General features: G+C 41.2%; 2 protein-coding genes and 2 pseudogenes across 2 annotated transcripts; 1 reads left to right on the forward strand and 3 right to left on the reverse strand.

The window, feature by feature from the left end:
- Nucleotides 1-8795: 8795 nt before the first annotated feature.
- Nucleotides 8796-9737, reverse strand: LOC122697419 (olfactory receptor 52H1-like). The gene has a single exon (XM_043908274.1). The coding sequence runs from the start codon at nucleotides 9735-9737 to the stop codon at nucleotides 8796-8798; it is 942 nt and encodes a 313-aa protein (XP_043764209.1).
- Nucleotides 9738-15861: 6124 nt separating this feature from the next.
- On the reverse strand, nucleotides 15862-23118 carry LOC122702027 (annotated as a pseudogene).
- Nucleotides 23119-31237: 8119 nt separating this feature from the next.
- On the reverse strand, nucleotides 31238-32171 carry LOC122702037 (annotated as a pseudogene).
- A 9356-nt stretch (nucleotides 32172-41527) lies between these two features.
- On the forward strand, nucleotides 41528-43348 carry LOC122702047 (MLV-related proviral Env polyprotein-like). The gene has a single exon (XM_043915561.1). It carries the CDS (start codon nucleotides 41528-41530, stop codon nucleotides 43346-43348), a length of 1821 nt encoding a protein of 606 aa, XP_043771496.1.
- The last annotated feature ends 17971 nt before the right edge of the window (nucleotides 43349-61319 follow it).

A 61319-nucleotide genomic window follows, 5' to 3' on the forward strand; every position in this document is an offset into this window, starting at 1 on the left:
ATGGAATGTAGACGCTGATATGAGAATCCATCTGTCTTCTATAAAGCCAGATGTCAAAGAGATTTACAAAATACAAACATTGTCTTAAAAAAAAATTATTTAAGGTATTTTTAGAAATCACTATAGTAAAGTCCTTTGACTCAGTGGGAAAATTGACAATAATTATAAACAAAGTCATGTAAAAATAAATTCTAATCTTTAACACATATGTAGAATATTCTCAGTCTCATAAATAATTAAACTCAATATAAAACAAGGATATGGTATATTGTAGGATTAGAAAAATCATAAATACTGATTATATCATTGATGTCCAACTCTGTTAAGGGTCTGAGGAAAGAAGAACTATTATAACTATTTTACAAGAGTTTACTGTGTAACATTCTTAGAAACTAACTTGGCAATATGTATCAAAACATAAAATGCACATATTCATTGCCCCAGAGTAGTTCCAACTAAGGAATATTTCCAAAGATTCAGTTAAACAAATAAAACAAATGGCATGAAGATATTCATAGTAGCAACATATCTAAAATTTGAGTGAAATTATAATATAAAAAATATGAAAATTGAAAAGGTGACACCAGTTTAGCTTTTAATATGGAAATGACTTTAACATTTACAATCTCTTCATATAATGGAAGAATATAGAGTTGAGAAAAAGAATAAAGTAAAGCTATGTTTATGGGAATTAAAAGATGCCAAAATATATTTATGTGGAAAAAGATTGCAATATAATGTTATTATGTTAATGTTGATTTGGTATTCATGGTATTTGCATTCAAAAACTGGAGGAATATACATCAACTATTCTAAGCAATATTTCTCAAATTTAGGGTAAGGTGAGGAAAGAAATTTGAACTTTTAAGTTCATATGTATGTAATTTGTTTTATAAAATGAGCTTTTGTAAAAATAAAATATTAAGAAATGATTACTGCCAATTATTTTAACAAAATCCACTTAAGATTTATATTTAAAGGGTAATATGATTTCAGAATATATTTAAAATTAATAAAATACATGTTAGGAACATATTTTAAATGATAATAAATGAGTCCTATATTATTTATGAGTTAAAATGGCATGATTAACTTCAATATACTTATTAAATATATAAATATAAAAAATGAATTAAATAAACATAAATAAATTACATAGTATAATGATGGCTCAAGAACAAATATGCCCAAAGAGCAAAATATATAGCTGCCCAATGAATCATAACTTGAATACTATTTGCAATTGGAGGAATCAAAAATCAGTGAGAAAATACAGAATTATTCCACAGATAGTTCGACAATTATTTGTTGTCTATTGTAGAAAAAATGTAGCTAGATTCACAACTCACACTAACTATAACAAAATTCCTCCTGAATCAAAAAAATACATGTAACTCAAGTCACAATAAAACCTCTAAATTTTATTTAAAAGGTGTGTATCTAAAATCCATATAAGAATGCTTTTAAGAAATACATTTAGGTAAATAAGTAAGCAACAAACATTAAATAAAGAAGGAAGACAAAATGTAGATATAGCACTAACAATCTCACTAAATGGCAAAACTTCAAAAAGTATTAGATGCTGCTTTAATATTCAAAATTCTAGTCTTAAACTCACTTTCAAGTGAATGAGAAATACTATAATATGAATAGTATAAATATTATATTTTGCTCCATAACTTGATATTATGTCAAAAATTGGAAACTAATTATTTTAAAAAGAGAAAAATATGGTAAATGTAATCAATTGAATTAAGTCTCTAAAAGCATAAGAGAAAGACGTAAGCATGATGATTAGAATCAAGATAAAAGTAATCTCTAATGATAAAAATATATATTTTCTAACAATAGTGATACTTTAAAAATTAATTCTAACTTTTGACAAGTAAAGTAAAATTGATGATACTCAGGAAAATATAAATTAACAAATATGATTCATGGATAATAATAAAACCTAAATAAACAATTTACATGAAATAAAAAGGAAAGGTTGGCAGAGATCCATCTCCCTCCAAATAGTGCCCAGACTAAATTTAATCAACAATATCATTTGATATTACTTTTAAAGACTAGATATTTTATGTAGGATACAATTGATTTCTGAGCATATAGGAAGCCAGAAAATCTAGGTTCTTTTTGAAGACCATTGTAACTATTTTATAAACTTTGAAACAGTGAAAATTTTTTTAAGTCCTAATGTGTGCCCAGATGGAAAAAGAACATATTGTGTAAAAAGCACTAGAGTGTGATAATTGCCGCAGGGAGGTGGACAATGGAGACCTAAACGAATGTCACAGAGGAGATTAATAAACTTCTTTCGGAGACAGAAGACAGAATTGGTAAAATGTGTCAATTGATAGAGGACTGAAGGAAAGAGGAGTAGTAAAAGAAACATCAGTGTTCTTTCATCTCTTTAACCTTGAAGCAGTTTGTCTTGTTGTGTTTTCTTGTCTTCTACTTTGTCTCCTGGCATTACAGAGTGGTTGGAAAGTATTCAAAATATTCCCATTTGTTTTCTATCTAGTAAGGTAAGCAGATGGATATTAATTTGAAGACACACATTAACTGGTTGTGTGACTAGTATCCACCTCTATACATCTCTTGCTGGCATACCTCATAACTGAAGAATCTGTATACAGCTCTTGATTTTCTCCCTAATCAGGCCCCGTGGCTTTACTGACACCCCTGTCTCATGTAGTTCCTCAACGCCACTTTAAAGACCCTCAGTGATTTCTTTTGTTCAGTCTGAAACAAGTATTATATTAACTAACACCAGATTCCAAGTGGCAAAGGCCATAAAGTGTCTCCCACGTCAAACGGGAGATAACTTTCGTCTACGAAATATGTCACCCTCAATATGACTTTCAGTTTCTGGGAATATTTTTGTCTGAATTATTTTGCACCTAAGTTTGATCTTGGACATTTCTTCAGCTTAACAGACTCTCCTTCTCTAGGTAACTTCTACCCATCTACAGTACACAGCAAGCTTTCCTGAACAACACTCAAATTAGATCATATTCCCAGGTATATTCCTGGCACTCCACATTATCCATTTATCACATTTTATTTAGCTTTCTCCCTTAATAAATGGCAAACTTTTATCACATTTTATTTAGCTTTCTCCCTTAATAAATGGAAAACTTTAAGAGGACAGATATCATGTCTGCTAATTTAATTGTTCTATCCCTGTTCAGTGTCTGCTGCAGAGCATTCAATAAATATTTGTTGAATAAATGAGTGACAGAAGGGGCCTGTTGTTCTTCCCTCTCCTTGACTTGATCATGCCCACAGTTTACTCAAGTACCTACCCTACCATTCACCTTCTTCTCCCTCAATCTTCTCCCTCACAGCCTACCAAAACACAACAAGCTCCTACACTTCAACTCTGAAAATGGAAGATCTAGAAAAGCATGAAAATTTGCTTCTCATATTAAATACTTCTAAACCAGGTAAAGACTCCCACCAACAGACCTAGGAAAACCAGACACTACAAACCACTGAGATGGTCTGAAAGGTAGGACAGAGCTAGATGAGAAAAATTAGTAGAACCTTGCTCACCTACCTTCAAAGTAGATAACAATGGAAAGGTCCCTGCCTTTACATTTTCATACTTTGTTGAAACTGTCCGGTAGTCACTATGATGCAGTCTTTTTAATAATCAGTACTGTCTCTGTCTTTGATTACAGTCCTCTTCATGACAGAATCCTAAATAGAATTTTGTCTTCAGCACACATTCTAGTCCCACCTTATTTACTGATCTGTGACTGATTGCTGAGCATTTTCTTCCTCTCTCCTAAGGTTAGGTATATTGCAATGACATGTCCTGTATCTCCACATGCTGTTTCCTCCAGCTCTAAGTTAAATATGGGATAGGTCCTTCCATAACATCTTGATCATGAAATAGTATAATCTATGCCTTATGATTATTTTTCTTTTTATGCTGTGTGCCTTTGTGAAGATCTCCTTTCTGCCCCTTTAGAGAAAGAGGAAGTTCATGGTTGGTCCATGGGTCACAGAAGGACTGTTCTAAGACCCATTTCAGAAAGTAACCATTCACCTCCATTATGTATTTATTTGTGCCCCTCCACGGTGTGTAGGACAGGCGGATATCTTAGTGCTTGCTCCATCATCCCCCAAAATAGGACACATTCAAAAATGCATTCACAAATACAAACCCATGTTTACACAAAATAACCTAAGTCTCTCAGGTGGCCTTCTGTGCTGTGTTTAGTCTCTCAGTCATGTCCAACTCTTTGCGACCCCATGGACTATTGCCTGTCAGGCTCCTCTGTCCACGGGGATTCTCCACGCAAGACTACTGTAGTGGGTTGCCATGCCCTCCTCCAGGGGATCTTCCTAACCCAGGGATCGTACACAGGTCTTCTGCATTGCAGGCAGATTCTTTACCATCTGAGCCATCAAGGAAGCCCAAGAATACTGGAGAGGGTAGTCTATCCCTTCTCCAGGGGAACTTCCTGACTCAGAAATTGAACCGGGGTTTCCTGCATTGCAAGCAGATTCTTTATCAGCTGAGCTACCAGGGAAGCCCCTGAGGTGGCATATCAAATTTTAATTTCCAAATGGTGGGCCCCAGTTGGTTATAACCATTCCTAAGTCTATCATGACCATTTATTCTCTTTAAATGTTTTTTTTGTTTTTTGTTTTTTTTAATATCCTTAGCACTTAACACTTTTGCTTTTCAGAAAAATCTAGAAACATTTTGGGGAAAGCAATGGGAGAGGGACTCAGAATTAAGCTTCTAATAGATAATTCTTTTTCATGTCATACTCTTACCATAAATGTCATCTCTATTAATAGAATTTTATTCAAAGTTCTATTCTTGGCCTTTCCTCTTTCCTAGAGCCCACTCTTTCCCCACCTCCCTCTCTCCTTCCCACCACCTCCATTTCTCACCAGCTTTATTCCCTGCTCAGTAAAACTCAATAAAGTTCACCACTGGCTGATACCTTGGAAGTCCTGGTTCTGGAATTGTTTTGCAAAGTCAGGGTAAGAACTGGAGACCGCAGAAACACAGCAAGCAAAAAATGGATCAGAGGGGAAAAAAAGCAGTCCCAGGGATGGTGATAATAGGCACCACAACAAGGGAGAAAGACATAGGATCATGCTTACAGTAGAGAAGGACAAACACATAAAGTCTGGAGGAGTGGAGTGCAAATGTACTTCCCTTGTCATCTCCAGGGATTAGAGACAAGTTAGAAGAGGACCTCTAAACCAGAAGGTCCCAAGTCCCCAGGCCAATCGAGGGCATGAGCCAACCAAATTAACACTTTCCCAGTTTAGGAACTGACACCTCTGCTTTAATGAGTGGTGGCTTGGTAATTCTGGAATCTAGGATAGTAGCATACTTGTGTTTCAGTGGGGTCTTGACCTAGCTTGATAAGTAATTTGATAAAGAAACTCCACCATGCTTCCAGGTCCAGCCCAGAACTCCTAAAACTTCTGGTGGAGAGAATGTTTCATTTTATTTTGAATCCCTTGTTTCATAGTGGATAATCAAGAAATGTCTGTTGAATGGAAATGCATCTACTTCTAGCCTTAGACAATAAAACGCTGGAAACAATTCTCACTGTGGCTACCATTTTCCCAGGTGGGAAGATATTTCTAAAAAGAAATACCTTTTTAGACATTTATTTCAGTGTTCAGTCTTGCTTGGCAGTTCTCTCCATCTTTCATCAGTTGAGAATCATCACTTTGTGTTCAACTCATTATTTAGATTGCAAGCTGGTTAATTCTTTGTTAATGTGGTGCAAATTTCTAACACAAAGTGCAGGTCTGAAGATCATAGATAGCCAGTCTAGGTATAGTCTATCGGTATAGACTTCTAATTAGAAGACCTTCAATAGGACCACCCATCAGCTCAATGAGGTAGTCTGCTTTCACTGTCTAGTGGTCAAAATCTGTAATTTATCCCTTGTTCCACACATCTCTTCCTTTGTGCTCTAATACAATACTTAAACTGTTCTGGAAATGTTCAGTTTCCACAACTATGGAAAGGTAATAACTTGGAAAAGATTAAAGAAGAGCTTTGAGGAATAAGTGGAAAAACAGCTAGTACCTTACTGTGGACAAAATGTCTTTTTCTGTGACTCCATAAACCAAGGTAGACTCCCATCATGCAAAATAGGGATTTCATTCATTAAGCAAAAATCATGCTTCAACTCTTTTCTTCAGCAAATACTTATTGCATATCTGTAATAACTAGGAGCTTTGCAAGTGATAGGAATGTGATGGAAAAAATGCAGAAACTAACTTGGTCCTCAATGACATAGTTATGTATACTAGCAATCATCTTATTAAACTTGTGATAAGTCCTGAAATAAAAAGGACATTGTGCAATGAGAATGTATACAATAGATACCAATCTAATACACAGAGTTAAAGGAGGCATATCTGAGGAAGGATTTTCAACTGAAGCCTGAAAAGGAATTTCCAAGCAAAGAATAAAGAGAAAACACAGGTAGAAGAGACAAGAAGAAATCTGATACATCTGAGAAGCTGAAATTCAGCAAGCATGGTGGTATATTGTCATAATTTATTAACAGTAGTATCAATGTGCCCAGTGGGATCATTTATTCCAACTTATTCAAAATGTAGGGGTAACTTTGTTTTTCTGGAATATTTTTTGTCAACTGAGTGTGTAAGAGAGACAGTTGAGTTTAGGACAAATTGCATTTAGGATAAACAAACGATAACTAAAATGATACACTATGGAATCTAAACTGGATAGAGGAGAGATGAAAAGCAAGAGACAATGGCATGAAGGAAAGGGTTCCTGATGAATTTTGTGTATGCACGAAACCTTTATTGAGAACACATGGTGTGTCAGGTATTTTTATAAAAATACAGGGTGAAAGAAGAGGCCTAGGTCTAAGTTTCTACCTTCAAGGAATTCATAATATAGGAATAGATTGATAAATAATAAGCAAATAAGTATTCTGGTTTATGAGACTGCTATGAATAAAACAGTCCTTGCATGTGTCTCTTCTAAACTCTCTAAAGGGTGTTGCACACAAAAAGAAAAAAAGTCAACACACACATGTACAAAGGATCTTATTTTAGAATGCCAGTTTTACTCTTTACTTCTTATTTACTCCTAAGGAATTTAATTTGTTCATATTGATTAAAAGCATGGCTTCTTTTTAAGTTGAGATTTCGGAACAGTCGGTTTTATCCTGGGACAGTTTCTTAAGAGAATGGATGACTCCTACCCAACATGCATTCTACCCACAATGAGGTTTTTTTTTTTTTTTTTTTTTTTTCAAAATAACAGAATATTGAGTATGACAATCCAAGAGAAAAAAACCAACGTTTTTGAAATTACTTGCTCAAAGAGTTGGGGAAGTGCAAATGAAATGAAAATAAACATAAAGTGTGAATGAAGTGCAAGGTTCTGATTTTCATGGAAGATTACTCTTTTTATTAGTCTTCCATTCCCTGAAGTGATCCTAAGGACAATACTTATTCATGATCTAAAGGATGGAACTATTGAAGAGTTTCAATGCACATAGTGAAACAATCATATTTAACTTGTAAAATGAACACTTTGGCTTTTATAGAGAAAGTGGGTTGGATGGAATAGGGTTGGAACTCATTTAAAAGGATGGTTTTGAAAGGCTCTCAGGAGAGACAAATAATAGATAAGGGTCCAAAGTAGCTGGCCTTGATAAAGGTGAGAATGTGATGTATATACACACTGTAATGGCTTTTAAGCTCTTCAAACTCAAATATTGAGTTCATTTTGTTGGATGGTGACATAGAAAAAATGAAAGACAAACTATAGGTACCTTGCTTTGGAATTCAGGTTTGAAGTGGTGCTATTTCCAGTACAGAAAGACAGGAAAGGAAGAACACTTTTTATAGAGAAAGCTACTGAATTTCTAGGTCAGTTTTGGAAAATTAAGTTTCAGAAGACTGTGAACCAGTTCAGTGAGTAGCTATCCAGGAAGCAGTGGGATAAAGAACACAGAATCAGACAGACTTAGGTTTTGATCTTAAATCTCTCTTTGTCTTTTGGTAATCACGTTTCTGTTTCCTCATCTGTGAAATAAATTAATATTCTCTCAAATTATTTTTGAATTAAATATATTTTCAAAATAATTTTAAGTTAAATATTCAAATGTAAATTTTTAAGTTAAATATAATTATTATAAATTAAATTAAAGTTGTAAAATATGGGCCAAGGGCAGTGAAAACTTTATTGGAGCACTCAGTTGAAGAAAATAGATATAAAAGATAATCCACTTTTTGTAATCTAATATTGGTAGGGAAAATAGCAAAGTAAAGCAATAAAGGGCAGAGGAGGAGGGATTGATAATGTTAGAATCAAGACTGAAGTGTGAAGCCCTAAGTTTGTTAGTTGTATTAGAAAGAATTAATAGCTAGTTAAAAAGACAGGAGGCTTTGCCTTTGATTAAAAAACTGGGAAACACAGGGGTAGGTTGCATGTTAGGAAATATCTAGCCATCAAATCTGAAAACTTGGAATAGGAAATATATAAACCTTACTTTTACTGCTGTTCTGTACCCATCATCAGTTTCTCCATACAAGTGGTGAGAAAAGCTAAATAAAAAAAAATCTTTGATTTTCTAGAAGTCCCAAAGACTTTACTTCTCCCTTCTCCCTCCTGCTTATATGTTTATTACATGAGTAGAACTCTAAAATTTCAAGTAAATAGTAGTTATAACTTTATTTTATGTCTTCCCATGTTATGTAAAATTTTATCTTATCAATTTTGCCTAAATTTCTCCTTCAGTGGTGCTCCCCACAATGAAGACTCATTGTGTCTTCTTCAAAGTAAAGAGGAGAATAAATTTGTCCTGGATCTTCCTGGTCTTCACTCCATACACTATAGGATTTAGAGTGGGAGGGATGGCCACGTAGAGGTTGGCAAATAAAATGAGCATATTTCGAGGTACACTGTGCCCAAAGTGATGGGCGAGGATGGAGAAGGCGGCAGGTGTGTAAAACATGAGGATGACACAGATGTGGGAACCACAGGTGCCGAATGCCTTTTGGCGGGCACCTTGGGATGAGAGATGAAAGACAGCACGGAGGATGAAGATATAGGAGACAGCAATAAAGATCACATCTGAGACAACAGTCATGACAGGCACTGAAAATCCATACCAGATGTTGATGGAGATGTTGGCAGAGGAAAGCTGAGCGACACCTATATGCTCACAGTATGTGTGGGGGATGATTCGTGTTCCGCAGAAGGGTAACCGCTTCAGCAGAAAGACATCTGGCAAGATGACCGAGAAACTCCTCACAACAATGCCCACCACAAGCTTGATAATCACCTGAGGAGCCAGGACGGTGGTGTATCTCAAGGGAAAGCAGATGGCCACATAGCGATCCAGTGCCATGGCCAGCAGGATGGCTGAGTCCACCACAAAGCTGAAGTGGAGGAAGAACATTTGGGTGAGACAATCAGTGAAAGTTATTTCCTGGGAGCCAAGCCAGAGGTTACTGAGCAGTTTGGGCACCGTGGCAGTAGACAAGATGAGGTCTGTGGTGGCCAGCATAAAGAGGAAGAAAAACATGGGCTCATGGAGGCTGTCCTCAACGACAATGAGGTAGAGGAGGGTGCCATTGCCCACAACAGCCAGAGCATAGATGACGCAAAAGGGAATCCCAATCCAGATGTGAAACTTCTCCAGGCCGGGTATTCCAGCAAGGATAAAGGAACCGGGATTGTAGCAGCTCAGGTTATACATGGTCTTTTCAACCTGGGATCCACTGGTTTCCGAGCCCTGTGGACAAATCAGCTGTCAGAATACAACATGAAAGATAACAATTCCACTTTGGTGGTGAGCACGGTTGAGGAGAGCAGCTGGCACATTCAGCGTTCCTCTATGAGAAGTACCTTCTCCCCAGGACGAACTAGCATCTGTAGAATTGACTTGTTATTGCCCCCTTTGCTTTGCCATTGGCCCCACTTCATTTCTTTATGCATTTGTTAATAAACCATGTGAAATAGTTATTTTTGTAGGTCAGCAATTTCATATGATTAAACCTAAATAACTGTGTTCCTTTAACCAATGAAGAATATTTAGGATAGGCATAGGTTCAAATGAAGAAATAAATTATGTATGAGGAGAAAGAAGGAGACATGTATGAGGGAGACAGAGAGGAAGAGAGAGGAAAATAGAAAAATATTAAAATTATTAAATGGGATGAGACAAGACAAAAAAGGAGTAATTGACCTATAAGGAGCAAATATTATGTCTTAGACACTGGGTTTGATAAAATAAGCTGAGGTGTTTCAATAAAGTAGCAGAAAAATAATGACAGGGGTGGAGAAAAAGAAAGGACATATTCTAGTATTGTGTGTAATATGGGAGCTTTGTTACACAGAGATTGAAATACAGTTCAGATTAAGGTATGCTTACTGGGATGTTAAGAAAATATTAAGAATGTTAATTATTAATATTAATTAATTATTAATATAAAATATTAAGAATATTAAGAAAAGGGATGGGTACTCAGTCATGTCCGACTCTTTGCTATCCCATGAACTGTAGCCCACGAGGCTCCACTGTCCATGGGATTATCCCAGCAAGAATACTGGAGCAGGTGGCCATTTCCTACTCCAAAGGATCTTCCCAACCCGGGGATCAAACTTGAGTCTCCTATATCTCTTGCATTGGCAGTCAGATTCTTTACCACTGTGCCACCTGGGAAGCCCATAAGAGAAGGCATCTGTCAGGAAATGCACAAGACATATGAGCAACATTTCTGTGACTCAGATAGAGAGCAGTGAGCTCAGAGGATAATTTATGACTTCAGCGGCAATGCCGTAAGCTTTGGGGGATCTGCTTCCTGACATAAACTGGGGAGATACCTCTCCTCCTCGGTGGTCTGGGAATGCCTCCATTCTAGATATCAGCCAGAGTGACTTAACCTAGGTGAAGTCAAGTGGAGGAGATTTTCAACTCCAAGAGTTGAAATAAAGACTAATAAAGTTTCTACCAGTGTTTTCATTTTCTAATCTGCCAGTACTGGAACTGCAAATCCATCTTTGGGAATTCTGTTTTACCCATATAGAGCCGGCCTTTAAGATAACTTTTGTATTGGAAATATCCTTTGAGTTTTAACTCTATTCTGTGACTTATTTTATAAAGTACTTTTGAAAAGACAATCAGTAACATTGTTACCAGTAAGCACAGTATCAGAAAGGCCCAGCACAACTTGAGCCATCTTTAGGCCAGTTTTGGAGAGGTTTAGTTCTTACACTCCATCACATATTTACAAAGTCATTCAAAAAGTTTTTAAAGAAGGAAGTGGATTTTGTGGACAAGCTATAACAGCTCTATATCATTGTATTTGTCAGTTTTCTAGAGTTTTGTGCACAAGGAGGCAGAAGTGGATTGAGCCATGTAGAATTCTGAGATATCTCTTTCCTACTCCTGCTCAAAGCTTTACATAGTGAGCTTCTCACAAGGGATGGTTTTGGTTGTTGCAAAAGCCCTGGATTAGCCTAAGTGAACAAAACATCTACTTAGGAGGAATGTAACTAGTCTCCACTGTCCAAAGACAGCTTTCTGCCCCTTAAATATATGCTATTTTTTTAAAGCTGCTTTACTTTAAAAAAATAATCATAATTTTATTTATTTATTTCTCACTGTGCTGGGTGTTTGTTGCTGCATGGGCTTTTCTCTAGTTATGGAGAGCAGAGGCTACTCTCTAGTTTCAGCCTATGGGTTTCTCATTGCTATGGCTTCCTTTTTTGTGGAGCATGAGCTCTAGGGTGTGTGGGCTTCAGCAGTTGCAGCACATGGGCTCAATAGTGGCAGCTCCTGGGCTCTAGAGCACAGACTGAATAGTTGTGGCACATGGGCATGTGAAATCTTCCCGGATCTCCTGTGTTGCAGGTGGATACTTTACCACTGAGCCACCAGGGAAGCCAAAGAATATATTTTCTAAATTACTCCTCCAGATCTGATGCAGACTGAACTCTTACAGGCACTGAACTTTTTAGAATAAAGAGAACAACAGACCTTGCAAAATCCTCCCTTAAAAAGATGGTGACATCATCTCTTGTAGCATGAAGAATAAATAGACCAAGAAAGCTCAAAAATGTAACTGTAAATTTAAGCTAGATTGCAACTCAGTCCTTTGGAGGATAGACTAACTGCCTCCTGAAAAGAAGCACATTTCGTCAGGGTCACAGGGAAAAAAATAATAATAAAAGGAGAAAATAAACCCCTAATCATTAAAACTACAAAGGGGAGTCAAAAAAGAAACATCCAAACCACGGTCTGCTGCTTTAGTCAAAATCATTTGACTGACCTCAGCCTTTTACCCAGAGAGGTCTTCTTTGCTTATGAATCCCCTGCTGTTACCGGTCACAGTACTTGGGAACATCTTCCTCCTAGAGTCATGTCCTCCAGGGCACAGCCTCTACTTGGACACTAGATAAACTCAAGGCTATGTTATTTGATAAAATCACAGAGCCAATGTAGCATTTTTCTTCTTTCCAGTTGATTATAGTTTTCAACTCACCAAATTCTGTCTTGTCTCTTGCTTCACAGAAGCAGTGGGAAGTTTCCATTTAAAGCAAAATTTTAGGCTGGAAGAGATTCTGAAAGAGATGAAAGAAAACATTTATGCATTTTCTTATATCCCCAGGAGAGAGAAAATAAGTTATACCCCCTCCATTTCCCATTCCCAGACAAGGAATAAAATCAAACATATTAACTTCTCTCCCTTGAGATGGAATGAAGTTTGATGGTTTCAGTACACTGTGGATATTGGATCCCTGAGAGCTTCAATCTAGAAAATTCTGTCTGTTGAGACAGAATTCTCATAGGTCTAAGAATATTCCTGTACTTTTGGCTTTCATTAATTATTCTAGTTGTATAAACTTGCATAAATATTGTAGGTTTATACTTAAAAGCTGCCCTGATGTCTCAGTTGGTAAAGAGTCTACCTGCAATGTGGGAGACCCAGGTTCAAACCCTGGGTGGGGAAGATCCCCTGGAGAAGGAAATGGCAACCCACTCCAGTATTCTTGTCTGGGAAATTCCATGGACAGAGGAGCCTGGTGGGCTGCAGTCCATCAGGTCACAAAGAGTCAGACACAAATGAGTGACTAACACTTTCACTTTTCTTTACACTTAAAATTTTCTAGTCTTGATATTAGAATATAAGTGTTCCATCTTTTTCTTCCAAAAATGTTTAACCATTCCTGACACTTTGCATTACCATGATAGCTTTAAAAGCAATTTCTGAACTTACAAGAACACATACACACACACTCAGAGTTTTTATCTTGAATGCATGGAATCTATACATTCATATGGAACTACTTTATATGTTTATAATACTGCATATTTGTATTATAAGTAATATAAATATGATATGTGACTGAATTAATGTAGTCTTTTGATTTCCTCAATAATGGGTTAAGATGTCCATATGTTCTTAAAAAATACAAATACCCCTTTTTTTGTTGGATGCGGAATACTTTTTTCCTATAGCTGCTAAAACAAATTATCACAGACTTCATGGCTAAAAATAGCACAAATTTATTACCTTATAGTTTTGTAATTCAAAATTCTTGCATATGTGTCACTTAGTCAAGGGGTTAAGAAGACTGTGTTCCATTCTGAAAATTCTAGAAGGTAATCTGTTCACTAGCTTTTTCTAGCATCTAGTCCCTTTCCTCCATCTTCAAAGCCAGCAATGTTCCATATTCACATTTCACTCTGACTTTTCTCTTCTGCCTTCCTCTTCTTTTTGATGATAGCCTTTCTGGTGAATGTGACACAATATCTCACTGTCATTTTCATTTACATTTCTCTGATGACTAGCAATGTTAAACACCTTTTCATGTGCCTGTTGGCCATCTGTGTATCTTAGGAAAAATGTCTCTTGAAGCTTTGTGCTCAGTTTTTTTTTACATGTAATTTATTTTTAATTAGAAGGTAATTGCTTTACAATGTTGTGTTGGTTTCTGCCATACATCAACATGTATCAGCTATAGGTATATACACATCCCTCCCTCCCCCCACCTCGCTTGAATCTCCCTCCCACCTCTCACCCCATACCACCCCTCAAGGTTCACAGAGCACCTGGTTTGGGCTCCCGGCATCATACAGCAAATTCCCGGTAACTTCCTATTTTACATATGGTAATATATATGTGTCAATGCCACTCGTAATTCATCCCACTCTCGCCTTCCCCAGTGTCCACAAGTCTGTTCTCTCTGTGTCTCCTTTGCTGCCCTGAAAACGGTTTCTGCTTACTTTTTAATTGGATTGTTTTCACATTGAGTTGCATGAGCTGCTTATATTAATATTAATACATTTTGGATATTAACACCTTATCACACATATATTTTATAAAAATCTTCTCTCATTTCTAGGTTGTATTTCATTTTCTCAATAGTTCTCTTTGCTACAAAAATTTTAAGTTAGGTCCCATTCGTTTATTTTTGCTTTTTTTCCCCTTTGACTTAGGAGGGCTCAGTAGTTCAGTCACATGATCTCCACGGACTGTAGCCTGCCAGAGGTCTCTGTCCATGAAATTTTCCAAGCAAGAATACTGGAGAGGGTTGCCATTTCCTACTTCAAGGGATCTTCCCCACCCAAGGATTGAACTCACGTCTCCTGTATTGCAAGAAGGTTCTTTCCCACTGCGCCACCTGGGAAGCCCTAGAACAGATCCCCCCAAAATATTGCTACAATTTATGTCAGAGTGTTCTGCCTATGTTTTTTTCTGATATTTTTATGGTTTCAAGTCTTATTGTTAGTCTTTAATCCATTATGAGTTTATTTTTGTATATGAGAAAGTGATCTAATTTCATTGCTTTATATGTAAACTGTCCAGTTTTTCCCAGCACCACTTATTGAAGAGATTGCTTTTTTCTCCATTGTACATGCTTGCTTCTTTTGCCATAGATTAATTGACCACAAGTGCCAGGGATTATTTTGGGCAATCAGTTATGTCTTTGGCAATCAGTTATGTCTTTGGCAATCAGTTATATCCCATTGATAGGTGTTTCTCCTATTGTGCAGAAACGTTATGTTCTGACCCACAGAAATGGCAATGTTTGATTTACCTCTGGGAGGATGAAGGGTCACGTGAACTACGGTAAAATTATAGAGTTGGGTTGGGTTGGGCTGGGTTGAGTTAGGGTGGGCTTCCCTTGTGGCTCAGCTCATAAAGAATCTACCTGCAATGTGGGAGACCTGGGTTCAATCCCTGGATTGGGAAAATCCTGGAGAAGGGAAAGACTACCCACTCCAGTATTTTGGCCTAGAGAATTCCATAGACTGTATAGTCCATGGGCTCACAAGGAGTCCAACAGGACTGAGCAACTTTCACTTTCACTTTTGGGTTAGCGCCATGACGTAGTTTTATTTGAGACATTTTGAACAGGATCTATAGAATAACTTCAGTGGAAAGACAATATTTGTTGTGTTGGGAGGGAAAACATGGGTCTCAAAACATGAGACCAACTAGAAAATGAAAAATTCTGAAAGATGCTGAGAATAAGGTGGCTTGATAATACTGTGATGTCTCCCTACTCCAGTAGCATTACACATCTGTCAGCTCTGAAATGATTAAAAAAAAAAAACCACAATATTAAATATAAGCAAAGGAATCAGCACTATAATCTATTTCTTCCAGATTATGGTGAAGTAGTGAAGTGGTGAAAGAGAGGATGAATAAAGTTCCTGGTCATTCCCCATAAAAATGATCATATCATCAGCAGATAGTGTCTGGCTTCCCTCTCCCAACCCACACTTAGAAATAGAATCTTCTCCTATGTTTTTCTCCATCACACGAACCCCACAGACACCCTCTGGGGCAGCATGCTTCACCATTAAACACTCATAGTATGTCTGTCAAATCAGGAGCTCGAAATACTCTTCTCTGTTCCTTTGGGAAAGTTTCTGGCTACTTCAGAGTCAAGGTTTCACTCCTAGAGAAAACAAAAATTGATCCCCACACTGTTGGGTTTTTGTCCCTCTAAAACCACTGACTTGCAATACTTTTACTCCATTTATGCACTTGAACTGTCTTCTTGGAAACCTTGGAAAGGGAAGAGTGGATGCCTGACCTTGGAGCCAGAAGAAATGTGCTCAAAAAAAAAAAAAAGAAAAGAAAAGAAATGTGCTCATGTCCCAGTTACCTTTGGGTGATTTGAGATAACCTTTACCTGTCAGAAAGACAGTTTTCTTTTCGAAATGAAATCATTAATCTCCCCCTCTCTTCCTCCTTGAGATCATATGATATTAAATGGAATGATAAATATAACAAAACTTTGGTACCTAGGAAATTTAATTTGTGGAATCACTGCATAGATATGTGTTCCCAGGAAGATGTCAGAATGTGACGTAGCTGGATCAGGCTCCTGGGTGTTTGTCACATATCTGGTATGAGAACACAGTCTAGAGTCCCCAAATCTTCAAAGGCTGCTCCCTTAAAGGGAGGTTCTCAGAACAGCATGATATTTCATGATCTCTGGGAATAATTACAAACAACTGGAGAAGACATTATGAACACTAAATGAATAGTGGTCTGAATCTCATGTGTTTGTAAAGAGTCTGATGCTGACACATCGGTGTGCAAATTCAGACACATGGATGGCACTGTTCCATTCTGGCGCCTAAATTATGTGACCAAGTTGAATCAACTCTTTGCAGCAATATTTAGAATATTTCTTAAGATTCAAGTCTGTTTTGGGGAATCTAAACAGAAAGATAAAGGAAAACTGTATCTCTTTTATTCCCAGAGCAGAAAGTTAAATATAGAGGAGTTGTCTCTAATTCTAGGTGCTTCACAGGTAAAGACTCAACCTTCACATGATAAGCCAAGCACATACTAAATATGGGAACCTGAGTTACATAGTAACACACAGTGTGAGTTAAATTTATGAAGCCACAGGGTTTTGATACTGTAATATCTTATTCCTAATACTGGTCCTGACCCAAACTCTTCAACTTCCTATGACCAAAATTTTCTACCATAGAATGTGGTCCTTTCAAAGTTTACAGAACAATCTAGCCATGATTTGTGAACAGAAATCTAAGCTAAATATATACTCTTGTTTTTCTGCCTTGAGCATTGTTTTATCTTAATTGTCCATGAGATAACTCTATTAGCTTTAAATTATTTTACCAGTATAAAAGGACCATCTCTGTCTTCCCATAAGTAGCTTTTCATGATGCCATTCACATCCTACTGAGAAAAAAGAAAACATGAGTCAAAAAGTGATAGGTGCCCCCACTTAAAAAGCTTATTTACATCCCCATCAGCCCTTGATTGTGGAAATAAAGATGGTCTCAATGTAAGAGCCAGAAAGTAAAGACAAGAGTGAGGGCAATCATTCCAGAATGTGATGTTGTCAGATTTCTAGAAAGATAAAATCTCCAACCTCTGTGGAAGCACGAGGCTTCTAGTATATGGAAATGAGACATATTTATGGGAAAAACAAGAAGCCTATAATTCTGGTGACCCAAGAGATGATTTGAATAATTCATGATTATATCATTTATTAAACAAAATTGAAGTGATATACAAATTTTGTGCGGAGCATTAAACCAGGCTTTCGAGAATCAAAGATGAATACGTAATATAATTCTAATATTCCTCAAGCTATTCATATGGCTTTCATTGAGGGTACAGGCAAACAAATATATCCATGTAGGTGCTTTTCAGGTGTCTCTCTTCTCATTTTGTATACAATTAGTACTCTCTTCCACTCCTTTAAAGTCAGCATACACAGGTGCAGTTGATTTCCAACTCTCTTATTTCTACTCACCTTTGTCTCTTAAATAAATATTAATATATTTAGTAGTAAATAAGCCACAGGAAAGAATAACTTAGAATATCTAATATGTAACTTGTTATTCACCAACCAGTTGTTTCCTTTCTTGTAATCATTTCCATAAAGTTACCAATATACACTCACTTTCTAAAACCTGGGGCATTTACTTGCAGTTCAGTCTCTATTGAGTCTGTTTAGCCCAGATGCTTAACATTTTTTAGACATGTAATCTTCTTAATCACTACATTTAATGTTTTATTTATTTTAACTGGTATGTACCACTATATTTAGTCTCCTTTACCACAGATTTACTTTCCCCATGTCACCAAAATCGAGGACAACATTTGAATTCAAAAGAAAAAAAAAAAAAAAACCTCTCTACATTAGGGCTCTTTTGTGTATGTGACAAAAATCAAATTCGACTAGAATAAGTAGGGAAGGAATACAGGATTGGAGCAGGGGAAGCAGTCACCACTTTAATCAAAGTTTAATTTTGAAACTCAAACACTGTCCTCAGAATCTGGTCTGTGTCTTTCTCCAATTCTACTTATTTGACCTATATTGATTCTTTTTCTCAGTTTATACAAGAAACACAAACATCCTGATATAAACTCCAGATGAAGAGAGCTTCTCTTCCCAGATGTAGCAAAATGTTCAGGTTCCTGCATGCATTTGCTTACACAGAATCAGATTCATATTAAAAGCATCACTACATTGTTGTGGAAAGAAAATGAAGGGATGCTGAAGAAAGTTTCTATTTTTTTTGAAACTAAGTTAATATTAGCCTGAAGTATATCTAAATAAGACAGGAAACACATTTTAATCACTAGACCAACCAGTAGGGAAAAAATAAAATAAAAAAATACCACCTTGAACACAGGGAAACAAAAGGTTATACTAGTTTATATTCGTTTAATACAAAATAAGCTAGTTAAGGAGAAAAAGAATGAAAACTACAATAGCCACATAGGAAGTAAAAAGCAAAACAGTAAATTTAAACACAGTCACATCAACAATTGCATTAAATGTCATGTAGTAATGCCTCAATTGAAATCAGAGATTTGTTGAACTGGATAAAAAGCAAAATTCAGTTCTTGCTATTTACAAGAGACATAGTCAAGGCACAAAAAGGGGAAAGTTAAAAAAGATAGAAAAATAAATACCATGCTTGCACTTCATGCAAGCAGAAATACAAAAAATAAGTCAAAGATTTTTATTAATATTAGATAAAATACTTTAATATTATGGGAAGATGGAGGGAAATTTTATAATTATAAAATGTTCACTACATCAAAAATATACAACAGTTATAAATATAGATGCATGGAACAGCAGAGCTTCAAAATACTTGAAGCAAAAATAAAAGGAGAAATACACAATTCAATAATAATAGTTTCATATTTCAATAACTCACTGTCAGTAAGATAACAGCTTATATGAACCATCAAATATATTGAAGACATGTACAATACTATCAACCGAGTTCACCCAAATGACATATAAAGATAATTTTACTCAATGAATGAGAAACATACAGCATTTTCAAATTCATAATAAATTTTTTTTCTGGATATACAGTACTTTAGCCCATAAACAAGTGGCAATAAATTTATAAGCTTGAAATAATAAAAATATATGTTCTCTAACGGGCTTCCTCAGTGGCTCAGTGGTAAAGAATTCATCTGCAATGCAGGAGATGCAGCAGACTTAGGTTCAATCTCTGGGTCGGGAAGATCCCCTGAAGGAAATGGCCACCCACTCGTGTTCTTGCCTGGAAAATCCCATGGACAGAGGAGCCTGGTGGGCTACAGTCTTTAGGGTCTCAAAGGGTTAGACCTGAATGAGCAAGCACCCATGCACAAGTTGTTCTCTAATTATGTCAGAATTAAATTTGAAATCCACAACAGAGGTTAAACTGAGAAATCACCAAGTATTCTCTCATTAACAACACATTTTAAAATGCCCAAGGTTTAACAAACAAACAAAATTTAAAGAAAAAGAAAACTGTGAAGGAAATTTGAGTGCATGTTGAGCTGAATGAAAATTAAAACTAAACAATAAAAATGTGTGAAATGTTAATTAAATATACTTATATCATTAAACCCTGTATCAGAAGAGATGGTCACAAATCAGTGATAAATTTCCAATTCAATAAACAGAAAGGAAGAGTAAATTAAACCAGCACACCCACCCAACACACACCAACACCCCAACACACACAAAGAAAAAAACAAATGTAACAGCAGAAATAAATGAATAAGAAAGTTTAAAAATAAACAACAAAAAAAGAAAGCTTAAAAGTAAACAAAATAACTAAAACAATGCTTTTTTAAAAGATCAATAAATTAACAAAACATAGCTAAAGTGACCAAAAACAATGAAAAAGCAAATCACCAAAATCAGGAATAAAAGACATTATTGTGATTATTGTAGAAACTAAAGGGATAATAGAGGATTGATATAACAACTGTATGCTTACAAATCAGACAACTTAAAATAGACAACTTTCTACAAGACATACAATAACTGACTCAAGGACTTTAAAAAAAAAATCTAAATGATCCTAACACAAGCAAGATATTTTAAACCCTTTCAATAAAAAAACATCCAGAGTGAGATACTTCAATAGTTAATTCCATTGAATATCTAGAGAATAAATAGCAATCCTTCAAAAACTTTCTTTGGAAATAGAGAAACAGGGAGAAAATCTCAACATATTGAGTGGAGAAAAAAAGCCTCTTGGAATCAGGTGTTTTTGTTTGTCTATGACTAAGCTGCATCATGATGAAGCACCCGATAAATACTTAACACTAGATCACAGATAACAGGGGCTTCTAGAAAATCGCCAAACACAGTGAATCTCCTCTCCACAATCAAATATTTACAGGGAAATTGGCACATTAAAAAAATGAAAATTTCCCTTATTATTCTTGCATTCAATTCATGCATTCTCTTATTCTTAAAACCTGTGAAATAGATGCAGAGAAGGAGTACTGGTGGCCCAAAACAACCTTACTGACAACACTACAAAGAGTATAGCAACCCAGAAGAGATGGAAACTTAGTCTTCATTTTTTTTCATACCTTGGATCCTCAGACGTCTTTCCAAGTCTTACCTGCAGCATCTCCATTCCTGATTCCTGCAAATGATGCTCCAGATCTGAGATGAGATCTCTCGCCAATTGACTCTACTGGACCAGCTCATTCTCAGAATTTGCCATGTTCTGTAGACCAACTTCCTCTTCATTTCTCAACTTTTGCAGTTCCTTCAGCTCCTCACTGTCCTGGATCACTCTGTTTTTTTAACTCTGCCTGGACATTTTTCTCATGTTATACTCGATTCTTCAGGAATGAGAGACAAAGAGGAGGAGAGCAATTCATGGTGAAACTGACTTTGCCCATTTTTTCTATTTGACTTCAAAAATATGGGCCCAAATCTGACCCAAGTTGTTGAGGACAACTCAGAGCCAATTGGGATCCCTGGGTGTGGGCAGGCTTCACACTTCTGTCCAGGATGCTCATGCCTCCCTGTATTACTGCTGACCCCCTCCCACCGCCCTCTGCCCTAAAGTTGAACACCAAGGACAAAGCCATGAGCCATAGATGTCTTCTGAGAGTCAAAAGTTAAAACACATGACAAGAATGGAATATGAAATTTGTTTGTCATCCTCACCAGAGTCCCTCTATAAGAATATCTCCCTCCAAATATCTGTGGCCATTTGTGATATGTTCCCTTTTCAGCCACCATTCTTATCAGTAAAGGATGAAGAAAAGGTCTAGTCAAATAACTTAACTGTCAGGGAACAAAGAAGAAGGCAGCTCCTTGTGATCAACCCAAGGTCCTGCCAAGATATCTATCTAACTTCCTTAGGAAGTGTCTCCTCCTACCTTCCAGGTAGATATCTCTTTTCTGAAGTCAGATCCCATCTTCTCAGCTTCCTGCTTCTCCCTCTTCAATCTCTCCAGATATGACTGGAGCATTTTCTGTGAGAAAAGAATCACATCAGAGTCAAGAAGGGCCTTCTCAGCAAGACTGTAGAGGATAAATGGCGAAATCAGGCTGATTTCCCAAAAATAAATAAATAAATAAGCTTTACATAAACTGAGAACAGCAATTAGAATCTGATTTTGAAAAAAATACTGAGGTAAAGAATGTGTTCGTTACAACTCAAGAGACAGAAATCACCATCTTCTCTCACCAGAAAGAAGATTGGTTCTCTTTGTTCTAGAAGAAACCTGATTCTACAGTAGGAAAAAAGTATACCTCAAACTAGAACAATCTCAGTGTTCTAGTTACCGTCCTGTTCAATAGGGGTAATGAGAACTTCTCCTGGGCACAGATCTCTACCTATTAACACAAGATGCATGAATGTCTACTTCTGACTAACAGTCTGTATGTAGGGCTATTACTTTGTAAGTGGGTGAGTGCACAGAAATGTTTTTCAGATATTAGAATGAGAGAAAAGGAAGGAGAGAGTAATTCATGGTGAAGCATATCCCCTTCAGGGATCATAGCCTTGTTATGGTGAGGGGGCTGCATAACTCAATGAATCTATGAGCCATGCAGTGCAGGGCCACCCAAGATGGACAGGTCATAGCGAAGAGTTCTGACAAAATATGGTCCACTGGAGGAGAGAATGGCAAATCACTCCAGGACTCTTGCCATGAGAATTCCATAAACAGTCAAACTCAGAGGCGGTGGAGCGCAGAGGAGCCTGGCATACTTGCAGTCCTTGGGGTTGCAAACAATGGGACATGGCTTAGTGACTGAACAACAACATGGGAAAAAAAGAATCACAGGCCGTAGGTTCATGGTGACCAGGTAGTTAAAGTCCAATGCCAAGTAGAGATTTCCCCTCAAGTATCATTTTCTGGCCTTTCTTTCCTCAACTCTGGTCTCTTACCTGGTACTGTTGGGCAACCTCCTCCATGAGGAACGTGCGGTGACCACAGTGCCCCTGGGTCACGTGCAAAGACAGCAAATGAGCTTCCCATCTTCCTCACAGAAGAGTGGGAGTTTCTGTCCATGGTGCAGAGATTTCTGTTTTGCTCCTCCAGGCTCCCCTTGACCTCCCTGAACCTCTGCACTATGCTGGTCTCATGCCTTTTCGGCCACAGTTTCCCAGGCTCATAACTGAATCTGCACACAGGGCAGTTACTCTCTCCCTCTTGGCCAATATTTGACTCCTAGTCATTTGTAGTGATGCAGGCTTGGTAGAAGCTTTGGCCACAGTCAGGGCTCAAAGGTTCTGTCAGAAGCTCCAGGCAAATGGGGCAGGTCACTTCCTCCTGTAAGTTCACCAGGATTACTGAAGCCATGACAGCTGCTTGCCTGCTCTGACCTCTCCTGGCTTCTGTGGGTTCTCTTGCTCACAGACCCCTGCATGATTGGGAAAGTTAAAGGGGGAGAGTAAGAAAGGTAGACATACATGATACTAACAGGATATAAATCAAGTACAGTCCAAAACCAAGTTACTGAAGGACACAAAAGAAAATGTGAAAAAACAAGGGAAAGAGCTTGATGACCTGGTGAAAAGAATATTTCATGATAATTTTAAGCACTTTATTCACTCATATCACATAACAAATTCCATCTTTATGTGTGTAATGATTTTGTGTAAAATTATTTAATTTTACTAAACAGAAGGATGATCTGAGACGTTTTCTACCAAGATACTTGTATGACTCACTGTCTATCCTGCTTTTTCATTCCTATGCCCCCAAATTATCCTCGGTATGAATAGGTTGAAACCACTTATGCCTTTGAGCATACATACCTAGTCTTCTCACATGGAATGGTAGCCACGATTTTGATACGACTCTCTCTCATACTTCAATAAACCCTTTCAATAAACCTTTTCGCAAAGACCTGCTCTAACTAAGTTGTTTACAGTGTAACCACTGCCATCATTTGCTTTACCTTTGCAATTATTTCTATCATCATGATATAATATATGACATGTTTATGTATATGGAAGGAGAAAACCTTCTATCAGATGTGCAACTAGAAATAGTGACTTACAAACATCATGCATCTGAAATACAAAGAATAGAGATTAACTTCATGTATTTGAGATCCTCCTTCAGAGGCCTGTCTCCACTTCCACTCAGTTAATCAAATGCAGATAACTTCATGGACCCAATGATACCCAGAGCAATACAGAGGTGGGGGTAAAGAAGTGAGGACATCAGAGCAGCTGAGAGTTTCTGGGAAGTCTTGAGTATGCAAATTCAGATTTCACCTTGGCCTGGAAATATGCCAAGCACATTGGTAGAAGTCTGAAGATGTGACATGCCTGAGGATTGTGAGGAGAGATATGGTGTATATACTCATAAGATCACACATGTCAGATACGTTAAAAAAATATAGAAACAGATGAAAGGAATATCAGTCTTGAGAAAAATTCTCAAAATAATAGGCAACATCATTCAACTAATTATCATTGATAAATTATATGCTAGCAATGAGAATAATATCAATAAACACAAAGATGAATCTAAACAGAGGGTTTAAGGAAGAAATATTAAGATGGCAGTGTAGGGGGATACCTGGCTTACCTTTCCTCACAAATGTAAAAATCTACAATTACTTATAGGATTCTCAGGGCTCCCCTGGTGGCCTAATGGTAAAGAATCTGCCTGCAGTACAGAAGACATGGGTTCAGTCCCTGGGTTGGGAAGATTCCCTGGAGAAGGGAATGTCTACCTACTCCAGTATCCTCTCTTGGATAATTTCATGCACAGAGGAGTCTGGCAGGCTACAGTCCATAGGGTCACAAAGAGTCAGACATGACTGAGTGACTAACACTACTTGCAGATGACCATAGTACATATATAAAAAACTCTAAAGTCTCCACCAAAAAAACTACTAGAACTAATAAATAAATTCAGAAAAGTTTCAGGATACAAGATTAATATCCTGAAATGTGTTACTTTTCTATATGCTAATAATGACCTATCAGAAAGAGAAATTTTTTTAAAATCCCATTTATAGTCACATAAAAATAATAAAATACCTAGAAATAAACTTAAGCAAGGAGGTGATGACTTTTCCTCTGAAAACTCTAAGACATTGATGGAGATGATTCGATAATAGCAGTTGCAGAGTTCAATAATTCCCTTTCAGTATTGAGAGGACAACTTGTATGGAAAGCATCAAGTATATAGAAGACTTGGAAAGTTCTATATAAAGTAAGAGTCAGAAGCTTACAAGTATTTTTTAATTAACAATATACTTTCATCTGTATATCTTCTCTGGAGAAATATCTATTTAGACTTTCTGCCCATTTCTTATTTAATTGAATTGTTTGTTTTTTGAACATAGAACTGCATGAGCTGTTTGTGTATTGTTGGATATTAACCCCTTATCGGTCACTTTGCAAATATTTTCTCCCATTCTGTGGGTTGTCTCTTTGTGTTATGTTTCATTTCCTTGAAGACACTCTTTAAGTTTAACTAAGTCCCATTTGTTTATTTTTGTTTTTATTTTCATTATTTTAGGAGGTGGTCTAAAAAAATATAGCTATGAATTATGTTAAAGTCTTCTGCCTATGTTTTCCTCTAAGAATTTTACACTGTCTGGACTTATAATTAGGATTTTGATCCATTTTTAGTTTTTTTATTTATTATGTTAGAGAATGTTCTAATGTCATTCTTTTACTTGTAGCTGTCCAGGTTCCCCAGCACACTTATTGAAGACACTGTCTTTTCTCCATGTATCCTTGCCTCCTTTGTCATAGATTGATTGACCATAGGTGCGTGCATGAATTTATTTCTGGACTTCCTATCATGTTCCATTGATCTATATTTCTGTTTTGTGCCAGAAGCATAAAAAATGATTAACATCACTAATTATCATAGAAATGCAAATCAATAGTACAATCAGGTAGCACCTCACACCTGAGAGAATGGTCACTAAAAAATAAAAATCTACAAATGATAAATGCTGGAGCAGGTGTGGAGAAAAGGGAACACTCTTAGACTGTTGGTGGGAATGCAAATTGGTACAGCCACTATGGAGAATAGCATAGGGCTTCCTTTAAAAAACTAAAAATAGAACAATTATATGACTGAACAATCCCACTCCTGGGGATATACCCAGAGACAAACATAATTCCAAAAGATACATGCACTCCAGTTTTCACTGTAGAACTATCCACAATAGCCAGGACATGCAAGTGATGTAAATGTCCATTAACAGAGAAATGGATAAAGAATATGTGGTAAGATTTGGTTACATATATAAATACCTTTCAGGTAGTGGTTTTCAATGATACTGACTAGTAGTGGAAGAATGAGAATTAGGAGAAATTATAAAATAGATGCTAATTGTGCAGTGATGACAAATGAATACTCAATAGTCCTCCAATTCTTGCTAGTGTTTGTAGATCAGCTGCTAGTACACAGAATAGGCATTGACTAAGGGATTTAAATGTTATGCTTTGTTATTTTGATGTATGAAGTATTGGGGCTTCCCAGGTGGGCACTAGTGGTAAAGAACCTACCTGCCAATCCAGGAGACACGTAAGAGACAAGAATTAAATCCCTGGGTTGGGATTGAGCCTGAGTTGGGAAGATCCCCTGGAGGAGGGCATGGCAACCCACTCCAGTATTCTTGCCTGGAGAATCCCATGGATGGAGGAGCCTGGAGTGCTATAGTCCACAGGGTCACAAAGAGACAAACGTGACTGAAGCAACTTAGCACACATGCATAAAGTATTGAGATAATTGCTAAAATTAGAACTGGGAAGTCTAAGGGCTGTAATCCACTGAATTATTAGGAATGGACTGTAAGATTGCATTGGTGAATAAGAAGTATCATGTGGTTTGATGTGAAGGAGGGTTTTGATGGGGTTATCTGAAGTATACTTTGAACTTCCTAAAAGATGAACTGAGAATAGTATTAACATTAATAATGCCAGAATTAGGAATAAGACACACAAGATGTCTTTGATTGTGTAGTATGGATGAGGTGGAATTTTGTCTATATCAGGTGAGATTCCTCCTGGGACATTAAAGCATAAAGGGAAAGGTAAACAATTAAGACAGAGAGGTTTTGTCAACTGAGAATCACCCCCAGACTCATTCAACTAGACTAGTATCCATGAAGAGAATTGCTGGAAAGAGATTTGTAAAGACTGCCATACATCAAGAGGATATTTCACCTCAAGATATGACATAATCTTTGAATGCTGTGGCTATTACTGTGAAAAGTAGATTAATTTGAACGTTTCAATGTTTCCAGGAAGATGACTGCGAGAATTTCTCAGGAAGTCCTGGCTAGAAGTAGGAGTACTCCTAGAGGTGAGAACTCAGTCAGTGTACCCGAGTTAGAAAGTTAAAATACATGTGTGTGTTGTCGCTTCAGTCAAGTCCAACTCTTTGCAACCCTACGGATTGTAGCCTGCCAGGCTCCTCTGTCCATGGGGATTCTCCAGGCAAGAATAATGGAGTGGGTTGCCATGTCCTCCTCCAGGGGATCTTCCTGACCCAGGGATCAAACCCCCATCTCTTATGTCTCCTGCATTAGCAGAAGGGTTCTTTACCATGGCACCTCCTGGTGGAGGCTAATGAAGTGAAGCACAGTGGGGAGCCTAGTGCTCTTTACTAATGCTGTCATTAGTCGTCTCCAACACAGCCCCACACTGCACCCCCAAATGTAAGTTTCATGAAGTCAGATATTTTACTGATTAATGCCTAAGGTATGTTAAAGAGTGAAAAATACAGTTCTACAGATGTAAATGTGACTACAATTTAACTGAATTGAGTATCTTGATAATGCATCTATCTACTCTTCTTGATGTAAACACAATTGCTGTATCACATAATGAAATTCAGCAATTTTTATGGTATTATGAACAAAATGTGGCTCCTTTTAGAAGGATTGGCCAATAATTTTTCCTATCTCCTCTTTTCTTTCTAAAATTTACAAGATTGGTGTTTAACCTGTCTCCACTACCACATTTTAACCACATTAACTCTTACTTTGGCCTAAGATTTTCTCAGAGGAGAAAATATCCACGGGCCAAAGGGAGAAGTAGTTCACTTGATTCCTCTCTAGGCATGACATTTAATGACTGGAGGTTAAATACAGAGCCTTAGTTCAGTTCAGTCACTCAGTCGTTTCCAACTCTTTGCAACCCCGTGGACTGCAGCATGCCAGGCTTCCCTGTCCATCACCAACTCCCGGAGCTTGCTCAAACTCATGTCCATTATGTTGGTGATGCCATTCAACCATCTCATCCTCTGTCACCCCCTTCTCCTCCCACTTTCAATCTTTCCTGGAACTAGGGTCTTTTCCAATGAGTTGGTTCTTCGCATCAGGTGGCCAAAGTATCAGAGTTTCAGCTTCAGCATCAGTCCTTCCAATGAATATTCAGAACTGATTTCCTTTAGGATAGACTGGTTGGATCTCCTTGCTGTCCAAGGAACTTTCAAGAGTCTTCTCCAACACCAGAGTTAAAAAGCATCAATTCTTCAGCACTCAGCTTTCTTTATAGTCCAATTCTCACATCCACACATGACTACTGGAAAAACCATAGCTTTGACTAGACAGATCTTTGTTGGTAAAGTAATGTCTCTGCTTTTTAATAAGCTGTCTAGGTTGGTCATAGCTTTTCTTCCAAGGAATAAGCATCTTAATTTCATGGCTGCAGTCACCATCTGCAGTGATTTTGGGACCCCCCCCCCCAAATAAAGTCTCTCACTGTTTCCATCATTTTCCCATGTATTTGCCATGAAGTGATGGGACTGGATGCCATCTTAGTTTTCTGAATGTTGAGTTTTAAGCCAACTTTTTCACTCCTGTTTTCCTTTCCTCAAGAGGCTCTCAAGTTCTTTTTCTCTTTCTGCCATAAGGGTGGAGTCATTGCGTATCTGAGGTTGTTGATATTTCTCCCAGCAATCTTGATTCCAGCTTGTGCAGAGCCTTATGGAGGCTTATAAATCTAATGATTTATAAAACAAAAAAGCAAACAAATCATCGACCAAGGATATTGAGTCAGTTCAGAGAGTCAAAGAAAGAGTAAAATGATGGATATTGAATCTATAGAAGAATTGGGAAGAGAATTGGACAGAGAAGATATATTTGGATAAGTGAGTTCATTTCTTTTCAACATTGAAGACAGCACCCCTATGCTGTGCGTGTCATATAAGCACTGTGACTTCACTCTCGCCAATCCCCTCCAACTTTGATTGTATAATATATATCTAAAAATATATCTAAATATCTCTGCATTAACCACCATACTCCATACCATCATTGTCCTCTTCCTTAAGTATTAGGGGATGCAGTATTACAACCACTTTGAACACAATGTGACAGTTCATATTATAATATACCCTACAATCCAGCAATTCAACCATAGATAAGACTATGTATTTCAATGACTAAAGGTATTTATTCTAACAAAATGACACCTTTAACCCATAGATCAACATTATAAACCTTGAAGAAATGTGTTTTTTTGTGTGTGTGTTTTTTAATTAATGAAAGCACTAGAGAGTGATAAAAGAGAATCTACAGTGTACTTAGAGAAAAGTTACACTTACTTACTTAGAAAAAGAGAACATTATTGAGGGAGTTTCCTTGTTTTATGACTTTTAGTTTGACAGAGATCTCTATTGATAGGAGGTGGGTCAGTTAAAGCTCAGTAAACAACATACAGACTTACTGGTTTGAAAAATAAATGGAATGTTTGGGGGCTGCCAGATTATCTAGAAAGTGGTAGGAAAATATATGTAAAAGAGAGATCAAGAAGAACACAAATTTGTGCATATAAACTCAGTGAATATCTGAACTATACCTGTTTGAGACAGGTATCAAGCAGACTATGTAAGGCTAACAAAACTGAACAAAGATTTCAGGTGCTTCAAAATGCAGGGGTGAATTGAGAATTCGAGTTCCATGAGTTAACTATCTGAATAAAAACCAATCAAATTCTTCAGAGATATAAACAGAATCCAGAATCTCAACATCTTATTCAAAACATGGTTGAGGGAACTTTAGAAACAATTTAAGATTATTCAACATAAAATAAAACTAGAAACATGGTGCATATTCGATAGAAAAATAATCTGTGGCGATCAGCTCCAAAATAATCCAGATATTGAATGCAATAGACAAGGAATTCACAGCAGCCATTATATCAAGTATGGAATATATATAAAAGAAAATAACTTTATATTTAACATGCACTATATGAAGACAAAATAGAAATAGATTTTTATTGACAAACTAAAACTAAAAGTGATAATCAAAAAAAATAAAATTAAAAAAAAGTGATAATCAATCAAAAAACAGATGAAGTTTTGGCTTAAGAGAATCACTAAAGAAAGAGTAGTTGTATCTTAATGTATGAATATACATTAAATACCATGTTAAAAAATTCAAGGTAACAACATAGGCTTTAAGTACAGAACAAATACTAGGATATTGCAATTGTAAAACTGCAAGTGTAGTTGAGTTAAATAAGAAACAAGAGGGTAAAAATCACATGCTCATTTCAATGCAGGCAGAAATGCATTACACAAAATCTACTATCCAATCATGGCAGTAATAAATTATAAGTACCAGTTTGCTCAAGCTAAGTAAGAAAAAGCACACAGTTAACATCATATTTAACGGTTAAATATTGAATACATTCTCTGTTTGACTGGGAACATATCAAGTAACATGTCAACATCCATTCATCATTGAACTATAGGTCCTAGTCCAAAAAATAAGAAAAACAAGTAAAAGTATATGAATGAATGAATGAACCCATAAGAGGAAGCCAGTTTATTTCCAAGATTCTTCTGATCTCCTTCTCAACAAATTTTCACTGTGAATACCTATCTCACAAATTAATGTCCCAGTACACATCTGAAGTCTAAGAAATACAAGGTGAAATAATTGCCACTCAGAAGCTGTGAGGTGAGAGGGAGAAGCCCTAGAACTTATTTTGGATCATAAGAGACTCCACATTTGAATACTTGTTTGTTTTCTTTTGAATCCAGAATTACTTCTCAGGTCATTTTCTGAGAAGAAACAGTGTAAATGGAAGCAACTTAGAGGCTTCATGAGCATGTTAGGGGAGGGTTTCACAAGAGGAGACACTCTTAAAAACAGGATATCCCCATTTGAAGGACTTTTGAGAGGTTACCTAACTCAGGTAGTTCACTCTACAACATATTTCACATCTTGAACTAGAAGCTTGGCAATTCCAGGGTACAAACATTGAGGAACTTAGTATGCAAAAACCGCATGTAAATGAAGCAGCTCCACCACATGCAGGTGGTTCAACTTAGCTTAAATTACAAATCCAATGAACACAACATTGTATTTAACTCCCAGCCCTGTTTCCTGATTCATATATGACTAGACATCCAAACCATAATTTTTCAAGTTTCTCAAACTATTATTTTAAGGAGTAGTACCAAAAGCCCACTTCTCAATACTCTACTCCAACTGTCTATGGGCAAAGAGATCAAAGATCCTTCGACGGATCTGTTTGGTTTTAACACTATAGATAATGGGGTTCATTACAGGAGGTGCTAGTACATAGACATTGGCCATACTGACATGTACAATTGGCAAAGTGGTGAGTCATGGACACACCCACCATGGGCACATAAAGGACCAAAACAGCCAAAATGTGGGACAGAGAGTTATTGAGGGCCTGGAGCCTTTCAACCTGGGAGGCAATTCTGAGGACGCTTCTCAGGGTGAGTGCATAGGACAGCACAATGAGCAAGGGGTCCAGTATGATAATGAGCAGAGCTAGAACAAATCCATACCTATTATTTGTAGTGGTGTCAGCACACACCAGGTGAATCATGTCTTGATGGAGGTAGTAGGAGTGGGAGAGATGAGGGGAGCCACAAAAGGGAAGCCTTTTCAAGAGGAAAAATGTGGGAAGAACAGCCAGAAGACAGCAGTAAATGATGGCCAGATGTATTCTGCAGATTGCTTTCCTAGTGAGAATGGAAAAATAAGGGAGGGGGTGGCAAATGGCCATGTAGTGGTCAAAAGGCCTGGCCAACAGCACTAAAGATTACATAAAGGAGAATCCATGGAGGAGGAAGAATTGAATAAAGCAAGCCTCAAAGCTGATCTCTGAGGCATTGAACCAGAGGATCCCCATGACTGCAGACCAAGTGGTGAGGGTAAGTCCCAGGTCTGTTAGGGCCAACATGGAGAGAAACAAGTGCATGGGCTCATGCAGAGAGGGCTCTGCCCTGATGACAGCCAGTATGATGCTGTTGCCTATGATAGAGATAGTGTAGAGACAACAGAATGGGATGGAAATCCAGGTATGAAAGACCTTAAAGCCAGGGATGCCCATGAGGATGAAGTAGAAGGGGACTTGAGTGGAGTTAGTAACCAGAAACATGACTAGAGGAGGCAGCCACAAGACCAGTTTGTTGCAAGATCTGTGAAAAGTGGAAAACATGAGATTAAAGTTCTACAACCACGTTAAATCATCATGTGATATATTGTCAAGGGAAATTTGGTTAAAAAGAGATAGGCAGGAAATGAGCTCACAAATGCTTTATTATTTTTGCTTGTTTTAGCTCAAAGCTTGTCATTCTCTAGTTGAGAGCATAAATCAGTCATTTTTTTAACCCAAGGAATTTTTTATCTGTCCAGAAAGTGGTTATGCCCTGTAGCAGGAAAGTGTAGGAGTGTTTTATCACTGTTGGAGAGAATAGCTGTAGAGAGAAGATTATTATAGGGTATTCTTTGATACAATGAAGTTTGAAGAAGAGAGCATAGACTGATAAAGTTAAAAAGCGACACAATATACTGTCACCTATAAATTGGCACTTGCGTTCTACCTCTACAAAGGTCAAATTATGAGCCACTGCAGCTGCTGAACTTTAACACCCCCTGAAAGGAGTTCAGGGTGGAGATCAAGAATGAGACACTGTGCTCTGGGAAAAACTGGCAGAACATGTCTTCAGATAGTTAGATTTTTTTCAGGAGATTTCATGAGCCCAATTCTTGCATCTTCTTGTATCTAGAAAAGCACTAAAATTCTTCATGGTGACCTCTGCCCCTGGTGACTAGCAGTAATCTTCTACAAAGAAATATGTGTTGATTGCATGTATTCTCCCTTCACCAAAATAATATGTATACTGATCATATGTATACCAATATCTTTGGAACAGTTTTGTTAGAGCAAGTTTGTGTGCCTGATGCAGTGAGGCCAAGCACACGGAAACACTGAAGTTTGGAGCAGAGAAGTATTTATTGCAGGGCCATGTAAGGAGACGAGGAGTTTATGTGCTACACTCACTCCCCCTCCCCTCACCCACCACCCCTGAGCTCCCTGCACAGGGGGAAATTCAGCAAAGAACTTTTAAAAACCAGGTAAGGGAAGGGGAATTCAGGGTATGTGATCAGTGAGTGTACAATTCTGAGTGGTTGAGGGTGAGGGGACAGGGTGATATTGTTATAGCCACCCTTTCCGGGAAACAGACTCACTCAGAAGGACAATGCAGATAGTGGAGTGCAGTTTATTACGCCGGCGGGCCCAAGGCAGAGTCTCCTCTTAGCCAAGGACCCCGTCCAGCATTTGTGAAAATCTTTTATACCCCATGCGTACATGTCCTAACCCACCACCTACCCCATGTGTACGTGTCCAAACAGTCAATAGTCAATAAGCCCGCAGTTACATTCCAACCAGTTAATAATCGATAAGCCTGTGATTACATCCTGATAAATACGAAAAAAAGTTTATGACCTGTCCGGAGACAAGGGTGATTACGGTATGCTTCCTCTTAGGCAATGAGTAGCCTGGATGTGATCTTCAAGATTCCCCTGTCTGGAGGGGGTCTTATCCTTCCATTGTTGTCCCCACAGGCACTAAGCAGAGAGTTCAGAGTCCGCTAGAGAGGCAGCCGAGCACGGCCAGCACGGACAGGCCTGAGATGGAGTCCAGGCCCTATGAATTCCTTCTTCAATATTACAGGGTTAACATTATCAGTCAAATCATTGCATCAAATACTGCTATCTGGATATATCTAAAGTAGAAGATATGGGGAAAGCCTCTCCTGGGAAGGTCCCTTAGGGTCCTGCTGGGTTACAATCCCCCCTTTTTCTTTGATAATTCTCAATCATGAGGAGAACAAGTTCTGAACAAGAATAAGAATAAAGGTTAAGGTAAGGAGGTTAATCATAAACTTGATAGAGGTACCTACAGGGTTCTGCTGGGTTACAATTTGAATAGACACTGCTGTGAGAATGACTAGGTGTGTCTGAGTCTGACAGCTACTCCATTTTTATATCCAAATGCATTTCTCTTCTAAATGGCCAAAAAAGGCATCACCATTAGTGATTTTAATGCTTTTTTAGACATGAGAAGATGCAAGATTTAGGCTCATAAAAATCTTAAAATTTCAATTTGAGAGCCTGGTTTGCCAGTTTTACCCCTGAGCACAGAGTGCCCCATTCTTAATCTCCATCCTGAAACTCCTTTCAGGGGGTGTTCAAGGTCAGGGGTGTTCAAGGTCAGCAACTGCAGTGGCCCATGATTTAATCCCTGTAGAGTTAGAGAGCAAGTGGCAGTTTTCAGCTGGCAAGGCCCTTTCATATTTATAAATTTGATCCTGGCTTTGGGGGTATTTCATGACCATTTCATCCCGTGGTGCTAGGAATGTTCATTCCCAAATCTGATGAAGATTTCACTGGTAGGCCACTCAATGTGCTGAGCTTCCGTGGTGGCTCGGATGGAAAAGACTCTTCCTGAAATGTGGGAGACCTGGGTTTGATCCCTGGGTCCGGAAGATCCCCTGGAGAAAGGAATGGCAACCCACTCCAGTATTTGCCTGGGAAGGAATATCTCATGACTTAGGGGCCCTCTGAAGCATCCCAGAGCAAGCCGAAGTCAAAAGAAATTTAATTAGAATTTGATAGTGTGTGTGTGTGTGTGTGTTAGTTGCTCAGTCCGACTCTTTGCGACCCCGTAGACTGTAGCCTGCCAGGCTCCTCTGTCCATTGTATTCTCCAGGCAAGAATACTGGAGTGGGTTGCCATGCCCTCCTCCAGCGGATCTTCCCGACCCAATGACCCCAAGTCTCTTACTTCTCCTGCATTGGCAAACAGATTCTTTACCACTAGTGCCACCTGGGGAGCCCAGAATTTGATAGGAAGTTCATCAAAAATATCAAAAAGTTCTAAGAACTTTTGGTCTGGTAGAATCATAGGTCACTTTGAATATTTCAGAACAAAATCAGATCATTGAAAGGCAAGGAAGTTCACACAATATATTATCAAAAGCAGCATTTGAAGTTGAAAGGTCGGGGCATGCCCCCGGGAAAGTGCTACAAGGCAAATTCCGGAGGCTGGCTAAACTTTCAGGGGCTGGCCCCCTGCAGCCTGGTCCAATCAGGTACCAACACAGCCCTCGGACACTGACCACCGCTGTAGCCCGCGCTTTCTTCCTTGTATGAAAAGACCTGGCCTGGACGCCCTGCCCGGACTATAAAACCCCTCCCCACCCCTCATACCTTGCAGACTCCCTTTGTCTCCTCACTCACCAGCCCCCCGGGAGTTCTGCCCGAGAGCGAGAGCGACGCTTAATAAAAAGGCCTTTACCACCGGTCCTTAGAGGCGGCTTTTTCTTTCTCCCGCGGCGTTTTCTAACATCTGGCGCCCCAACGTGGGGCTCGGGTTGAGGGGCCCCCGGCACTCGCCGTTGGGGCCCCCCCTCGAGCTCCACCGCCGCGGTAGCCCCGGACCCAGGCGGCTGACCAACCCCCCGGACGGCAGGATACGGGGTAAGTCCCTTCGGCTTTGGGGCCTGCCTTCCCTGGCGATCACTTCCTAGGGCTCCGTAACCAGTGCGCACTTACTGGGCCCTCCCGGTCACCAGCCGGTGGGGAGACGTCCCCAGCGGCTGAGTAGACCTCCGGCTTCGGCCTCCGGCTTCGGCCTCCGGCTCCGGCCTTCCCGGTCACCAGCTGGTGGGGAGACGTCCCCAGCGGCTGAGTAGACCTCCGGCTTCGGCCTTTCCGGGTCCCTGCGGCCGTGAGGAAGACGTTCCCCGCGACTACACGGACCTCCGGCTCCCCTCGACTCGTCCGAAGACGTTCGGACAGCGGGGGTTGCCTCCACGCCCTGTGGTCGCCATGGGATCGACAGCCTCCAAACCCGATCCCCAATACTCCACCCCCTTAGAGTGCCTGCTAGCTAACCTGCGGACTCTAGGGCTAAAGAGAGATATCCGTCCCAAGCAGCTCACTTTTCTGTGCTCACAGGCCTGGCCTCAGTATTCCCTAGATAATGGCTCACAATGGCCAGCCACAGGGACACTAGACTTTGACGTCCTCCGTGATTTGGATAATTACTGCCGGAGAACGGGAAAATGGTCTGAGGTCCCCTATGTTCAGGCCTTTTGGGCTTTGCGCTCTCGCCCCACCCTGTGCACTACGTGTGCTCCTAGCCAGATCCTACTCACCATGGCCCCCCTGACTCCACCCTCCCGAGCTAAGCCAACCCCTCCCGCTTCTGAGTCCTCTGCTTTCTCTGTTCCCCCAGAAGATCTGGTGGCCCCCCCTCCCTACGCCTCTCCCACGGCCCCCTCCCCTTCCTCTCCGGTTCCTACTCCCTCCCCTTCCACTCCGGCCCCTCCTACCTCTTCCCCCTCCTCTCCGGCCCCTCCTAACCCCTCCCCCTCTAACCCTACTCCAGCCTCTTTTGCTCCTGTTCCCGCCCCTGAGGCTTCACCGCCGGCCCCAGATTCTCCGGCCATTAGCCCTATCTTGTATCCTCCCCTTCCCCCCGTCACTCCCTACTCGTCTCCGGTTAGCTGCCACACTCGCTCCCATAGCAACCCTCCAGGGGCCTCCCCGCCCCCTCCCCCAGCCCCGCTACTCCCTCTGCGGCAAGTGGCCGGAGCCAATGGCCTGGCCCAGGTCCACGTCCCCTTCTCTCTCCAGGACTTAGCACAGATTGAGGCCAAGCTGGGATCCTTTTCCTCCAACCCCACTCAGTACATTAAGCAGTTTACTGGTCTGACCCACGCCTATGCCTTAACATGGCAGGACATATATGTCATCCTGGGATCTACCACCACCCCCGAGGAGAGGCAGGCCATTTGGACGGCAGCCAGGGCTAAGGCCGACCAGCGGCATAGTGCCAACCCCTCCCCCGAGCGCCCCCCGGGAGCTCAGGCAGTTCCTGACACCGACCCTGATTGGAACTACCAGGAAGGGGGTGGCGGCCAGCTGCGGGTACGCTATATGATAGAGTGTCTCCTTGATGGGATGGAAACGTCCTCTCATAAAGTGGTAAACCTCCTCAAACTAGATGAGGTGACTCAGGGGCCCGATGAAAACCCAGCCATGTTTCTTAATCGGCTGACTGAGGCCCTTGTTCAATACACCAGACTGTCCCCTGAGTCCCCCATGGGGGCAGCTACCTTGGCCAATCGTTTTATCTCCCAATCCGCACCTGACATCCGAAAAAAACTGGCCAAGGCTGAGGATGGCCCTCAGACCCCTATTCAAGACCTGGTAAAAATGGCCTTTAAAGTTTATAACGCCCGTGAAGAAACTGCTGAGGCCAGCCGAAAGGCAAGGCTCAAACAAAAGGCCGAATTTCAGGCAAGCCTCCTAAACCAGCAAACCCAGGCCTTGGTAGCAGCCCTCCGGCCGGCGGCGGACTCGGGGCCCCAAAACCCCCCTCCGGGGGCCTGCTTCAAGTGCGGCCAAGAAGGACACTGGGCCAAGATGTGCCCCAATCCGCGGCCTCCTTCCAAGCCATGCCCGTTGTGCAAACAACGAGGACACTGGGCTAGTGACTGTCCCCGGGCCTCTCGGGCTCCGACCTCTAGGGGCCGGAGACCAGAGCGCCCCAGGGAGACCTCCTGCCCTCCTCCGGCCTCGGAACTGCTGAGCTTCAATGATGACTGATGCCGCCCAGACTCGGGGACCCCAATAACCCAAGCCGAGCCTAGGGTAACGCTCCAGGTAGCGGGTAAGTCCATCAACTTTCTAGTTGATACGGGGGCTACCTATTCGGTCCTTTCCTCTTTCGGGGGCACTTTACGTCCTTCCCAGGTTTCGGTTATGGGCATTGACGGCCAACCCTCGTGTCCACTCCAAACCCAACCACTGTTCTGCCAATTAGATTCCTGCCTATTTACCCACTCCTTTTTGGTCATCCCCTCCTGCCCTACTCCTCTCTTGGGAAGAGATATACTCGCTAAGCTGAAGGCCACTCTTCACCTGACTCCAGGATCGGCTCCCACGTCAGGGGCCTTCCTAATGTTACTTGTTGACCCCCCAACCTCTTCTGTTAATCCTGAGGTCTGGGACACCCGAGTCCCGGTGGTGGCTCGGCACCACCCTCCAGTCCTCATCCGGCTAAGAGACCCCACCTGCTTCCCAGCCAGGCCCCAGTTTCCTTTGTCTACTCATAACCTCAGGGGACTAAAGCCCATCATCGACCGTCTCAGAGGACAGGGTCTTTTGATCCCCACGACTTCCCCCTGTAACACACCCATCCTTCCTGTTCGAAAGGCTTCAGGAGACTACCGGCTAGTGCAGGATCTCCGCCTGATCAACGCGGCGGTGGTCCCTGCCCATCCACTTGTCCCTAACCCCTACACTCTCCTTTCTTCCATACCTCCCAAAACCTCTCATTTTACCGTCATTGACCTCAAAGATGCCTTTTTTACCATCCCACTCCACCCCGACTGCCAATTCCTCTTTGCTTTTACCTGGACTGACCCCGACACTCAGCTTACCACCCAGCTCACATGGACTGTACTCCCTCAGGGGTTCAGAGACAGTCCCCATTACTCCGGACAGGCTCTGTCCCGAGACCTGGCCAGATGCTCGCTCCGCCCTAGCACCCTCCTCCAATATGTAGACGACCTGCTCCTTTGCAGCCCCTCAGAAAAAGCCTCCCGACAACATTCTGCAACTCTTCTTAATTTCCTTGGCTCCCAGGGTTACAGAGCCTCACAATCCAAGGCCCAACTGACTCAGACTTCTGTTGTCTATCTAGGCCTCAAAATCACCCCTACCACTAAGGCCCTGACGGCAGATCGGTGTAGCCTCCTCAGGTCCATCTGTCCTCCGGCCAACGGAGACCAGATATTGTCCTTCCTAGGACTGATGGGGTTCTTCCGACACTGGGTCCCAAACTACGCCACCCTGGCCAAACCCCTATATGCCGCTGCTAAAGAGACTCCCACAGGACCACTGTCTTCCCCCACTGAAGTGACTAAGGCCTTCCACGCTTTACGCTCAACCCTATTGGCTGCACCCCCTCTCTTTCTCCCAAATCCCAACTATCCACACCATCTATACACTGATGAAAAGGGAGGGATAGCCTTTGGAGCCCTGGTGCAACCGATTGGCCCCGAACTGCTGCCTGTTGCTTACATATCCAAACAACTTGACCCCACAGCCAGGGGATGGTTCCCCTGCCTGCGGGCACTAGCGGCAGCAGCAACATTGTACGCTGATGCTAAAAAGCTGATTCATGGTCAGCCCCTGACCATCTTCTCACCTCATCGCCTTGGCGATCTTTTAGCCTCTAGATTTCTCTCTGACCTCAGCGAATCCAGGCTCCAGCAGTTTCACCTGGTATTTTTGGACAATCCGCAAGTTTCCGTGAGTCGTTCTCCACAATTAAACCCGCTTTCTTCGTTGCCCTCCCTCCCCCTCTCCTCAGAACCCCCAGCCCACTTATGCTCAGAGGTCCTTGAGTCCCTTATGCAACCACCTCACAACCTGTTTTCCGAACCTCTACCAGATCCAGAGCTAACTTTGTTCGTCGATGGGAGCTCAAAGTGAGATCCTGATGGAAACCGAAGGGCGGCTTATGCTGTGGTAACCACCCGAGAAGTCCTGGAGGCTCAGCCCTTGCCACCCGGGACGACCTCTCAAAAGGCTGAACTAACAGCCCTAACTAGAGCCTTACACCTAGCAAAAGAAAAAAGGGCCAATATTTACACAGACTCCAAATATGCCTTCTTGATTGCCCATTCTCACGCGGCAATCTGGAAAGAGCGGGGCTTCCTGACCACTAAAGGATCCCCCATCTGTAATGCCCCCCACATTATTCGACTGTTAGATGCCTTATCTCTGCCCAAAGAGGTCGCTATCATACACTGCAAAGGACACCAAAATACTCATGACAGTGTCGCTCTGGGTAATAATATGGCAGATCAAGTGGCTCGACAAATCACCTTACAACAAGCCCCCGAGCCCTTGCTGACTTTGAGATCCACCCTCAACCCAGATTATTCCAGCGAAGAAGCCAGAGCCTTGCTGGCACAGGAAGGGGCTCAGAGGCACCCGTCGGGATGGATACTACTCCATAATAAACCGGTGCTTCCTGAGCGCCAGGCTAAGGCCATAATATCCCAAATCCACAATACCCTCCACATCGGGCCAAGGGCTCTCTTTTCCTTTCTCAGCCCTGTCTTTTCTCCCCTACATCTCAGACAGACCATATATGCGGTCCACCGCTCCTGCCTAACCTGTGCTTCCACCTCTCCTCAAGGAGGACTCCGACCCCCACAGGAGACTCACCAGCTAAGGGGACATATGCCCGGGCAGGATTGGCAGATAGACTTCACCCACATGCCCAGACATCGAACCTACCGCTATCTGCTGGTCTTGGTGGATACCTTTTCAGGATGGGTCGAGGCCTTCCCCACCGCCCGAGAGACGGCAGCGGCGGTGACAGAAGTCTTGACGACCCATCTCATTCCCAGATTTGGGTTGCCAAACTCCCTTCAGTCTGACAATGGGCCTGCATTTATCTCACAGATCTCCCAGCAGGTGGCTACGGCTCTGGGCATCGACTGGCATCTCCACATCCCCTATCGGCCCCAATCGTCAGGCAAAGTAGAACGGGTGAACGGCATCATCAAGACGCACCTGACCAAGCTTGCCTCAGAACTGCGGCTATCTTGGGTCGACCTCCTTCCTCTGGCGCTCACTCGCATTCGCACCACACCACACTCCAAAACAGGTTTGACCCCTTTTGAACTGCTCTACGGCAGGCCCTATCTCCTGACTCACCTCCCAGAGGGAGAGGCTCCCCCACTTGCGGGGTACCTCCCCCTCTTCTCCCTCCTACGATCCTTGCTGAGAGAACACGCAAACCGGGTCCTGCCACAACCGACAGACGACGAGGGGCCAACTCAGCCTCTGGCCCCGGGAGATCAGGTACTGCTAAAAACCTTGAGTCCCCGCCTGCTACAACCTCGCTGGACGGGGCCCCATACTGTAATCCTCACCACTCCCACGGCAGCCAAACTGCTGGGACACGAGCCCTGGTATCACCTGACCCGGCTCAAACGAGCTCCCCCGGGTCTCCCAGAGACAGGGGCGGCCCCGGCCCAGGCCCCTCCTCTCAATTACTCCTACCACTCCACCCTCACGGGGCCGACCAAACTGACCATCACCCGAACCCCTCTGTCGTCAATCCCAAAATAATTGGGGGACCACATCCTGATATCCGATGCTGACCTGGCATCACCCGCTGTGGCTGCTAACAATCACAGCTCTGGCCATACTTTTTGCCATTAGATTAGCGGCCGCGGCCCCCCGCAATTGGTCCTCCATTCTTCGACTGTCCCTGGCCCTCACATACCTAGCCATCTGCTTCCTACTCCTGGGGTGCTATTCCCTTGGGACACCCTGACCTGGTTACCGGCTCCATCCCTACGAGACCCACGAGGCTGGTTGTCCGCCACACCCCCTTCACCCCAACCTCAGAACAATGCGGGACTCTCTACTCTGGGTTACTCTGGGGGTACTGGGGGTCCTGGAAAAAGGGGGGCACACCTACCAAAACCCCCACCAGCCTTTTCAAGTCACATGGATCTTAAAAAATGGAGAGACCTACGAAGAGCTAAACCGGACCACAGCTACCCAACCGAAAGATAAGTGGTGGCCGGACTTATATTTTAACCTTACAAAATTAATCGAACAATCAGGATACTCCAAGTGTAGGGTCAGGTCTCTCGGGTTTTATGCCTGCCCGGGACATCAGCGAGAAAACATAAAAACCTGTGGGGGAATGGTGAGCCGCTACTGTAAATCCTGGGGCTGTGTTACTTCCAATGATGGGTATCGGAAGTGGTCGGTGACCAGGCCAGACCTGATCAATATGTCCTTCAAGGGTCCTCTTCCAAAATCAGATTGGCAGGGACGACCCTCCAACCCAGGGCAATGCAGCGACCAGATCCGACTATCATTCACACAGCAGGGACGGACTGAAAATAGATGGATTTCCGGGCTGTCCTGGGGGGTAGTGATATATGATACCTATGGTACGGGAAGCAATAGTGCAACATTGTATGTTCAGCAAGTCCTACAACCCGCCCAGACCCAAGTTATGGGGCCCAACCAGATTATTACACCCCCCCGCCCCTCACCACAAGGGACAAATGCCGCAAATGTTGTGACCTCGCCTACCCCTACCCCCTCTCTTCAGCTAACCCAGACAGACCCACCAGAAACCCAAGAACCCCTGTGGGCCTTGATCAAAGAAACCTACGGGGCCCTTAACCACTCCAATCCTAATGCGACTCAATCCTGCTGGCTTTGCTACACCTCACACCCACCTTACTACGAGGCCGTGGGCTTAAATGCCACCTACAACTTATCCACTCTCTCTAACCCACCACAGTGCTCTTGGGGAGACCGCAAGGTGGGCCTTACCATGAAACAAGTATGGGGTTCGGGGACCTGCTTAGGCACGGTTCCTACAGATAAACAAACCCTGTGTGCCCAGACTGACAATGACACCAACTTCACCGACAAGACCTATGTCATTCCCGAAATCGGGGGGTGGTGGATATGCTCACGGACTGGGCTGACGCCCTGTCTCCATTTGGCTGTCTTCGACCAGAGCAGAGAATTCTGTGTCATGGTAGTAGTAGTACCCAAGATTACATACCACCCAGAGGAGGTCCTCTACAACTTTTGGGACCAAGATACCCCAGCTCCCAGACATAAGAGGGAGCCCGTTACAGCTATTACTCTAGCAACACTGTTCGCCCTGGGGGCGGCCGGAACGGGCACGGGCATTGCTTCCCTGACTACACAACATCAGGGCCTAATCACCCTGAGAGTCGCCATTGATGAAGACATTGCACGAATAGAAAAGTCTATGATGGCCTTGGAAAAATCCCTAACCTCTTTGTCAGAAGTGGTGTTACAGAACAGACGAGGCCTAGACCTGATTTTTTTACAACAAGGGGGCCTCTGTGCAGCCCTCAAAGAAGAGTGTTGCTTTTACGCAGACCATACAGGGGTAGTGAGAGAGTCCATGGCCAAAGTAAGAGAAGGACTAGAGCGCAGAAAGAGGGAACGGGAAGCCCAGCAAGGTTGGTTCGAATCATGGTTCCAAAACTCCCCCTGGCTGACCACCCTGCTCTCGACCTTAATGGGACCACTCATAATCCTCTTGTTGCTCTTAACTTTCGGGCCCTGTCTCTTAAATAAGCTCTTGGCCTTCGTCAAACAGCGGCTCAACACGGTTCAGCTGATGGTATTGCGACAGCAGTACCAAGGGCTTCCAACGGACACTCTGTGACAAAATTAACGGCAGACGCTCCCTGTCATCCCGGCCACACCCTACCCCTCGCCGCCCCCGTTCAGCAGGAAGAAGCCAGAGAGAACCGGCGCCCCTTGTCCTATAACTAAAAGGCCGGGATGAAAGGTCGGGGCATGCCCCCGGGAAAGTGCTACAAGGCAAATTCCGGAGGCTGGCTAAACTTTCAGGGGCTGGCCCCCTGCAGCCTGGTCCAATCAGGTACCAACACAGCCCTCGGACACTGACCACCGCTGTAGCCCGCGCTTTCTTCCTTATATGAAAAGACCTGGCCTGGACGCCTGCCCGGACTATAAAACCCCTCCCCACCCCTCATACCTTGCAGACTCCCTTTGTCTCCTCACTCACCAGCCCCCCGGGAGTTCTGCCCGAGAGCGAGAGCGACGCTTAATAAAAAGGCCTTTACCACCGGTCCTTAGAGGCGGCTTTTTCTTTCTCCCGCGGCGTTTTCTAACAGAAGTAAACTTGTTCTTTTAGCAGAAAGGAGCAAAATCTAGTCCTGTACCAGTCTACTTTTAATAACAAAATCCATTTACCCAATTAAATTTAATCTAAAATAAACCTGATCATGCATAAAACTTCTTTTTTCTCAAAATATGTAACCCACTTTCCTACTATATAGTGAAATATTTTATTATATCTAGCAACTTTAATTACATATTTAAATTAGAATCCCCAACTTTTAGACATCTTAATTTCTAATGAAAACCGAGAGGGCAAGTAATTTTTACTAAAATCTGGAGATATTATTTTAGGTAATTTTCAGAACATAATTATTCCTATAGTTTAACTGACTCAAAAATTTTAGCACACCAAGTTATTTTCCTCACTGACAGATTTGCAACAGATATCATAAGATTTCATTTAACTTCTACTAAACCTAGGCTCAGTGAAAATGTTATTTTGTGAAATCATGAAAGTTGATGATGCTAAAGACCTAATTAATTAATTAGACCAAATTAATTAAGTCAACAAACTAATCTTAATACCAAGTATCAACAATATAGTATTTCTCCTTCCATGTGAACTTGAAACTCATTTTGTCTAACTTTTTAAATATTTGAATTGTAAGTGCTTAAAGTTCTAGGTGTCCAATACTTCGGTTACCTGATGCGAAGAGACAACTAATTGGAAAAGACTCCTGATGCTGGGAAAGATTGAAGACAGGAGGAGAAGGGGACAACAGAGGACGAGATGGTTGGATGGCATCACCGACTCAAGGGACCTGAGTTTGAGCAAACTCCAGGAGACAGTGAAGGACAAGGAAGCCTGGCGTGCTGCAGTCCATGGGGTCGCAAAGAGTCAGACAGAACTGAGCGACTGAATAACAACAAAGTCCTATACGGCTCAGTAGTAAAGAATCTGCCTGCAACACAGGAGATGCAGGTTAGGAAATGGCAACCCGTTCCAGTCTCCTTGCCTGGGAAATTCCAAGGACAAAGGAGCCTGGCAGGCTACAGCCCATGGAGTCACAAGAGTCGGACACAACTTAGTGACTAACCAACAACAATATAAATTTACTAGCTTACAAAGAATAGTTGGAATACATTAAATTTTCTTGCTTAGATAATTATGGTTTTACTGTTTTTTCTTGATGATCTCTTATGAAACTTATGTAAAGTTTGGTTGAGGGAGCATTCCCAGCAGTTTTGAGGGGTTTTTTTTTTTTTTTAATGTTATTTCTGCATCCCTTTTTCTTCAGTTCCTAGCAACACAGATAAGCTCCAGAGGGCCTAGGTAGATCATTTACATCTCAAAGGCCCAGGAGGATAAAATGCACATTTTTTTCTGCTTATACGAAACCCAGCCATCTTGAGGGATATTCAGGGAACTCTTTTTTTCCAGTTTCCAAATATTCACCTCAGTTTAAAAAAAAAAAGAAAAACAAGTAACAGTAATAGACAATAATACATATCATCTGCTCACACTCTCAAGCCACTCTTAACAGAACCAGGAAGAAAGTAAGGGATTTGGACTCAGGTACTGAGACATCCATTCACACACAATACCACATCCAACCCCCACCCTCCCCACCCCCTGCAAGATAAAAGCAATTGCAAAAGATCCATTCTGATACAATAGACAAGCCATTAGAGGCCTTTGCCCTGCAGATCTCAGGGAGCACTAAGGCATTTTTTTCATTTAGGGAGCATAGCTAAAGGGTCTCTTAAATTTGCAAAAGTACCCCAAGGGACTGTAAGATGACCAGAGCTCTGATCATCCACACTTAATTATTCATGGTCACCATTAGCAAATATCAAGCAATTCAGAATGATTGTTCAGGGTCAGAGTTGCTTAGTCCTAAAAAAGGAAAATTCCCAACAAATGCCCAGTCAGTCCAAAAAGGGACAACCCCAATGAATGCCCTATCAGAGATGAAGCTGCAGAATGACCAAGGCTAGTTCAAAAAGGAAACCAAAGTTCCATTGATGTAGGAAATAGATGAGCTACAGGTTAGACATTTACAACTAACCTCCTGTTGCATTTCCTGGGACAAGAGATAGATGGGCTCCAGTTAAGAAATTTATAATTAGCCTCCTGTTTGCTCTCCAACCTCACATATGCAGATGACACCACCCTTATGGCAGAAAGTGAAGAGGAACTAAAGAGCCTCTTGATGAAAGTGAAAGAGGAGAGTGAAAAAGCTGGCTTAAAGCTCAACATTCAGAAAACTAAGATCATGGCATCTGGTCCCATCACTTCATGGCAAATAGATGGGGAAACAGTGGAAACAGTGGCTGACTTTATTTTTCTGGGCTCCAAAAATCACTGCAGGTGGTGATTGCAGCCATGAAATTAAAAGATGCTTACTCCTTGGAAGGAAGTTATGACCACCTAGATAGCATATTAAAAAGCAGAGACATTACTTTGCCAACAAGGTCTGTCTAGTCAAGGCTATGGTTTTCCTAGTTGTTATGTATGGATGTGAGAGTTGGACTGTGAAGAAAGCTGAGCGCCGAAGAATTGATGCTTTTGAACTGTGGAGTTGGAGAAGACTCTTGAGAGTCCCTTGGACTGCAAGGAGATCCAACCAGTCCATCCTAAAGGAGATCAGTCCTGGGTGTTCATTGGAAGGACTGATGCTGAAGCTAATGGAGAAGGAATTCATAGGGCCTGGACTCCATCTGAGGCCTGTCTGTGCTGATCGTGCTCAGCCGCCTCTCCAATGGACTCTGAACTCTCTGCTTAGTGCCTGTGGGAACGACAATGGAAGGATAAGACTCCCCACCGGACAGGAGAACCTTGAAGATCTATCCAGGTTACTCATCGCCTAAGAGAAAACATACTCTAATCACCCCTGCCTCCGGACAGTCTCTATCGGAATGTAACCACAGGCTTATCAGTTATTAACTGGTTGGAATGTAACTGCGGGCTTATTGATTATTAACTGTTTGATCACATAACACATGAATGATGGGGTTATTGTGATTGTATTTACCCTTCCTTTGTAAGTCTCAAGGAATTTGGGGTGGTGGGTTCAGACATGTACACATGGGGTATGAAAGGTTTTCACAAATGCTGGTAGGGGTCCTTGGCTAAGAGGAGACTCTGCCTTGGGCCCGCCGGTGTAATAAACTGTACTCCACTATCTGCATTGTCCTTCTGAGTGAGTTTGTTTCCCGGAACACGTGGCTATAACACTGAAACTCCAATACTTTGGCCACCTCATACAAAGAGTTGACTCATTGGAAAAGACCCTGATGCTGGGAGGGATTGGGGGCGGGAGGAGAAGGGGACGACAGATGAGATGGCTAGATGGAATCACCGACTGTATAGATGTGAGTTTGAGTAAACTCTGGGAGTTGGTGATGGACAGGGAGGCCTGGCGTGCTGCGATTCATGGGTTCGCAAAGAGTTGGACACGACTGAGCGACTGAACTGAACTTGCTCTCTGAAAGGTCGGGGCATGCCCCCGGGAAAGTGCTGCAAGGCAAATTCTGGAGGCTGGCTAAACTTCCAGGGGCTGGCCCCCTGCAGCCTGGTCCAATCAGGTACCAACATAAAGCCCTCGGACACTGACCACCGCTGTAGCCCGCGCTTTCTTCCTTATATGAAAACACCTGGCCTGGATGCCTGCCCGGACTATAAAACCCCTCCCCACCCCTCATTCCTTGCAGACTCCCTTTGTCTCTTCACTCACCAGCCCCTGGGAGTTCTGCCCGAGAGCGACGCTTAATAAAAGGCCTTTACCACCGGTCCTTAGAGGCGGCTTTTTTCCTCCCGCGGCGTTTTTCCTAACACTCTCCAAAATGGAAGTAACAACAGAAGCAGCAGCTGGAGCGACACACCCCCAAGGACAACTAATATGGACCAAAGCTCCAGACATTTCTCATTTCCAAACAGCCTCATGAGGTGGGTGGTCAGCAGTTGTTGCAGACGGTCCCTCTCAGATCCCTGAAGAGAAATGGGCTCCAGTAGCTGCTGGGAGCTCAGAAAAGGGACAGCTGCAGTGCCCGGGGTCGACCTGCCACAGAGACGGATTCCTAGGCTGACTTGCAAAACTCGTTAGTGCAAGGCACTGTGAGCCTGATGCACAGTGAGGATAAACACACCAAAATGCTACAGTTTGGAGCAAAAAAAAGATTTATTGCAGAGCCATGCAAGGAGACTGGGGTGGCTAAAACCCTAAAAATCCTCGAGCTCCCCACAGAGTTTCAGCAAAGCGCTATTAAGAACCAGGTAAGAAAAGGGGTGATGCAGGGTAGGGGATCAGCAAGTGCAGAATTCTCTGATTGGCTGATGGTGGGGACCAGGGTGGTGTCACAGGGGTTAACTTTAGCAGTACTTAGGCTCCAATAGGTCTGGGGCTATATGCTTATGGTCTTAAGTAGTTAATGTCTTCTGTTTGGTGAGGGGTTTTCACATCAGTAAAACAATGCAGGAAATGTGCCTTTGATACTATTATCTAAGTACTTAGAGAGTAGCTAAAGCAGAGAACAGGGGAGGGGTCTGTCCAAGGAAAGCCCCCTAGAGTCCTGTAGATTACAGTTTCTCAGAATTATCTGAAATTACTGTCTCCTGGGCTACAGTCCTCCTTTTGTCCCAAATAAAACTTGACTCGTAACTATCACCTTGTGCATTTCTTTTTAGGCAACAATTCCTTTTGGGTCTTTTGAGCCTATGAAACCACAAAGGAATGAAGGAACTCTGGCAGAGTGAGGAAAGATGTCTGTCTTCAGAACCTAGAAATCTTGAGAGAAAAAAAAAAAACAACTTTTACAGGCTCTTAGTGAAAGTGTTCGTTTTTCAGTGGTGTCCAACGCTTTGTGACCCAACCGCATGGACTGTAGCCTGCCAGGATCCTCTGTCCATGGATTTCCCCAGGCAAGAATACGGGGGTGGGTAGCCATTTCCTTCTCCAGGGGAATCTTCCTGACTCAAGGATTGAACCTGGGTCTCCCACATTGCAGGCAGATTCTTTACTATCTGAACCACCAAGGAAGCCCTTTATAAGCTTTTAGGGATGGTATATATTGGCAGAGGGGTCAGAAAAAGACATTGAATAAGCTAAATTTTTAAAACTTCAGTGCTCAGATATCTGTCAAAATAACATATATTAAAAGATTAAGAAATACTTTCTGGAATAAACTGCAGCAATAAATGGGAGTATTCCTTTGGGAACAGCCTCATAGGGTTGGATTAAAGCAAAAACGTTCTTGGTGCATAAAGCAGTTGGATCCTATACATCAGGCAATAGGTTGCAGAAATGCTTTAAAATTTCATATTGATTGATATGTGGGAAAGCAAAATTTCTACCCAAAATATGCCTGCTGAGCTGATTATTTATTAAAAAAACAAAAAACACTGCAGACATAGTACAATCTCTGAAAATTGGGTAAAAGTTATTTTGCAGGGAGGAAGCCAATTTTGACTCCATGTTGGAAACTGGTTTTTTTTTTACTTGCTTTTATTATTATAATTGTATTCAATGGCTTGCCTGAAGGACCCTGCCCCTCTGCTTGACTGTAAGCTAAAGTGCCTTTGTTCAGCTCATGGAGATAACTTGTCCCTGCCCACCTGTGAATAGAAGAGATTAACACACCCCTTCAGAAGACTGGGCATTCCCTTGGAGATGATTTGCAAGACTGAAGACTTTTCTTTTCTTCCTCTCTGCATCTCCTTCTTTATTCTGCCTTTTGACTTTAGTTCCTCATTGCTTCTTTCTCTCTGATGTATAAAAGAATCTGGCATCCAGACCCCCAATAAGATGGTTATTTTGAGACACTAGCCTGCCATCTTCTCAGTCTGCTGGCTCCCCAATTAAAGTCTCTTTCTTGCCTCAACACCTTGTCTCTCAGATTCGTTGGCCTGGAGCACAGCAAGCAGAGTGAGCTTGGAACAGTTGCACTTCTGGAAGAGATACAGTCCATTTGTAAAGGTATCTTTGACTCTGTATGAGAAGAGGAGGATGAGAGAATCTCTGGAAACTCTTATCAATAGACAAGGCTAGGACCTATATCTGCATAACAATTTTTGCTGCTGTTGAGTTGCTAAATCACATCTGACTCGTTTTGACCCCTTGGACTGCAGCATTCCACGCCTCCCTGCCCCTCATCATCTCCTGGAGTTCACCCAAGTTCATGTCCATTGACTCTGTGATGCTATCTAACCATCTCATCCTCTGCCCCATAATCATTTTTGAACTTGTCTTTTAATCTTGTTTACTGTGCTTTCCCTGTAACCTATTAACAGACCCCTGGTAATCTTTCTTTGTCTTTAACTGCAGAGATATTTAAGGTGATGGCTTATGCCATTTCTATGAATTACTCAGTTTTCTCTGTGTGTCTCATATATACAGGAAGTATGCATGTTCTTAAACTTCTGTTTGTTTCCCCCTGTTAATCTGTCTTTTATTACAGAGGAGGTTTTGTCAAGAACCAAGAAGGATAAAGGAAAAATCATTTTATTCCCCTACAGTTGTTTGGATAGACTATCTCATCAGTTTGTTTTATAACATTGCTAAGTGGTAAAACTTTCTTGTGCTTTCTCTAATCTTGCAGTTGAAAAGCTCAAATCTTGCTATTTCTGTCCTCCGTCAGAAAACGAAAATTGGTACTCAGCAATCTCCAAGTGACTGAAGGTCATAATAGATGTTATCTTAACTGATATGAAGACTAACATATTGGGGAGGCAGAAGAGAACAGGAAGGGAAGAAGTCCCAGATGATGGAAGCCAAAATCTGTGCAGATTCATTACTATCCTCTCTCTATACTCAGAGGTCCAGCAGTTTTTTCATCATTAATAAATATTTTCTTTGGTGCCCTTCCTCCCAAACTAGTGTTACCCATAAAAAGTTTCCTTCAGTAATCAGTGCCTTGACACAACTTTTATGCTTTTGTAGACTGTGATCTTCCAAGCTCAGTCAACCCTATTCTTCCTTCACTTTTCTCTTTAGTAATGAACCAGAGCAGAACACTGTGGGCACCATGTGGGTACAAATCCTTTTCATGTCCCTGTTTCTTGTTTGTAGGAAACGGACTTCATGCAGCCTCATAAGACCTTCCCTGAGTTCCAAAAGGCAGATTCAAGCAGTTGCTAACAAGAACAGTGAGAGACTGAAGAAACAAAGGAGAAATCAAGAAACAATAGTGTGATGATAAAGCAGGATTTTGGTTCTTCATCAAGGGAGAAACATGACAATACCATTGAGTTGTTCTGCAGAACTAAGGCCCTTACCCAGGTGGAGGATGATAACGTCATGCTAAGCATGAGTCCTGAAACACTTCCCTCATCACCAATAAATCTGTGATTTATTGAGCAGAACAAAGTCTGCACACAGTGGAAGATAGCAAAAACTCTGACCCTTTTCTCAAATTACTAACTGCAACTAAATCTTTCTCCCTTTAAAAACTTTTATGGTCAAGTAGAATGTTCAGAGCTAGTTCTTAGATGCGAGTCTAGTCACCTCCCCAGATGGTCAGCCTCCACAATAAAGCAAACTTTCCTGTCCATGCAACACTTGTCTCTTGAGTACTGGCTTTTAATCAGAGAGCAACCAAACCTGAGTTCAGTAACAGTAATACATACATGCTTGTCCAGTTCATAGAAATAACTCTCCCTGTTTAGTCTTACTTTCTATCCCATTTTTCTGGTATTCTATGACTATGTTATTTTACCTGTGTCTTCTTGTCAGTGCCTTCAGCTTTCTTACCCTGCTGAGTAGGATTTATATAGGTTCCTACAAGTCCTCAAGGAGCTGAATAGCATCTCTGTTTATAGGAACCCAAGGGAAAAAAGAAAAGATTTGTGTGGCATAAACTGCTCTGTACCATCTCTAGGTAAGAAACACGGAGAAGTACACAAAGATTTCAAGTTGATTCTCTGTGGACGACCTGAGCAAAATCCAAACCAAAACCAAAGCAAACAAGCAAACAAAAAAGATTTATGTAACTGCTTTCTCTAGTCATGTTTTTGACAGACAATTCCTGGATTTCTTTTAAAAGATAAAAATTATTGGGAGGGAATTCTCTTTATGAAGTATTTATCATATAAAAGTCTGGGAAGTAGAAACTTTCCAGAAATTCTATCACATGCTGTGTCTTTGTTGTTTTTTGCTTATTTGTCACTAACTGTAAAGATAAATAAACTAAGAGTCAGTGGAGTATAATGATAAAAGGTGAGATTAAGAATCAGCTAACCCGTTATTCTATACTAGAAAAAAATCAGAATTTTTCTTTACAAAATGGACTTGTTTTCAAACAATTTTATACCCTTCTCTGCAATATAATTAGTGAAACTTTTTAAAAGAAATTATAAATATTGCTTTTTTCTCCCTAAGTGGTTGTGAGTTAGGCAAATTTCAATTCAAAATCTAACTTGAATGCTCGCTAATTATATGACTTTGGGCTGGTTTGACTTAATTTTATTTTCGCTTTGTCAAGGATAATAATTGCACTTGGGAAGTGCTTAAGAAACTTCTCAAGACATTTCATGGCCTAAATAATCATTGGTTGCCTGTATGAGCAGACTTTCTCTCTGTTATCCTCTGATCCACCAGTCCCTGCTTTACTTACACTCTACACACGACTGATCTTCCCTCTTAAACTGAGAGCCTAATCAGCAAAAACCTGTGTACTTCCTTCCCCCTGGCCCTGGCTAGTGATTATTCTAATCCTTAGATCAGAATGACTCCACCATGCTAGTTTTTCAAAGGGAAGATTTTACCCCATGAAGGTCCTTAGCCCCTCTGCTGGTTTCCCTGGTAACCGAGAAACCAATATTAGGGGTGCTCTATCTTTAAGGCTTCCCTGATAGCTCAGCTGGTAAAGAATCCGCCTGCAATGCAGGGGATCCCGGTTCGAATCCTGGGTCTGGAAGATTTGTTGGAGAAGGGACTGGCTACCCACTCCAGTATTCTTGGGCTTCCCTAGTGGCTCAGTTGGTAAGAATCCACCTGCAATGTAGGAAACCTGGATTAGATCCCTGGGTTGGAAAGATCCCCTGGAGAAGGGAACGTCTACCCACTCTAGTAGTTTAGCCTGGAGAATTCCATGGACTGTATACTCCATGGGGTCGCAAAGAGTCAGACACACTTCACTTTCACCCCTCAGACAGCTTCCCTAGCTCCTCAACACTGCTGTTGGCAGTTCTATCCAACAGCAAGACTGCTGCTGTGTTCTGTCCTCTATCTGATGCAGACAGTGGGCATTGCTCCAGGACCTCGCTTTACACACATAAGGTTTCCTCTGTCCATTAAACATGTCTCTGTCATTGACTTTGGGCTTTCTCTGGTCTTGAGATTCGGCAGGTACAGGGCTTGTAGGCTGGAGGATGCAGCCCAATGGTGCTGTAATACTAATTGTTATTATATTGCTATTACCATCCAAACTACAAACACTCAGATATTTTAAATAGCTTTTTTTTTGAAGTTATCTTTTTATCAAATCTTTAGGCACTGGGTCAGGATGTTTAATAAGTAAAGAAAATTAGATGATTAGAATGACGTTTTACACTGCTGTGTTCAAAGTGGATAAACAAAGACCTATCATATAGCACATGGAACTCTACTCAATGCTATATGCCAGCCTAGATGAGAGAGGGTTTTGAGGGAGAGCGGATACGTGTATACGTATGGCTGAGTCCCTTCCCTGTTCACCTGAAGTTATCACACACTGTGATACAAGAAGAATGGATTAGTGACAGGGTAAAAATAGCTCTTCGTAATTTTCTGGTTCTGTCTCTTTATCACCTTGCTGAATGTTTTGAGTATTTTTGCCATTTTGATTCTGCTAGAGGATCTCCTATTAGCATCTCTTGTAAGGAAGGTCTAGGGTTCATCTACTCTCTCAGCTTTTGCTTGTTGGGTAAGTATTTCCCTGCCATATCTGAATAGCTCTGCTGGATAGAGTATTCTTGAGTGACAAGTTTTATCTTTGAGTATTTTGAAAATGTCATTCTACTGCCTCCTAGCCTGTTGGGTTTCTGCTGAAAATATGCTGATGGTCCAATAGGAACTCCTTTGTAGGTTACCATCCCTTTTGCCCTGGCTGCCTTTAAAATTCTTTCTTTGTATTTAATTTTGACAATTTTATTATCTTGTCCTGGAAAAGATCTTTTTGCAATGGGATCTTTAGATGTTCTCTTAACTTCATGGACTTGTATATCAAATTCCTACCCCCAGTTTGGGAACTTCACAGCTATTATTTCTTAAATAATATTTCTTCTCCCTTTTCCCTCTCTTCTCCTAATGGGATACCCATGATGCTAATGGTGCCCTTTCTAAAACTTTCCAGTAATTCTTGTAAGATTTCCTCATTTTTTTCTATATCTTATTTCTCTTTCCTCATCTACTTGTATCACTCCTAGATTTCTATTTATGAGCTCACTAATTCTCTCTTCCCAAAATGCTTCATCCCATTTAGTGTGTTCTTTGACTCTAGAATTTCTGTTTGGCTCTTCTTTAGTGTTTCGGTCTCTTTGGTAAAGTATTCCTTCAGGTTCTTTAATTTTATTCCTCAGCTCATTAAACTACCTTTCTGAGTTTTCTTGTATCTCTTTGAATTTCTTCATGACAGTTATTTTGAATTCTCTAACAGTTCGATCACACGATTCTATTCTATTTATTTATTTATTTGTTTTTGGCCATGCTGAATCTTCCTTGTGGTGCTCGGACCCTTTGCTGTGGTATCTGGGCTTTTTCTAGTTGCAATAGTCAAGCACTTCTTTTGTCTTGGAGCATGGGTTCTACAGCAGGCAAGCTCAGTAGTTGTGGCACATGGGCTCAGGTGCTTCCAGACATAATTTCCTAGTTCCCTGATGAGCCCAGGGGTTGAACCTGGAACCCCTGAATTAGAAGTTAGATTCTTACCCACTGGACTACCAGTTATTTTAAATTTGGCATCTAGAAAATTATCTTTTTCTTTTCCTGGTGTAGTGTTACTGTAGTTCTTCATATTGTTTGATACATTTTTCCTCTGCTTGCACTTTTGAAATTCAATGACAGATTCAAGATAGTCTATTTCCTTTTATTTGCCGGTAGGTGGCAACATCACATAAGCTTTTGGCTTCTAGTATCTGCGGTTACCTCTGGATGTATTTGACAGTTGGCACTTTCCAGCTTCCACCATCTCTGTAAGAGGTGGGGCTGTTCCACACTTTCATTGCTCCATCTCGTGACAGCAGTGTCATTGCTGCCTTGTTTGTGCAAGAGTTGCTGTCTTCATCAGGATGGCAGGCTCTTTCCTTACATCCGAGATCCCTTGAAACAGGTTCCATTGTGGGGGAGATGGGGAGAGCTGGAAGGACCTGAACTGAGCTGGACTGAGCAGCCCATCCATCCCCACCCTGACCTTTGTTATAAGGTTCGAGGGCCCCGCCACTGTGGACGAGGGTGCAGGAGCTGGGGTGGTCTGTGCCTCTGCAGCAGGAAGGGTGAGGGGGTGGGCCTGCTCTTCATGGACACTACTGTCGGATCTCTTTGGAAGCAGGGTTTGTGTACCCATGCATGCCAGAGTCATATGTGCTTCCCCGCCTGCTGCTGCTGGCTCCTCTGGAGCAGTGGGCTCAGCTTCCACAGTCAGAAGCCTGGGATCTCAGGCCCCATCCCCACCATTTCCTTGGTTCCACCTACTGTGTGTACCAGGCCACCCATCTTTCATGTTCAGAATTCTTCAGTGTCACACTGTTGGATGGAGGCCCCTTTGTTGAGCTGTGAATGTTTTAATGGTTGTAGATTGAAGGAGAGAGAGAGAAAGATAGTTTTCCACATGGCTACGTTTCTGACCCACAAGCAAATTTGGAGCATTTCCATCACTTGAAAACGAGTCTAATACTATGACAGTCATCCTCATTCTAACCTGAGCCTTATATGATCACCCATCTTCTTCACACTTTTATAGATTTCCTTTTTGATCAATTCATAAAAATGAAAACCTTAATACATGATCTTTGCAGTCTGGATTCTTTCACTTGGCATACTGTTATCTAGTCTGCTCTTTTCCCCCATGGCCAAAGCACATCCACAGAGCCCACTGCTGCTCACAGATTTTATACCTGCTTACCTCTGTTTTAGAAAAGGCAGAGGAACCAGAGATCAAATTGCCAACATCCGCTGGATCATCAGAAAAGCAAGAGAGTTACAGAAAAACATCTATTTCTGCTTTATTGACTATGCCAAAGCTTTTGACTATGTGGATCACAATAAACTGTGGAAAATTCTGAAGGAGATGGGAATACCACACCACCTGACCTGCCTCTTGAGAAATCTGTATGCAGGTCAGGAAGCAATAGTTAGAACTGAACATGGAACAACAGACTGGTTCCAAATAGGAAAAGGACTATGTCAAGGCTGTATATTGTTACTCTACTTATTTAACTTATATGCAGAGTACATCATGAGAAACGCTGGGCTGGAGGAAGCACAAGCTGGAATCAAGATTGCCGGGAGAAATATCAATAACCTCAGATATGCGGATGACACCACCCTTATGGCAGAAAGTGAAGAAGAACTAAAGAGCCTCTTGATGAAAGTGAAAGAGGAGAGTGAAAAAGTTGGCATGAAACTCAACATTCAGAAAACTAAGATCATGGCATCTGGTCCCATCACTTCATGGCAAATAGATGGGGAAACAATGGAAACAGTGACAGACTTTATTTGGGGGGGCTCCAATATCACTGCAGATGGTGACTGCAGCCATGAAATTAAAAGACGCTTGCTCCTTGGAAGAAAAGCTATGACCAACCTAGCAGTATATTAAAAAGCAAAGGCATTACTTTGCCACCAAAGGTCCCTCTGGTTAAAGCTTTGGTTTTTCCAGTAGTAGGTATGGATGTGAGAGTTGGACTATAAAGAAAGTTGAGCATAAAAGAATTGATGCTTTTGAACCATGATGTTGGAGAAGACTCTTGAGAGTCCCTTGGACTGCAAAGAGATCCAACCAGTCCATCCTAAAGGAGATCAGTCCTGTATATTCATTGGAAGGACTGATGCTGAAGCTGAAACTCCAATACTTTGGCCACCTGATTCAAAGAACTGACTCATTGGAAAAGACCCTGATGCTGGGAAAGATTGAGGACAGGAGGAGAAGGAGATAATAGAGGATGAGATGGTTGGATGGCATCACCGACTCAATGGACATGAGTCTGAGTAAGTTCCGGGAGTTGGTGGACAGGGAAGCCTGGCGGTCACAAAGAATTGCAAAGAGTTGGACAGGACTGAGGTGACTTGGCACACTCAGGCATGCACATTCCTTCCTTACTGAGGCAGTCTTCCAGAAACTAACTGTGATAAAACTATGTCACTGTCATCTCATCTAGCAACTTGTAGGCATGTAAGAACACATAAATTAATAAATGGTGCTGATCATATATATTGGGTCCTTGACTGACAGGCTGCAAAGCATAACAACCTGCACACATCAACTGATGTTTGGCAGGTTGGGAGACAGAGAAGTAGATGCTTGTAGAGTTAAAGGACAGATATTTTGGTATTGTTTATAATCCACAGAAGAAAAAGCTAATACTGGCTTATAAACTCTTTTTGACTCATACCTATGAGGCAGGAATTAAATTATGTAGGCATAATTGTTGAGCCGTATGAACAGTTTCATTTTCTTGGGTGTGCATGAACTGAAACCCACAATGATTTTCAAGTGTAATGATAATGATCTAACTTTTGTAGAAATGGCATTCTGAGAACTGGCTTTTTTTTTTTTCCTTTATGTTCTGTGTTATTACATCACGCAATCACTGAGAATCTCTCCTCATGGATCAAATGGTGGTAAGGTTTTTGAAGTAAGGGAGGGAAATTTTCCACGCTGTTCTTTATTGTCTCAGTTCTGCTGCAAATTGTGGCTAAGTAGTGAAATTTAAATAGAAAGACATGCAGTGACATGGCTATTGATACAGTTTTAATTGTCTTGAGCATACTGAGGGTGATCATGGTTTTCTTCTATTGTTGCAGTAATATAATTGCTGTGGTACCTAATGGAATTCTAGTATTATTAATGATAGGGCCCACATGGGGTCTCATTGATAAGATGGCTCATTATGTCGACCTCGCAAACAAAGAATAAATCACAGTGATCTGTAAGACTGACCAAATTGCCCAAATGACATCCTGTTATCTCACTGGCACCTGTATTCTCAAAGATGTGAGACCACCAGATTCCAGACCTCCGGTTACGTGACCATCCCTTCAGAGAATTTCTCATTGGTGGGGTATAAGAAGGACTCCATCAGAAAGGGAGAACGCTGGTTCACCTTAGGAGCCACTCACCCTCTCTTTTCCCTCTAATAAATTTCCTTTTCTTGCCTGACTGCCCGGCTCACTCTCTTTTTCTCTGCACTCGCCTTACAATTAACATTTACATGAATTTCTTGGAAGAAAACTTAACCAATTTTCATATCTTCCCTGTTTTGTTCCAAAGGTTTACTCAGATACTTACCTTAATTCTGTAGTTTATCTATATGGTCAAACTCTAACCACTGCTTCCTATATTTTAGGGTTTTTTTTTAGACCAGAAACAGTTAGAAGTCACAGACCCAAAGTGGGAAATCTTTCATTAGATTCCTCTCCAGCAAGAAATGTATAGATTAGAAGGGGAAACAGCTTGAAGGAGAATTTATTATTCTCTGGTTCCTCAAAACATAATAACCTATAATGTAATTGATAGTAACATAGTTGACTCTGGACACAGGTTTTAGGTGGTGGGAAAAGGAGCTTGGATCATTCAGGTTTCCCATTGGCCCATGTTTTCTATACCTCACCGCTGTGATTTCTTCACTGGTTTCTTCTTACCATAAATGTAATATGTCAGAGGAGGTTCCCAGGACATCAGTCTCACCTACCCCCACTTTTTCACAATCTCTCAAGTCTCTGATTCCCTCCTATATTTTCCAAGTGTATTTTTGATAATATCACCAGACAACCTCAGAAACATGTGATACCTACATAGCCACCATTTTCAAATGATAGATTGAAACAAGACTTTACAATCCAAGTCTGCTGTACATCAGTCTCCCCAGAAATACATCACATAAATAGGAGTTTGAGTTTTTGAAGAAAGGGAGTTCTTGGGTGTTAAAGAGATGAGATCCTGATAAAGAGCCAGCCTATACATCCTCCACCAGCAGAAAGAGTTCTTTCTTCACATTCCAGAGGCACATATGCCTCATACAAATATCACACACAGACTCTTCTGGAGGGAATCCTTTAGTTCTTTGGGGCCCAGGAAGAAGGGTCAGATTAGACATTCAAAGGGACTGGAGAGTAAAAGGAGAAATATGGAATTTGTGGGATGCAAGACAGAGGAGGAAGGACTAGAGAAAAAGAGAGGTCCTTGCACAATGAAACTCATCACCTTTGGTCCTCACAGTAAATTTTATCCTCCTCCCTTGCGGGCCACATTAACACACTCACACATGCTGAGCCTTCCAGTCCCTTCCAAAAGTCAACAAGATTTTCAGATCAAAAATAGTCTATATTCAAAGTCACGTTTATAGCTCTGCATTAACCACCATACCCCAAGTTATCTCCTTCTCCTTTCTGAACCATGAGAATAAAAACTGAGACAGTCACTCTGAAAAAAATCTGGCTGTTTATGACTCAAAATATATACTACTGACCCTAAAAACCAATCAATTCATGTTATTTACTCAAGAGGTATGATTTGTTCATAATTCTAGAGGACAGGACATAGGGATCCAATCAAGTCTTGCATGAATAACCAGTGCCAGAGAAACATTTCCCCTCCCTTCGCACCAGGGGAGGAGAGCGGTCTCTTCTTCATCCCCAGGATGGCCATGTTTATCAGCCCTCTGGAAAGGGGAAAGTGAGCCAGGAAAAACAAAGTTTGCCTTCAACATTGTTGAGCAATTCCACAAAATTCCACTTTTCCTGCAGTGCCTTAAATAATAATATTTTGAAATTGGACAGACAGAGAAAAGGAATTTTTATGAAATAAGACTACTGCAAAATTAGGATAGGATGTTAAATCAACTTTTAATAAGTATATTCAGTTAAAGAGGCTATTGTGATTATAAAGTAGGGCCTGGCAGCTATGAAATTGATAAGAAAAGATCTTTCACAATGGTAATTATTTTATAATACTCTAAAATATTTTTATTGAAGTATAATTGATATGTAATGTGATATTAGTTTCAGGTGTAAAACCTAGTGATTCAATGTATTTGTAGAAATACTCCTTTTAAAGTTATTTCTCAGTAATGTTATATAATATATTCTTATAGGTTATTTATGCATAGTAGTTTGTTTCTCTTAAACTCATACTTATCTTGTTTCTCACTTACGTTTCCCCAGTTGCAAGCACTAATTTGTTTCCTGTATCTGTGAATCTGTTTCTGTTTTGTTTCAGAACTTTGTTTTATTTTTTTTAGATTCCACATGTAAGTATCAATCTAGAGTATTTGATTTCTTCTGTCTGACTTATTTCATTAAGCATAATGTACCTTAGATCCATATATTTGTTGCAAATGACAGAATTTCTTTCTTTTTTCTTTTTTTTTGGCTAATATTCCATTTTGTATACTTTTTTACCCGTTCAACTATATGGACACAGATTGCTTCCATATTTCTTTATTGTAGATAATGCTGCCATGAATGTTGGGGTGCAGGTATCTTTTCAAATTTTTGTTTTTGTTTTGCTTTCTTCAGATATATACCTAAGAGTGAAATTTCTAAATCATATGATATTTGTACTTTCAGTTTTTTGAGAAATTTCCATACTGTCTCCCTAGTGACTGCACCCATCTAAACTCTCACTCACATTATACTAGAACTCCCTTTTCTCTGTAAACTTACCAATATTTGTTCTTTGTGGTCTTTTTGATGATAGCAATTTTGAAAGGTGTGAGATGTTATCTCATGGCAGGTGTGATTTGCTTTTCTCTGGTGATCAGCAATGCTGAACATTTTTTCATGTGCCTGTCGAACAGCTGTGTATTCTCTAACAGAAGATATCTTTTCAGGGCTTCTTCCCATTTTTAAATTAGGTTTTTTGTTTGTTTGTTTTATATTGAGTTGTATGAACTATTTCTAAATTGTGGATATTAATCCTTTATTGGTCATATCATTTGCAAATGTTTTCTCCCTTTCAGTCTCTTGTCTTTTTGCTTTGTGGATAGCTTCCTTTGCTGTGCAAAAGCTTTTAAGTTTAATTAGGCCTCTTTTGTTTGGTTTTGCTTTAGTTTTTTTTTTTGCCTTAGGAGACAGATTCAAAAATGTATTGCTGTGCTTTATGTCAAAGAGTGTTCTACTAGGTTTTCTTCTAGGAGTTATACTGTTTTAGGACATACATTTAGGTCTTTAATCTATTCTGAGTTTACTTATGTATATGGTGTGTAGCTGTCCAATTTTCCCAGCACCACTGACTGAAGAAATTCCAAAAACCCTCCTTGTTCCTTTACTGAGAAGAGACCCTATAATTGAGAGCAATGTCGATTTCACATTATTTTCAGCAGAGACCTTTACTTCTGGGGCCAGGAACCTCCCTTA

The sequence above is a fragment of the Cervus elaphus genome, chromosome 1 (assembly GCF_910594005.1).
Source record: "Cervus elaphus chromosome 1, mCerEla1.1, whole genome shotgun sequence".
Classification (NCBI taxonomy): domain Eukaryota; kingdom Metazoa; phylum Chordata; class Mammalia; order Artiodactyla; family Cervidae; genus Cervus; species Cervus elaphus.

Coding starts and splice junctions, on each gene's coding strand:
- LOC122697419 (XM_043908274.1), bottom strand. CDS start 9,737: ATGTATAACCTGAGCTGCTACAATCCCGGTTCCTTTATCCTTGCTGGA.
- LOC122702047 (XM_043915561.1), top strand. CDS start 41,528: ATGCGGGACTCTCTACTCTGGGTTACTCTGGGGGTACTGGGGGTCCTG.